Consider the following 72089-nt stretch of genomic DNA (forward strand, 5'->3'; position numbering starts at 1 on the left):
CTAAGATTCGTCAGTTAAAACATGTGAAACATCTTTGGGTTCAAAAGAAGCAACAAAAGCTGAATATGCATGAGAATTAGAATCAATAAACCCGGACCGTGTGACTCGCTCATGCAAATCCAATCATCCGATCAGGTGGATGACTCCGCTAAATGTGCAAAGGAGCAGTCACTTGATAATCAATCTCTTCTTCTCCTTCAATACGCACAGATGATGTAGTAGCTTGAGGATGTCCAATTGTAGTTGAAGTGATTGAAGGTGTAAAGGGATCTACAACTGATTGTATTATCAGAATTAAAATCTCATCCTCATCGACCTCATCATCATCCAAAAAATGCTCTCAAACTCCCGTTGAATATGTGTACATGTACCTGCATTACTTGATCTAGTTTCAGGACTAGTCTCATCAAAAGTAACCTCACAGATTTTAACAATTTTGTTAGTCTCCAAAACAAACACTCGACACTCGATAGCCATGAATATGAGTAGGATATCCAAGAAAAATACCATATGTTGATCTGGACTCAAATTTATCCAAATTTTCAGATTTCAGCACAAAGCACTTGTAGCCAAAAACTCGAAAGTGAGAAACACTATGCCTATGTCCAAATTATAGCTCATATGAAGTTTACCCAATTTAGATCTCAAGAAAACACGGTTTGAAACATAACAACCAGTAGATATAGCTTCAGCCCAAAATTTTCTATGAGTAGAAAATTCATCTAACATGGTCCTAGCCATCTCGACCAAAGTTCTATTCTTCCTTTCAACTACACCATTTTGTTAAGGAACTCTAAGTGATGAAAATTAATGTTCAATACCTTTCTCAGCACAAAAGTGATCAAAAGAAGAATTCTTAAATTCTGTTCTATTATCACTTCTAATCGCTTTCAAAGATCTTGGGAGATTAATAAACGATCTAAGAACTAAACTTTTAAAATAACCAAAAGATTCATCCTTAGATGAAGTAAACCCAAGAATATCTAGAGAAGTCATCAACAATAACAAGCACAAACCATTTACCTCAAAAAGATTGTACTCTAGAAGGACCAACAGTATCAAGGTGTTAAAGTTGACAGGATGTATTTGTCATAACCATGGTAATAGGTGGATGTGAACCTGAATGCATTTTACCATATCTACAAGAAGAGCAAACTAACTCGCTACCACCCTTAAGCTTAGGCAAACCACGAATAAGATCTAAACCACTAAGTCGAGTGAGATGATCTATACTAGCATGACCAAGTCTACAATGCCAAAAGAATAAATCTTTAGAAATATTAGCAACGGGACATCTAAGCTTGGAAGAAGGTGATGCATCAAAATCAGCCTTAAAAACCCTTCCAAAACGTGAGATTATAAAAAAATAGATCAATTGAAGCATATAATACTTTACATTCATTTTTCTTAAAGCGCACCTCAAGGTCTTCGTCAATCATTTGTGAGACAGAAAGCAAGTTAAATTTCAAGTTCTCGACTAAAGCAACATCCTTGAAATAAACATGTCATTTACCTGCACTATACCTTCTGGAACAACTGAAGTAGAAGAAGCGTCTCCAAAAATAACACTTTCTGCACGAGATGCACATACAAGGGAGGAGAACCAATTTTTATCACCGGATATGGCGAGGAAGGAGAACATTTGGCTAGTCGATTTCGGATGCTCATGCCTCAGTACTGGGGTTAGTAATAAAGCTTTTAGGAATCCAGTACTGAGTCACTCGACCAACAACACAAGTAGGCAAAACACGAGTAGTTCGAGTAGACTTAACTCGAGAAGCTCGAGTAAGTTCAACTCGAGAAGCACTAGCAGCTCGAGTACTCTGAACTTGAGAAGCTCGAGTAGGTTCAACTTGAGTTACACGAGTAGTAAAAGGTGATGAATATTTCACCTGAGGCACAAAATGAGGTGACACAACCTCACGAGGGATAAAATGTGCCTTTCGCAAATTAGATCTAGCCTTAGACTTCTCTTTCTTTTGTTGTTTAGCTAGTCTAAAGTAAAAATCTACTAAATGTCCATCTTTACCACAATAAGTGCAAGCGTACTTAACCCTATGTATTGATTTTGAAAAAGAAGCAACATTTGCATTTATTGTAGAGGATAAAAATCCAGCAGACTTAAAAATAACCTTCTTAGGTTCAGATTCAGCAAGAGTTTCAAATTTACCACAGCCAAGAGCTCTAACAATAGTGGATGCATTTGTCTTAGAACGAGCATAGGGATCAAAACCTAAACCTTGTTTACATGTACTTGACTTAGATGAATCTAAAATCATGTTCAGATTTTTCTTTCCGTTAGAAACACGTTTTAGAGTTCCTTACAAGTAATCAACCTATTTAGAAATAGCCGTACACTTATCACAAGCAACACTTATGGGTTTTTTTTACGACAGTTAGAACATTAAAAAACCTCATGAGTAATCATGTCATTAGCTATTTGAGAAACTATAGTATTAGCATCATGCAACTTCAATTCAAAAATTGAGCAATTAGAACAGAAAATTGGATCATGCAAATCAGACGTTGAACAACTTGTATTTTTAACATGTTTGCAATTCAACACAACAAGTTTCTCATTTTTCACAGTTTCTTCTCTAAGTTTCTCAAGAGTAGAAGCATGAATATCTCTAAGAGAAGTGAGCTCAGAATTAATTAAGTCACATGACTTGCAAGCATCATCATCAGGAATTAAAGTCTTAAGTCTTGCAATTTCAGAATTAAGCGATTCATTTAAAATATCATGTTTCTTGATTTTCTTGCTACGTTTCTCTAAGAGTGTACCAAGACGAACAATAACATTAGATAGATCATCATAAGTAGGTAATACCTTGTTACCATCACTGTCAAGTTCATCCTCGGTTAAGCTTTTTTTGTTGCTTGCCATGAGACACAATCAAGTCAAATCACGTAATGTCTTGCTCTTAGATATTGTGTTATCCTCGCTGCTCTCTGAATCAACGTCACTCAAGTTGACTTGTTCGAGCGCTGAAAGAACTCGATGCACAACTTTGCGGTTGAGAAAGCTCTTTTTCTTCTTGTTGTTGAACGATCGCTTCTTTTCTCCTTTTCCTCTTTTGATGCTTTATCTGTAAGCTTAGGACAATTGGAACGAATGTGGTTTAGATCACCACATTTATAGCATGTTTGAGGACCTCCACTTTCTTTCTTCCTAGCAATTGATTTATTAACGTTCTTCCTAGCAAAAACATCTAGCTCATGAGTTTTCAATTTAGAATAAATTACATCTAATGTAAGTGAACTCATGACAGTATATTCTCTAATAGATGTAACTTTCATCTCCCACATTGACATATCTAAAAATCCTAATAATTGATGTGCATTCTCAGCATCAACATATGTAATATTTACAGCACACAAATTACTAATAATTTTATTAAACCGAGTAAGGAAATCATCTAGTGACTCACCAGGATTCATCTTAAAACGCATGTAATCTTTCTTAAATAAATCTTGACGTACCACTTTAATAGTATTTGAACCTTCATGATAATCACAGAGTGCTTTCCATACCTCGTACGACGATTTGAGATGTATTAGTCGATCGAAGCTGCTCCTTCCCAAGCATTGGATATTCTGTGCCGTCACTTCATTATTCTCAGGGACCACATATGGCCTGTAGATTTTTTCCCAAATTGCAAAGCCCTGTGCTTAAATGTAGGCCTCCATATTCGCCTTCCAGAACTGAAAATCAACTCCATAAAAAATATAAGGTTTTGTGGAATACCTATTTGAAGCCACATTTCTATTTACCGATTAAGATCAATTAGAAAGGATTCTCTGATACCAATTGTAGGATCGAATATGCATAAAATATCCAATCAGAGGGGGGGGGGGTGAATGATTGCGGAAACTAAATTCAAAGATTAACTCACCCAAATTAAAAACACGATTTAAACTCGATATTCCACTCGATGCAAATTGCACAAGCTCTAGTAAAAATGATGTAGAGAAAGATCTGCTGGTCGGATTGCTCTTAATTTTGGTCAGCAAAAACTAGATTCAAATACGAAACTAACCTAAGAAGAACAAGTAAATCGGATATGTGGATCAAAAGTTATTCCTAGTCGAAGTAAACCGTGTCAACCAGTATCGAGTAGATTAAAGCTTAGTCGAGTTAACAAAAAGTTACTCGAGATCAAACCAAATCCACCCAAAAAAATTTTCAGATCAGACACTAGATACTCTAGCAAGGTTTTGGATGAATTAAACAAAGATGAAACTTCATAGAAACATGAAATTAATTGAAAACCAAAACCAATCATGCAGAATATAGAACATAGAGAAAATTCCGAATCAGCAACTCACCAACTTACGAAACTTGATTTTCATTGCATAGATGAGTTTACAAGATTCCTCTCCAAAGCATCCTACAAAGATTTTCATAAAATCTCAAAACAGCTCTCTCTCGAGTTTCTCTAACTCTCTGCTGTGTTGTGCTACACTGTTCTGTGCTCTTCTACCCAATACAACAGACCTCTCTATTTATAGGGTAGCCACATGCACAAACATGACCAAATCAAACTATAAATCCCTATCGTATTCAATCTGATCTCTATCCTCCTCTAATCACAAAAGGACAAACAACTTCCGCTAACTAATCTAATTAGCTAACAAATCTTACATAATCATGCATGCACGTCTCCCATGCATACATGCATATACGTAACCAACTCAGAGTCCATCTCTGACACTAACTCTTGTCTCAAGTCCAGGCACCACTCGACTCCCTCGTGCCTGCTCCGACTTGAAAACGAATTATCTTCACGTCCCCTCATGATTAGATCGCCTCCTACATCTGTTGCGAAGCTTTGTATCCATATGCATTGTTTTCTCAGCTCGAACGTCCCCCATGACATCCTCGATCACCACGACCTCAGTTCCTCCTGAACCTAGTCACCGAACCTTAGTTCCTCCCTAAATTTAGTTCGTCGATCCGTCATCGACCATGTTCGCCTTTGAGCAATACCTGCACATGAATCAAACAACAATCGAGTACGAGCACAAGTCCTTCCCGACTTGACTCAAGATCAGTTCACGCAATACCACGCAAACTCCAAGCAAAACCAACACGCTAACATAAGCATACCCAACTAATGATAGCGCATCAAACCAACTATGCTATCCAAGCATATCTTAGCAACTTATGAACATCAACCAAATGTCATTATGCTAAATCACTTTGCCTTTTCAATTTCATCAATCAAACCAATTTTTCATCACATGATCTCACAGTCAATCAGTACAAATTGAATCCATTTAGCCAAATTATTTATCAATTCTCAATTGTTTGTAGGCAAACAACAATCTAGTGGTCGATTAAGTACCATGGGGCAAAAGAGGATAATAACTCCTAAGAAACCACAAGCACAGAGGATGCTCACACTAGAGGGCACCCTGGCATAAGATAGGAGCCCAACCCTACACCCGTTGTCCTCCTTCAATAGAGACTTGTCGATAATGTCGTCAAGGAGTACCTAGAGTACCCTGAAAATATGAGTGAGCATCAAATGAATGTTGCGGTCAACGCAGTAATGTAAGTGATCACGAAACTTTACAGAAGTTTTAAGAGCAAGCTTGTTAATCATTACTTGGCTAAAGGGGTGGAGCCCTTCGAGAGCTACAAGCACTTGAAAGCGGAAGATTGGGAAGCTTTTATGCAGATGAAGAACTTGGAGCAGTTCAAAAAGGAGAGTGAGGAGAAGAAGCAACTTTAGGCTAGAGCAGTTCAAAAAGGAGAGTGAGGAGAAGAAGCAACTTTAGGCTAGGAACAAGCACAACCACATGACCGGTGCAACCATACGTGGGGAAAAGGGTGAAATGACAGACAGAGGATGAAAAGTTAGTCAAAGAAGACCACGAGAATCCTTGGTTGCAATTCCTGGAATGATCTTGCGTGCAAGGGATGAGCTGTCCGAAAGTGGAGAAATCATATTTAGAAATAGCGAAACACAATCAATTGTAGAAAAAGTAAAAAAAATATTCATCCGAAGCTAGCCAAGGTTCTTTCACCAGAGTCAGGGAACATGATGTTCTCTCAGTGGTGCTGGGTAACCCAGAGCACCCAGGTCGAGTGCAAGGTATATCCAGTTCCTAGGGCTGAAAATACGGCTTTCCTAAAGATCCCAAAATGTAAAAGAAGAGGAAGAGGTTGGGTGTAGTAGACATAGATACATTGACACAGGATATCACTCAGAAAGTTTATACAAATATTATGCAAACGCTTGCAACACAGTGAATAGAGATTTCCATCCCAGAGGAAGCTAGCTCCGGAATTGCAGGGAAGAGTACCTACGCCTCCAAGGAGATTGATCAACCAGTAGCCGCTGTGATTGAGCCAGATACAATTGACCTATTAGAAGGGCCCACGCCCTGTAGCCTTGTAATCAGGTATGATGGGTATCACATTGAGGTTGCAAGGGGCTATGTGCTTTCAGACGTTCATATCTTACATACGGTCCCGATACGTGTTGACTATACCATGGTTATTATGGACATGGTACATAGTAATGCCAACCATCATATGTTGGGGCTCCCCCTGATGATGAAGTCACAACTCTAGCTGAAGCTCTTCATCAAAGGATCAAGTGGAAGAGGAGCGATATCGTGGTTTCCAGTGCATCTCAGTCTGGACGAGCTTCAAGTGCACCGCCGCTGTGCCCCTCACTTCCAGAGAAGGTGGCTTCACTGCCTTCTCCTCCTCCAGACAAGTTGGCTTCACCGCCTTGTCCTCTGCATCCGGCAGCCTCACTTCCAGCTCCAATTCTGTCTCCCCCAAAGAGCCCAAAGAAGAAGGAAAAGGGAGCCAGGAAGAAAGGCTCTAAGAAACACATGTCGAAGAAGTCAAAGGCCATTGTACCGGTGAAGAAGTCCACATATATTGGAAAAGCATGGACTAGTGCTCACATAAAATTTCAATATCAGAAGCACTTGATGATGGTAGGTGACCTAATAAGGGCAGGACAAGCATGTGTTGACCTGCATAATTACTACATATAGACTTGTAGACACACCAAGGATCAATCCATAGTTGTACAGTACAAACGATGTCACTTCTTAACTGAGGATAGCTACTTCCTTTTGTGTTTCAATGACTTATATAACCTCGTCAACCTAGGTGTCATGGATGCATCGTTATTACAGATCTTTACATTGTAAGTCCATTGAAGCTGGACATTCATTAATTAATATCACTAAGTCTTGAATCTAACTACATTCTTATCTGTAGACACTTGATCAAAGAAACAAAGAAGAAGAAGGAGCCCATTAGATTTCTTGACCATGAGGCCATTTCAATCTCGGTCATTGAAACGCATGGCGACTATGCTGTGGACTATGTGGCTAGGGCAATGCAACACTATTCCAAAATGGACTACCCGTTAGGTGCCCACAACACCAGTGGCCATTGGATCTTACTGGTTATTTGTAAACTTGGTTTGGTACCTCAACTCATCAAGACCAGTACGACCAAAAGGTAAACCTGGAAAGCATGATTATAGCGCTGTAAAAGGACTCCTCGATGCATAAGTTATACCTGGCTTAGTTTATATATTTAACTTTTCTAATATTCAAATGTTCCATAACCAATCCCTCTTTATGCAGGACTTTTGACAAGTACCTTTGAGTTGATCCTAACTACAACACGAAAGACGGCTGCAGACTGACACACAAGATCGGGTTCGCGGTAAATGCTGCAAAATAGATTACCAAATGCTCTCTATTGCTATTTTTTCCTTTTGATCTAAACGTAAATTTTATTTTCCGTAGTGCTACCAACAACCACCGGACAACGCCTGCGGATTCTATGTTGCGTACTACATGCTCCTCATGATCGGAGCAAAGGATATAAAATCCCCCCATGTAAATTCAATACACGATTATTCATAACTAATTTTAGTAATTAGTTTAATTCTATGATAATATGACATTGGTTACGCATCAAATTATCCAGGATTACCAGGCTTGTTTTTTCGACGACGGTGTACTCTTGGGTATTCAACAACGGATCACCGAGTTCATGATGTCTGAAGTCATCAACCCACACAGCAAGTTGCACTATAGAAACTATATGTTGTGAGGTCTTATATAAGTGTGCTTGTCGATATTGATTTAGATGGATTGTTGTTACTTGCAGGGAGAAGACAGCTGCAAAATCCTAACTATGCTCCAAGATGCAGCCAGAAAATAGGACAAACCTGCAGGACAACCTACAAATAAGTAACGAGTAACCTTGTAACCTGGCACTTATGTATTCACATAAGTGATGGGTAACCTCTTCACCTGTCACTTATGTGAACACATAAGTGACGGGTCACAACTTATGTCTTTCTCCCTAACATATGGGAGGAACACGTTAGTGATGGGTCACAATTATGACCCATTACTTATGTGAATACATAAATGATAGGTAAACTCTTCACCTGTCACTTATGTGAACACATAAGTGACGAGTTACAAGGTTACCTATCATTTATATCTTTCTTCCCAGCACATGAGAGAAACACGTCAGTGATGAGTCACAGTTATGACTCGTCACCTATGATGTCATAAGTGACGGGTCTTAACCTGTCACTAATGATGACTCATCAGTGATACGTTCGGGGTGATGAGTACGGGTTATCATCCGTCATCGATATTCTTTTTTCACATAGTGATTTAGCTGACTTTAGTGCATGTTGGATGGTGAAGTAATAGAAAAACATATTGAGTTTTACCGATGCGCAATTCTTCCTATGGAAGCACGCACATGTTGTAAAAAAGTGTTCCATTTGGATTTAACAACTAACAAGATAGGTAAATTAGACAGTCCGTATAAAAACATAAATGAGATGTGAACTAACAAAGCCCTGCATGTGAATGGTTGCCAATAGAAACCTAAACAGAACCCATTGGGAGAAGAAAGGCTAATGTTCGAGGCCAAGAGGATTACACCTTAAAGTATACACTGACAAGAAAAATTATAGAGGAGCACACCATATGAATATTACACCTTAAAGTAACTATATGTAGGTTATTATCTCAGATAAATGGGGTACAAATTAGTTAGCCCAATTGAGATAAATGAAATAAAACAAGTAAATGTATAAGTGTTTAATACCCGTTGGAATGTTTAGGAAATTTGATGAGCTCAATTGGATCATGGGTTCAACCGAAATCATAGTCCTCTTCTAACGGCACTACTATAGAAACCCCAATCCACGACCGGCTATCACTATCGATTTGGCAAGAACTGATAGTGATAAAGTATCACCGCTGACCCACATGGTCGAACAAGCACGGATATTTGACGAAAGAAAAATCGATAGTGTAAGAACTTATCACTATTAGTTCTTAAGAAAAATTGGCAACAATAGTATAACTACAGGTTTTCTAAGAACAGGCACTGAACTAGTATTGAAGTATCTCCCAAGTCCTCCCACCCCGTTATCTCTCTATATCATCCTCATTTCTCCTCTTTCTTTCTCTCTCCTCTCTCTCTCTCTCATTCTCTCTCATCACTATCGAGAGATCCATGGAGGGATGAGCGGCATTAGCGGGATGCATGGGGGAAGCCTAGTGATGGGAGGGATCCACGGAGAGATCCCAGCGCCCTTCTTGTGCTGCGTCCTAACCATCCTTCTCCACTCATCGCTGCCACCACCTAAGCCTCCTCCTCCGCACATCTCTACCGCCATGGTCCTCCAGTTTCAGATCATATGAGTCCGATGTGCTGCATCCTCCTCCTCACCGACTTTACGCCACACAACCACATCTTTCTCTACTCCTCAACCTTTGCACACGTCCCCTAGATCCTCCTGAACTTCCTTCAGATCCACCACCGCATCAAAGTTATTACATCATCATTGTCAATCATGGCAGGGGATTGACAAGAGGTGGCCAGCATGGTGGCCATAGGCCTCCTCTTCACCTTTTAGATGCCAAGCTTGTCGAGGAGTTCAGCGCCTTCACCGTGTTCCTGAGGAGGCACAACTGCAGCTCTACAACCTTTACAAGATCACCATCAAGGCACCCATCATCACCTCTACACACCGCCTCTGTCTCATCCACGTCCGAGCATGGCCATCTCAAAATCTGCCTCTTCCTCCATCTCCTCGTCATCAATGATGAAGCCCGAGGGACACCATGCCAAGAAGGGGAGGATAAAGAGGGCAAGAAGGTTCATGGCGTGTGGGTGGCAGTGGGATGGCTGGCACCATTTTTTTGCGCTTTGGAATCTAAAACTAGCAGTGATAGTGCTAGATTATCACTGCCAAATGATGCCAATTTAGAATCAACAATGATGAGGTGTTCTGTGGTAGTACGCATTCCCGTAGAGTGTGAGAGAGATGAAAATAAAATACTTCTAGCAATCACATTGAATTGCAACTCTTCTTTGTCTACTTTCGTAGGATTGTTAGGCCTACGTAAGGGGTTCATGGCAACATTTACCACCCTCCAAACATCTAAACCTTTGGCTTTAAGATAACAATACATGATAATATTCTAACGGGGGAAGTTTGTGCCGTCAAAGTGAGGAGCTCCACTAATATCCATCCCGTCCCTGGACATCAATTTCTCACTAGATAGTGAACCCTAAAATGTCCAAATGTGAGATATAGACTCTGACGCCAATTTTAAGGACCGGTGATTCCCTAGAGACGGGGGGGGGGGGGGGGGGTTGAATTAGTGATTCTAAAAAATAATTGGTTCAAAACAACAAGATAAACCTAAATAAATTTCTATCTAAATATATTTTAGGTTTATCTAGTGTGGCTACTAAGATCACAATAAAGTTTTGCACCCTAGGTTTCAATCCTTCAAACTACACATGGAAAGTCTAGAAAAGGTAAAGACAGAAAGTAAATGGTGCAATAAATAACTGCAGAATGTAAATGAGACAGAAAGTGTAAACTCAGCACGACAGCTTTTTCCGTTGTATCGGTGAGTTGCTTCTCACCACTAATCCAAATTGGAGTCTCTCACAAGAGCTAAGCTCCTTGATCGGATAACTCCATGCCTCTAGCCATTAGAGCTCCCCATACATCGGTGGGTCTCTCCCACTAGGTGCACCCGAATGCTCACCGTTATCTTCACTAAGGTAGTGCTTCGCCACTCCGGCATGAGTCACTCATCCCGCTCACAACGCTTAAGGCCGCTCCACAAATTTGGTTAGAGAGTCTCACAAGACTCACCTACGCCAATCTATCTAGGTGTAGGCAAATACCAAGAATAACAAGTTTAGGTTACTCATTTGATTCAACTTTAGGCTAATCACTTAGCTAGATGTACACTAGACCTAAACTAGTACTAATCAAGTCCTTGATCTTGTGCTAATTGCCTTGATCATCAAATTTAACTCCAAGGTGACTCAAGCCCTCTCCAATATGTATAGCTTGTGGTGGGAGTGAGCAACCTCAAATGACTGGCCAAAGGGGTATTTATAGCCACAACCATAAAAACTAGCCGTTGGAACCTACCTAGAAATTCTAGTCGCAGTATTGTATAACGAACTCACCACATTATAAACGGCCACCACCGTATTATACAATAATTAGCATCATATTGTATGATGACCTCATCGTATTTACGTTAACCCCTTTCCCATGGTCAGAAATTCAACTATTGGTGCCTTCTTATCCTCACTGTATTGTATGGTGACCACCACCAGTGACTGGTCTCCTGAGGCACCATTTGATATGCTCTCTGTATAACTGTAAGGTGCCCCCACCGAATTTTATGGTGACCCCCTGGTATTCTCAGGAGACCCTGGAAAACTTTATTGTCTTCTGTCTCCCTTGACCATATTGTACAGTGAACCTACCATATTGTACGGTGACCCCACCATATTGTACGGTGACCATGCTATATTGTAAGGTGACCTATTTTTCTAGAGGGACTTGTCTAATTCAATCCAACTCAAATCCATGTTTTCGTGGCTTCTCTTCCTTAAGTATTGGATCTTTTCTGGTCTATTAGAGCTAGCCAAACTTAATATGTATCACCTATTAGGTAACTAACCTAAAGACACTATATCAAGCTACTAAATCTAAACCCTTCTTCATAGTAAAAAAAAAAAAAATCTATCTGCATAAGTGATACTCTCAACATCATAATCTCTTGTCTAAACAATATGCCCTTATCTTTATGAGGCTCTTCTTTGACCTCGATGTTGATCCCTGCAAAGTAATTTTGAACACTAAGTTTATCACATAGCATCCATGAGACTAAACCTTGCATACTAGTAAACTATATTAGTCCCATTGACTATGATGACATTAATTATTAAAATCATGTTGACTCAATGCTAGGGTCATTGACTTTCGGAATAGATGTGATTTTCACAAGCATACGAAATTAGGATGTTTTTCCTTCTGTAATCAAGTTTGTTAGCTAAACAAGCTAGAGATGCAAACCCTTTGTCGCCATGTTCTTACTCCTGCGAGGCTGTAGTGTACACCTCACCCTCTTCAGTGATGTCGGCACTTGTAACCTTTAATTGGGACACTACAGATCTCATCTCTGTAATGACTTTATGCTGTTAATGAAATATCTTTAAACAAAAGGAAGACATAGCACTACTTGCTGGACACCTGTTGCACATTTTTAACTTACTATCATTTTTTGAGTCATTTTCTACTTACTACTAACAAGTAAAGGAACCAGAGTTGAATCAGTAGGATCCTCGATATTAGTTAGGGGGTTTGGTGAAATTTTAGCAATTTTTTTGTGAATTTTGTTCATTCCGGCTGCCAATGATAAAAGGCTCAGATTGTTCAAAACTTCCGTTGACGAAATTTGAAATTTGTAGGGGTAATATGTGCGTAATGGCCAATGAGCAATCAGCTCAATGGTTCAGTCCCTTTCGCATGAGTAGCATGTCCAGTGTTGGATTTCAAGGTTTTTCTTTCATAATTTGCTTTCCCTGAGGCATTAGCTCAATAATTGAGTCCGCCTTTCGCCAGCAGTGACGGAGCTTGAAGAGAAACATGGAGTCATGCTAGGTGAAATATGCTCAATTTGGTATTTCTCTTAACGTGCGAGTGATAATATATACTATGTATTTTCTGAAGTATTTTGTAGGAAAAAAGGGGGTCGGACCACGGCCCCCTCGACGAACGAGAAGCTAGCTTCATGTACCCTTTCGCGCGTGTGAGTAGCATTTTTAGTTCGATTTCTTAGTTGGATCCATCTTTTTTTCACTATTTGCTTTCATTGAGAAATAGGCCCGCAGCTGCAACCGAGCAAAAACCAGAAATCGCAATGCATGAGGGTCGCACTCAACCACAGAAGCTTCGTAACAAAGTTACCAGACCCAGAGATAATGTCGAGTTCATAGGGAAGATAATCCACGTTTAATCATTTGCATAAAGTTTAAAGATATAAATTATGTTAAACATTTTTACATAATTTTGGTCGAAAACAGAACTAGCGAATTCCAGTCATTCTGATGCCCCCTGAAAAAATTTGCAAGCCGGAAACAAAAACCATGCTACTAGCTAGTACTGGTACATGAATCAACATGGACTATAATATTAAAATCTTGCTACCAATTACTCCATCTGATTAAAAATAATAGATCTATTTCCTTTAGACACGGTCTTCGAAGTTTGATTTTGACTAATTTTTCTCACAAAATATTATTATTTATAACTATGAATAAGTATATTATTTATAGTTAGATTTTGACTAAGTTTGTCTCACAAAATATATTATTTATAGCTACAAAATCACTATAATGTAAAATTACTTTGATTATGAACTTAATTGTATAATTTTTATACACTAAATATTTTTATAATTTGATTAAATGTTAGTCAAAATACACAAAGTTTATCTTTCCTAAACTAAAATATAGCTACTATTTCTGAACGGAGGGAGTATTATTTATGACTTTTTTCAGGAAATGAGTCAATCAACAGCTACATGAACCTGTTTGATACGTATAAGAAGGATGTCAATGTATGCCACTTTTTTTTTTTGCCAAGCTCGACTAAGATTAGACAATCGAACACTTCGCTTATTGGTAACTCAATGTGTCTATGCGAAGTAATGGTTACACGCCGGTGGGCGCTGCTGCTGATGCGGTCCAGATGCAGGATCACTCGTATGACTCAAGGAACACACGACATCCTTTCTTAGACAGAGGAGAAGCCTGAACATGGGAAGTGCGGAACAGTTCATTTCACCGTCAAAAGTAAGCAAATATGTTATCTGAAAAAGAAAAAAAAACGAAGCAAAGATCGCCAAAATGTACAGTGGATTTACGTGTCTGCGCGTCTGTTGATTTCCCCGTAAGCCATGGTGCGGCTGCACGCGGCCATGCGCATGTGTACGCCGGCCTGCTTCATTCGACGGCTTTTGTTTATTTAATCCTCAAGCCACCAACGGATCGTGTGATTTGTAAGGCTATATATGCACGAACCCAATTATCGTCCAATCATCAGATCACCAAATCCATCTTTACGTACAATCACACAGGCGCAAACACAACGCATACAGTTCTTGGTCTCTAACTTTCTGATCAGCTCCAGCAAGAGCTCTTGAAGTCTTGTTTCTCGGTCGATCCGCATGGCTCCAGCTCGAGTTCTTGCGGTCGTGTTGCTCGCAGTAGGCTGGGCGTTGGCCGTGGCCACGGATGACGTAGCGACCGTTTCATCGTCGGCTCCGGCGCCGACGGGATGGCTGAAGGCGAATGCGACGTTCTACGGCGGCGCTGATGCCTCCGGCACCATGGGTAACTAGCTAGCTAGCTGCTTATGTCATTCTTTGAGCGCATGCAAGCGCTAGACAGACTGTTAGAATCTTAAATATCTTTTGATGTGCCTGTGCGCGCGGACGCGTGTTGCAGGTGGCGCGTGCGGGTATGGAAACCTGTACACGCAGGGGTACGGCACGCGCACGGCGGCGCTGAGCACGGCGCTGTTCAACGACGGCGCGTCGTGCGGGCAGTGCTACAAGATCGCGTGCGACCGCAAGACGGCGGACCCAAGGTGGTGCAAGCCCGGCGTAACGGTGACCATCACGGCCACCAACTTCTGCCCTCCCAACTGGGAGCTCCCCAGCGACAACGGCGGGTGGTGCAACCCGCCGCGGCCGCACTTCGACATGGCGCAGCCGGCCTGGGAGAAGATCGGAGTCTACCGGGGAGGCATCATCCCCGTCATGTACAGAAGGTGTGCAGGTTTAACTTGTTCTTTTCTACTTTCTACTCTCTTAAGCAAGAGGTCAAGAATTGTCCCAAAAAAAAAATCACATGCTTGAATATCTTAATAGAAAATCTTACTTGCAGAGTTCCTTGCATGAAGCGGGGTGGGGTGCGGTTCACGATCAACGGGCATGACTACTTCAATCTTGTACTGGTGACCAATGTTGCAGCCGCCGGCTCGATCAAATCGATGGATGTCAAGAGTGCGGATTCGACTGATTGGATGCCAATGGCACGTAATTGGGGCGCAAACTGGCATTCTCTTGCATACTTTACTGGGCAAATGCTCTCATTTAGAGTCACCAACACAGATGGCCGTACTCTTGTATTCACAAATGTGGTGCCACGAGGATGGAAGTTTGGCCAGACATTCGCTAGCAAGTTGCAATTCTAAGTGTGAAGGATCCCGTGCGGGATTTCCTGGTCAAAATGCTTGGGAGTTGCTTGTGTTCTACACTACGTGCATTACTTGCATATAGATAACGATTCAACTGCTATGGCTTGAATCTCTCGTCTTTTTAATTGTATGTATTCATTTTATATAAATTTTTATGGTGTACATAAGGATTTGTATGCATCGTTTAAAGTTATTTTTAACCCAATTATGGTATACTTGATGTAAATGAACCATGGTTGCTTGCGTTATTGCTAATACAGTCTTGTTGGATATATTAACTCCAAGTTTAATTTCCAACAAGTCAATGAGCCAAGCTCTTCGAGTTGATCTGTGTCAAAGTTCGACCTTGGTTAGATCATATTTGTTTCAGTTTAGGATTGTAGATTCTAACTTTTACAATCTTAATTACCACAGATTATAACAATCCACTTCTTGGATTGTTGTAATCCAACAATCCAGTCTCCTTCAGCTTTTTTACGAATTATACATCGAAATTACCCGCCCATGCTATTGCCCATCGAGCCACCTCGCAGCTCTTTCGACACCGCCGCCCCCAGTCACCTCCCCGTCGCTCACACCACTGCGCCGCACCTCCCCATCGCGTTGTGCCACCTCTTCCCATCGAGCTGCCGCCGCTCCTATGCAGCCACGTCGCTGCCACCCCTGTGCGGCCCACCACCGGTCGGCGTTGCCTGCAGCGCCGCCCTCCCAACCTCGCCGCCGGATGTGGGAGACCGTCCCCGGAGTCACATTCCTCTCCGAGGCCGACGAGTGCCACGGCTCCTTCGCGCTTCGCGACGGCCGCGCCCGCCTCGTCCCGAAGCGCCAGCACGTCGACGAGAGAGGCGCGTGTGAGCTGCTCTGCTGTTCTGTGCTTGGCCGAGAGGAGCAAGGAGGAAGAAAGGAGCAGCTGCTGCTCCTTGCAGCTGAGAGAGAAAAATGAAGCGAGCAGGAGCTGAGTGGAGGAGATAAGATGGAGGGGTGCCAGGCTGTGGTTGGCCGGCGTGGGTTGCTGCACAGCTGTGGGGAGAAAAAAATGGAGGAGAAAGAGAGCAGAGAGATTGATAGCATCATGTGGGGAGAAAAATTGGAGAAGAAATCTTATATTTACTAATTGGAGGCTCCTTTTAGTGCCTTTATATTAATCCTAAAAAAATCCTAGAAATTCTCATAAAAAAGCAAAACATCTGACCGTCGAATTGGTTGATTGACTAACTGTAACCATAGATCAATAATCAAAAGAAACAAAAGATTAAAAAATAAATCATAGAGTCCAACTCCAAGACTACTTCTTGCCTTGCTTTTTCTTTTTTTTTTATAGATACCCTTTGTCCAATAAAATTAGTTAGCAAACTCCAACTTAATTACGTTAGCAATCAATACACTTTTCCAAATCAATTAAAATATGCCAATTAAATATGTGTATAATCAAACATTACAAAATTAAAACAACAGAACGCAAACATATTACGGATTCTCACATAAAAAATAATATGAGATTCGGTGATGACATTAAAAATAATAATAATTTCAAAAAATCAAGAAACAATAAAAATCAATTTGCATAACACATAAAATGAAAATTATAAATTAGATCTATTCACAAATAATAAACATGATTCCAATATTATGAACAAAAATTACATTATATTTTACATCCTAATATTTAAATATAAATAGCTGATGTATCTTAGCATACAACCATTATTAATATAAATATCTAGAATTCAGCTGTAAGCTAAATTTCTAGCCTGTGCAGTCGCACAGGTTGATGCGCTAGTAGAGTAAGAGAGTATTACAGATTTTTAACGTTTAAAATAATAATCTAATCTCTTTAAAATTCAAGTTACCAAACAGCTAATAGTCTTTTGACCCTTATCTTTTTTAACGATCCAACTTTTTATAATCTTCAATCTACAGACTGCTTTTTTTATCCCTAGTTAAAATAAACATGAACTTAGCTCGATACAAGATTACATAACCTCGATAATAAAACACAAGTGTTTCCTCAACGGTTAGACATCATGAGTTTAAGCTCGAGCTTCATTTAAGCTCGTTGATGTAAGCTCAGCTCGAGTAACCCTGAGCCTAATCGAACTGCTTGAGATCGAGAAATTGTAATAAGTTACTGGATTCGTTCTAGTTGCACTGCAAAATCACAGTTTCACCTGGAGTTTGTGAAAGCACGCCAAGGTTTCATAGTACAGTACCAAGTCAGAGTACAAACGACATGCTAATGCCACGATCAAGATAATATGGATTCAATCTGTGTTGGGACAGCTACGAATTTTGCAAGAAAGAGCACCATGTTTGTGGTGCATGAAAGATCAACTACTCTAGTATTGAGTCAATATAATTTTGATGATTAATATTAACATAGTTAATAAGACTAATAAAATTTGCTAGTATGCAAAATTTAGTCTACTCATAGATGCTATACGATGAACTTGGGTTCCAAACACCTTAAAAGGATCAAAATCAAGGTCAAAGAAGTGCATCATGAAGATATAATAACATATTATTTAGACAAGTGATCATGATGTTGAGAGCATCAATTATGTAGATAAGTTTGTTTTATTTTGGATAACTATGAAGAGAAGTCTGGGTTTAGTAGTTTAACCTAATATCTTTAGATAAATTACCTAGTAGATGATGCATACTAAGTTTGGCTAGCTCTGATAGACAAAAAAAAAAACCCTAAAACATCAATAGATAGAAGCCACGAAGACTCGTACTTAAGTTGAATTAAATTGGATAGGTCCCTTTGAAAAAATAGGTCACCTTACAAACAGTGTGATCACCGTAAATTATGGTATTTTTTCACACACTTGTGTTTCATGAGATTCAAACCCATGACCACACCCCTTACAAATCTCATGATTTTCACACTTGTGGTTCATGGGATTCAAACTCGTGACCTCTCATCTCGCGTGAATCTTTCTTACCATCCCACCTCAAAGTATTTGCTGATAGTAATGGATTATTTTTTTCTTTTTGACCTTTGTTGTGTAAAGATTTTGAAGATTATTAGGGCATCTAAATTACTTTGAATAAAAAAGTTGTCAAATACAAAGTTGTAGATCTCATCGATAGCTATAATTTTAATACAAAATTTTCCTTCATTCGATTCCCTATGAATATTTTATGAAGCTCTAAATATCTCACCACAAATATGCAAACCAATACTTGTTTTCCACGGCATCAACACAAAGCAACTTAAGCATTGCATATATTATTCTTTTATCATGTAACTACTACCTTTAGATGTGATCATATATCTAACCTATATTTTTGTATCATTTTATATTTTATCCAATTTTGAATTGAGTTGACCTACACATGAAAGTCATAGAAGAGCTTCAATGAGTACATCTCATGGGCCTGTTTGGCAGAGCTTCTAGATCAGCTTTCAGAGCGGAATCAGTGGGAGCTCTGCCAAACAGTATTTTGTAGTTTTCAGCTCCCAGAGTAATTTTGTGGGAGTGATTCCCTAAAATGAACTAGATGTTGGGAGTAAAAAACTAGCTTTCCCATTAATTTCTATTTAATATATTTGTAATATAAAATACAAAAAAATTATAAATTAGAAACTAGTTTCCAGGACAAAATGTATATAGAGGTTGTCGCTGTTACATGTTCAATCTTAGCATTAAAATGGTTATCGATAGCTAAATTTTAAAAGTTTGACTGCAAGCATACCGAAACAATGTCTTTTGTGTCTAGAAGGAGCATGTGCGAAGAGCCTCTAAAGAGATCTACATCTGCACCAGTTAGCCTGTTTGCAGAAATATTTTGCACGTGCCTTGTAGGAGTGCATGAATGTACATTCATCTAACAAGCTCTTGTTTATATCAGGTACCTTTCTGTCAGGAGTTCACAAACTGATATATGCATGCCGGTTGACACAAACATATATTGATAGTGTCTGCAGTATGATTGTAAAGCAACCTGTGACAATTTTGGAGGTCTAACCTTGTTCTCTATTGATGCACTCTATTTGTCCATCCGCTTGCGGATGATATGTCGTGCTCATGCGCAATTGCATACCTGAAAGTTGAAAGAGCTCCCGCCAGAAGATGTTGGTGAAGATCTTGTCACGGTCAGAAATAATAGTATTTGGTATTGGCAGCGGCTGCAACAAGCCAGGATATCTCGCCCTATCTGGTGTGGCCTGCTAACATGTAGTGCAAGAAGCTATAAAGGTCTGAACATTCATTTTCATACCTTCCCATGTGAAGAGTTTCTTGATTCTTCGGTAAATGACTGGGAATCCTGAGTGACCACCAATAGCGCTATTATGCAGAGCACTCATGAACTTCTGTTGCAAATCTTTGTTATTGCCCAACCAAACTCGCCCATTGCAATGAATCACACTTGAGTGAAGTTAGAACTTTCCCTCAACATTGTTTTGAACTGCCAATTCAGTGAGAAGGCATTGTGCTTGTGGGTCAAAAGCATATCCCTGAATGACATTCTCCAACCATTGAGGACTGCAAGATGAAATGGACAATAGAGAGTCAGAGGGGTGTGGCCGGCGTGACAAGGCATCAGCAGCCGTATTGTTGGATCCCTTCTTATAGACTATGCGGTACTGCAAAGCAAGGAGTTTAGTGAAAACCTTATGTTGCCAAGTTATGTGCAAACGCTGCTCTGTCAGATGAGATAAACTACGCTGAGCAATGAAGATGGTGAATTCCTCATGCTGGAGGTATGAGCGTCATTTCTCAATTGCAATCAAAATAGCCAAGTATTCCTTTTCATAAGTAGATATGCCACGAGTGCAAGGTCCTAGTGCCTTACTGACAAATGCAAGAGGATGTCCTTCCTATAAGAGGACTGCACCAACACCATGGTCACAAGCATCTGCATAATTGAGAATTGCTAACACATGTGCAGAACATAAGGCTTCTTTAAGGGTCAGAAAAGCTCCTTGATGTTCAGTTGTCCACACAAATACAGTGTGTTTCCTAAGAAGATCTGACAGAGGTCTACTGATAACACCAAAATGCCTGACAAACTTCCTATAATGCTTGACAAACTTCCTGTAATACCTAACTAAGCCTAAGAAGCTTATTAATTCTTTCAAATTATCAGGCTCTGGCCATGATCTGGTTGCCTCTATTTTCTCATCATCTGTAGCTACTCCCTTACTGCTAATCACATGGCCTAAGTAAGTAATTCGCTGCTGGCCAAAAGAGCACTTACTGAGCTTGACTTGCTACTGATCTTTTTGTAACAACTGCAATACCTGCTCTAAGTGTTGTAGATGGCCTTCCCAGGTATGGCTATAAGATCAAAATGTCATCGAAGATGACCAACACAAATTTGCGCATAAAGTGGTGCCAATGTTACATTCATGGTCCCCTGGAAAGTAGTAGGAGCACTAGACAAAATGAAGGCCATAACCTTGAATTCAAAATGACAGTGGTGAGTTTGAAAAGCAGTTTAATGTTCCTCTCCTGGTGCTAGCCTTATCTAATGATAACTAGCTTTGAAAACCAGCAAGCATGGGCCAACTCATCCAGAAGTTCATCTATTATAGGAACCGGATACTTGATCTTCATGGTTAGAGCATTCAAATGCCTATGATCAACACAAAACCACCATGTATCGTCTTTCTTCTTCACCAACACCACTGAAGAGGAAAAGGCAGTTTTGCTCGATTGGATTACTCCATTGTCAAGCATTTCTGAAAACTATTGCTCAATCTCAATTTTCGGTGCATGAGCATATCGATATGGCCGCACATTCACTGGCCTAGCCCCAAGAATTAGTGGAATAATATGATCACATGCTCTAGAAGGAGGTAGACGCTTAGGAGTAAGGAATACCTCAGAGTGCTTGGAGATCAATCCTTGAATGGCTGCTGGTAATGCTGTGACCAATTGTTGTTTAGAATTTGACAAATCATGTATACTGAATATTTTATCACCGTGCATTCAGGAATGGCATCAAGGAATCCCTGGAGAGTAATACATCTTCCTTGGTATGAAATCTACATCAACTTGAGGGCCCAATCCACCTTCATAGGACTGTGGCTCTCCAACCAATCCATTCCCACAGTTAAATCATAGCATTGCAAGGGTAATTTTTTTTAGTGTAGACTGAAACTGGTAACCCTCTAGTAACCAAGTTGCCTGAACTAATTCCTGAGCACATTCTAGTATAGGATCATTAGCAACTTGAACTCTAATTGGTCTTGCCATAGCAGCTATTCCTTGTAACTTCTCAGCCACCTTGCTACTGACAAACGAATGTGAACTGCCTGAGTCAATTAACACCAATAGCTCAATATCCTGAATCATACTTGACATCTTCAGTGTTTTCGGGGAACTTTGGCCAGTGATAGCTTCCCGGGAAATGGCCATCAATGTACTATCCACTGCTTCATACTCAGTTGGCACACCATCCGTATCCTCACACTTGAATAGATACCAAACTTCTTCAAGAGCGTGTAAGGGTACTGTGGAGGCACATCGGTGGCCCTTTTTCCATTTCTCAACGCGGCGTTGATAGAGACCTCGTTCACACCTATAAGCGCAAAGTGACACCAACTTTTCTTCTGGAATTTGTACGTGTGCAGCATCCATGCTCCGCTTGTCTTGTGCTGGCACAGAGCCATCAGGCTTGTCCAACTTTGGTGGCAGTGGTAGTGGTAAGGGACTTCGTTGCGGTGTCTTGGTGAAGTATGACGCGTCCGGCCATTTGAACTCCTTCCATTTGCTACCATCATCGATCTCCTCCTGCAACAAAGCCAGCGCACAAGCAACATCCAAATTTGAAGGCCTTTGAATGGCAACAATAGATTTAACATCATCGTGAAGTCTAGGAAACACATCGTGTAATACAATGGATCAGTCACAGCTTGATAAGCATCTAGCTGGTCCACTAACTGTGAAAATTATTCAATGTACTCGGTGACAGTACTGGATTGCTTGATGTGAAAGAGTTGGCGAATCAACGATTCATGCTGATCACGCCCAAACCTCTCCTGGATAATCCAACACAATTCCTCCCAACTAGCATTGGCTAATTGACGCTCATCGGACTACAACCAGCGCATAGCCGGCCTAGTGAAATGCATCGTCGCCACCTTGATCCACATTGATCGTTCTACCGAGTACATTTCAAAATAGTTTTCATATATAGTCTGCCACAACCTCGGATTCTCCCCCATCAAATTGAGGGAAATTCATCTTAGGTAATTTTCCCCCAAAGCCCAACCTCTCACTGCTATACGTACTACCCTGGTAACGATGAGCCAACTCGCAATGAAATTAATTTGGAGAATGCATGTATGAATCGGTGGTACCTTTGATCGGGAGATGAGTTAGGCCAGTGATCGACCCAAACCCAACCTTCCGGTGGTTCTATACGACGCAATGGCCATCAGGACCGTCGACATTGATTCTGGCAGGTGGGCGCACGGATGCTGATCCTAGGTTTGCGAGAAAGCCTGGAGCGCTCATTGCTTGCTGAAGCACCTTGCACTCCCAGTGCTTGTTGAGCTTGCCCACTTCAACCTTGGTGTCGTCGATGGTGGACTCGATGTGCGGCTTCCACGCCTTGATTGCCACATTGGTAGTCTCCAGCGCCACCACCCATTCATCCTTCTTTTGATCTTGCTCCAAAAACCTCTTCTCCCACTTGAGATCGAACTCAGTGAATCTCTTGTTCATCTCTTTGATGATCGCTTTGGTGCTTGGATCCATCGCTCCTAACTTGTATTGGAAGTGGGTGAAGTGTTCGTGGGTCTCCAGGATCGTGCTCTAAGTACCGATTGTTAGCAGTGGCGAGCAGAGGAGGGAATTCGGCAAGACTTCAGGCGCGGAACAACAGAAGCATACGGTGAATAGTGAAATCAGTGGAAAAAATAGCAGAACAGCAGAGAGAGTTGGGAGAGGAGAAGCATTGCTTGGAGAAGAAGATGATTAGTTTGTTCACAATTGTCTACCCTCTCTCTCCCTCATTGCCAGCTTATAACATAATGGCTACAGTTGGCCTCGAGCCCACACGCACGCGTTTAGTTCTCCCATTCCGACCCAAACACAAGCACACTCGGAAGCCGCACATGAGCCACCCGGGGTTCAGGCATGCTGACATATTTGTGGAAATATGATTTATAGATGGTCAAAATGCTTGCGAGTTGTTTGTGCTGTACACTATGTGCTTTACTTGTATATAGATACGGATTCAACAGCTTGGGCTTGTACCTCTCATTTTTTAATTGTATATTCATGTTCAAATTAATTTTTATGGTGTATATAAAGATGTGAATGCATCCTTTCAAGTATCTTTAACTCGATTCTACAACTAATGTAAATGAACCATTGTTGCATAAGTTATTGCTCATACAATCATGTTGGATATTCCATCAAGGAAGAACCTTAGGTGGTATGTTCATATATATGACACCGGACAAATGATCGATTGTCAATGAGCCGAGCTCGAGCAAGCACTAGGCTACGATTTGAGCTTCGAGTTAGCCTCTGTTAAAGCTCGAACTAGCTCGGTGAAAGATCATGCATGTAAGCTCGATACTGGAACATCAAATGTTTCCTCAGTGGTTAGACTTAGACATCACATATGACTATGACTATTAAGCTTGAGCTTGTTTTGAGTAAGATCGTCGATGTAAGCTCAGCTCGAGCAAATAAGCCTGAGCCTAATCGAACTGTTCAATCTCGACAAATCATAATATGTTACTAGACTTACGTGTTTTCATTGCATTGTAATATTACAAAATAATGCCCTTCCTGAAAAAAAGATATTGAATTGGCGGGTAAAATAGACTTTTGACTTATTTTGAAGCTGTGTGTAATATTGAATTGTTTATCTGCTACGATCTGGTGCTTAATCTTCTGGATGAAGTTTCTTCCGTCCTAAGCTATGCGTTACTCTTTCCAGTACTACTAAAAAGTTATGAGTTCTGAAATTTGTTCGCTTGTAAGGGTTCTGGCGAAGTTCCTTTTGATAGGAAAAAAAGATGATCAGCTCATTTTAGCAATGCTTTTCTGTTACTCTCTGGACTAATATCATCCGTTAGATCATGTACATGGCGTTCTCAAACTGCACGCTCACAGCCTCGCAGGGCGCTAATGCTTCCTGTCATGCATGAACATTTGCTGTGACAAATCTATATATGGACGCAATCGCTCTTTCTAAAGTCACATAAACTAGTGGTAATGTATGAGATGTTGAATAGAGTTAATTTATAGCATTTCATCCCATTCTTCTAACACATTAGACATTTTCGTAGAAATTGGAACCAACAAGATGTTGAAGATTACTGAGGTAGCGAAAGAGCAGTTCAATTAATTTGATGATAAGCAAGCAATAACTGTCACGAGTGCATTATCGAAGTGCCAAGATCTCACCAATTTTAGTTGAGTTATTAATTCTAAAATTTGCGAGATAATCATGCCAGTTGTTGTTTTAATTCTTTCCAGTGTTTGTTTAATTCTTTCAGAGAAACGATCTTTCCTCCGACCCTGAAAAAGTATGGAGAACGATAAGTCACTACACACTAACTTCAGCTGACCTTCATTTTGCAAAGAAGATTTAAAAAGTTTGTGTCCATCATTGGACTGAATTGAGATAACTGAACAACTCTATGTGCTACCAACCGGTATTAAACGTACCGGTTAAAAATATTACTGGGACTCCACCGCAGTGGTCTAGACCTGCATATGGTAAAACAAAAGTTGTGTTATGTATTAGCATGCTCAAAAGAATTGGGTTGGGGCATTGATCTTCATGAGGATAGGAATTCAAAGACTCATTCATTCTTGTCCAAGTTAACATATTATCGTCCAACTCAGTCCAGTTGCTGGTAACTGACTCGACTAGTAGCATAATTGAAGAAACGGGCAGCATGCTTTCTTTGACAAGGGCACGGAAACTGCAACAGGCCTTTCACACTTGCAGAGTAGTAGAGAAGCTTGGTTGTCTAGGCCATGTTTAGGAGTATGTGCAGTAGAATTGAACCAAGCTACTGCCTGGCGGCATCCACGCTGGTAAATTGCTCTAATCCTTTGTTGAAGCACTTTGATCTATTGGCGATCAATAACTCATGTGTTATTCTATGCCCATTCATCCATCCGTGATGTATGCAATATTCAGTGATAAGGACCAGACCACACATCTCATGCAGCAACAATGCACTGCGTGCACCGTGTCTATGCCATAACAATAGCTTAAGATCCCAGCAACAACGACTGAGGGTGTTTGGAGGGGGGGGGGGGGATTATTCACAAAATTTGACAGGTATAGATGGAGTTCGAACTAGACAATAAAAAATTGAATCCAAATCCTACCACCCAAACAGGCCTAACAAGAAATTCCTCCACGGCCAAACCTGACATCTCAATACAGGTCAACTCTGCTTCTAATGCGGCTGCTAAGTTAGATTACTGAAGGATCTGAGACTACCATAGAAGCGAGCACCCACACACATGCACACCCAGGTGAGTAAATGCTGCGTCTACAGGCAGACTTTGCATTCCACCCATGAGAACTGTACATTCTATCAGATCCTACTCTTGTACTTACAGAAACAAGCAAGGGCTCAAAACACAGAATTACAAATGAAATCTAGCATGCGAGAGCTATCTCAGCTTCGAGTAGATCTGATCCTGGTCAACTGGTTCGGCTCGGTTTCCAGAATAGATAAAAATTGAGGCATTGACATGCCCCCTGAGACAACAATCTCTGCAAAAAAAAATGGAATTTTTTTTACCAGTCATTCAAAGTATATGTATCAGGATGCAAGTATAAACAAGGGGGATAAAGGGGGAAGATGGGCATACCAATGCCTTCGCGAACAGATAAGTTTGGTCTAATCACATCACTTGAGTTGACCAAAAATATGTCACCAATATAGAGATGATTGGTCGGAACATAAACACAGCACATCTGTTCTTCACTGGAATAACCCTGAGAAGCAAGAAACTAATGCATCAGTAATATTTTATATATGAGCTTAATTGGCCTTAGGTACGCAATCCATCAATGCAAATTGGAAAAGCTGGGTCCAGAACAAGGTTGTCAGAATAGCAGATCCTAAATTGGATTGGAGACTCGATGGTAGGATCACCAGTCATAGGATCGACGTAGAAGATTCTACCTGATTATACCAAATATTACATTTATCAATTTGCTATGTAGTTCTAAGGATTATTTAAGTCCTTTGACACCATATCTGATTAATAAACCATATGCTCTGCTCACATGCAAAGGTTGAGGTAGCATAACCAACCATAATACCATGTTTGCATGCTGGTCATGGGTTCAAAACAGATAAAAATTATAGGCCTGGGAGATAATGGACCTCGGGTGGTAAAAAACATCGTAACCCAATCAAGATAAACCAGGTAAGGCCCAAGAGTAAGCCAATGTACAGCCCAAAAGTAGAAACCTTTCCTCAAGCCTTTTATTTACGGATGAGGGACGACATCCAGGAGTGTTGGTCTCCTCTCGCAACCCGCCGCAGATCCCCTCCACTCTCCGACACCCTCCCCTTCTTGAATCCAGCTTCGTGTTCTACTGTCGCGGCCTCTCCCCCCAAGCAATTGCAGCACAAGTCCTCTCCTCAAATCCACGGAGGTCACTTCTGTTCAGTGGGTATCCACTTATACATCCACCCTACTTGCCGACAAGCATGGTTGATTGGACTCGGCAGGAGCGAGGAGGGACCAAATCCAGCTGCCGCGTACGATCTGGAGCGCGATTCTACAAAGATCCTATGAAATGCGACTTAGGTACGACTCGAGTAGTTTTGGCGGAGGTGGGTTTGTAAAGTCGTATGACTCTACGATCTGAGTCGCGATTTTGAAAACCAAGAAACTTTCGTCTCACCTATGATATCGATGATTCTGAGATGCATTATAGAGACAATATCCATGGAGAATATCATATTTAACATACCAAACTAATACAGGTGGACATATTTAGGAATCAAATGCACAAACTGAAATTACATGTTGAACTTCGGAGACTGTTTATTTAGGACAGTGTCAATTTTCCCAATTTATAAGCTGCTGTGCACTTTAGATAAATAGATGGTACTAGCACAACTGATGACAATTACCCAAACTCCTGTTAATTCTAAGTGATTTTCATAGGAAAATCCTGCAATTACCACATCAGCACTCAACACATTAAGTGACACAGAAATGTTAAGGAAGCCCTTTTTTAAGACCACACTCCAATATAACAGCCTCACAACACTCCATTTTTCTACAGTAAATACCACAAGTGAACAGCATTTACAGAATTTCACCCCAAGAACCCCCAGAATACCATTTCCATTGTAATTAATAAGGTTAATTATTTCTGACTGACATACTTGTAAGCCCTGGACCAAGCTCATGAACATGGCTCTACATATCCATAATAGTGTGAATGGGATCTGTCAGCCTAAGCCCCGGACCAAGCTCATGGCCATGGGTCTACATCTCCATATTAGTGTGAATGGGATCTGTCAGCCCCACTGTAAACATCCGAACATGCCCTCATGGGTTCACTAAGTACTTCAGCAGTTGGTGCCACTCGACAAATCTAGGTTGAGATATCGTGACGGGAGAATTTGTCACATGCAGTGGATAATGTTAACATGGACAGTACTGCACGGTGTTGTAGCCCACAACAGGCAGCTGATAGAATTTTCTTTGCTAAGCCCTTGCCGTTTAGAGATAAGATATGTATAAGTTGGTTTATTAGATGTATGTTTTTGGTCAGATCATGTTTCATTTCTAGATTGAATTGTTAGGGACACTTCTCTATGCAACGGGAGTAGTATGTCATTAAAAACTTAAGCAAAAAGATTTGTAATGAAAAAACTTCTGCAGAACAGCAGGAATATGTATATGGATGAAATTGACTGCATCACATTTGTCAGTAGTATCAATTTTAAACATGTTAAGAACATTACCAAAAAAGTGAGAAAAACCTGAATGTGATGAAAAATATACACAAATGGAATGCATGAAAAATAAGCATGATACTATGAAATAAATGGTCATCCCCCAGTTCAAATAGTGATATCAAACAAACCTGAAGGAGAACTTCTGAAGTGATAAATCCAAATGCATATTCACCAATTCTAGGGTGCCTAATGATGACCACTTCCTTGAATGCATGCTTGTTTTGATCTGCACAAAAATTGCATAAGTGAACACCATTTGAATTGAGATTTATAGAATCACGAAAGGTAATGAATCTAACCAGGCGAAATGGCAGCACTGATTTGCTTAGAAGCATTGTAAATGTGGCGAACAAATGGCATTCGCTTTATAAACCACTCTCCAAGACCAAGAATAGACGCCCCCAACCAAGATGACATGAACACTCCAACCACAAAAATGAATGATATCGAAGTTACAAAACCAAGTCCTACAAAAAGGTGAGAAAAGCATCAACTTCATAATCTAGTGCAAATCCATACAAAAATCCTAAGAATTCCCAGATAAAGCTACCTCAACAGTAGAACGAAACATACAAGAGAGGATTCCATGAACAAGTTAAAGGAGAATGAGTTTGCATACTATACACTGCAACTCGGCCATGAACTAGGGAAAATGTGCTCAAACGTATCTGATCAATAAGACAATTAAAAGAGGGAACTACTAGTAAACAAGAGGATGAAGCTTGGGAACCAAGTTCAAGGAAAGCTGAATCCATCACTAGATTAAAAAAACAACATTCTAATGTCTCAAATGCACTAGCGTGCAATAATCGTATCAATAAGGGAGGATAATAAGGAAATATAAGCATTAATTGTTTCATGTAGCAACATTGCCAAAAAAAAAAAAAAAAAAACCTAAGTAGAGCATACTGTGTTTCAGAACTCCAATTGATGTTACATTTTACATATATATGGAGAAGTACTTAGATAACTGGGCCTCAAGGTTGCCCAACATGTCAATGATAATTGGTACACATCACTGTACTACAATATACCAATCTATAGTGAGTCTGTGTTTCAGAACTCCAATTGATGTTACATTTTACATATATATGGAGAAGTACTTAGATAACTGGGCCTCAAGATTGCCCAACATGTCAATGATAATTGGTACACATCACTGTACTACATTGTACCAATCTATAGTAAGTCTATAATGCTCGTTAAGACATAAAACTAGAAGACGTAATTACTGTCCTTAAAGAATCTACAAATCTACACTGACAAAATATTGTTGGTACTGGTACGCTACACAAGTAAACATTATTAATTCTCCAAAAAACAAAATGGAACATGCATATCACAGGATGTACAGGTCTGACTGTCATGAAAGCTAGTAAACTGGAGAAACAATCAGTGTGTGTGGCTTAAGTATCATGCATACCAAATATATTGATTCCCAGATGAGCATATATTGGAGAGAAAAACCCATCCACAAAGCAAAAGAACCACCATGTCACATAGAATGTGACTGCAATTGGGAAGAGGATTACACTACAACAAAAACAGGGGAACCCCATCAGTACGCAGTAATACAGGGACAACTTCAAAAGAATGTAACCAACAATAATCTTAAATTTCTTACTTAAGCACACAGCACTACAATAACCAGTGAATATGCCAAACAATAGTGAAGACAATATCATCCCAACATCATTTCATCTCAAATTTCATTCTCAAGAGATCATTTACCAACAGAAGTAGAGAAACCAAAGAATTTATGGTACCATGGTCGATTTCATATAGATACAGAGAACATCTTGCAAAAAAAAAAGTCAACTCTGTATACTTAGAATCCATAACACCGAGATTTAATGATGAATAAATTTCATAGTACTGCCTCTATCATTTATAATAAAATCAGTAAACTTTTGCTTACATGATATTCACAAGGCGTATGACAGGCAAAAATGTATAAGCTATATTTTAACCCCAAAAAAATAACTAAAAAAACATTTGGTTTGCTAATATTCATTCATGTAGCCAAAGCTCCATACAAATTCATTAATCAATTCAATTCATGCTACTTTTATGCTTTGTGACCACATCATTAGTAACACGAGATATAATGAAGAAACATAAAAAGAAATGCAGTGAATTGATGACTTCATGAACTTGAAAGGATACAATGCGAGAGACATTGAGAAAAGAAGGGAAGATACAATGAAACAATTATTCATGTTCCATTCCTCCAAATTGACCAAGTTTCAGAAAGTCTAGGTTAAGTTCATTCCGCATCTAGCTAATATCTGCTTGGTTCTACAATAAATTCAATCCATGGATGTTATTTATGGTCGGTATCAATGGAATATGAAATCATGTGAATATAGAAATGAAACTATGCACCATTCTAGTGGTATCAAACCTCTTCTAAAACCAAACAATTCAAAAGCACTGAAGGAAGACATAATATTCAAAATGTTCCATCTACCCCCAACAGAAGGAATCTCTGACAATATTATCTAGCAAGATTATCGGAAAATAGAAATCAGTCCAACTAGCACAGCGCACAGCATATAAGGGCAATTGGGCCACATGTGCCTGAACATTGATGTTCCAGAATTAAGAGAAGGTAAATAAACATAGCTAATGTTTGCATGGCCGGTGCCATGCATTATTGCATTGCATTTGGAAATCACTTTCAATGAACGTCAACAAGAAATAATTGGGGAACTCTTGACCCAACCATTTAAAAGTTCTACTAGGCTCTAAGCTTTTCTGCTTGACATTGAGATGCACTTGACACTTGAGAATCTACAACCTTATCTCAAATGACATGTCAATGAGGCATTGGCAGCCAAATCCCCATGTGTCAATCTTTCAGCGGCAAATAATCAATTCCCTCAATTAAAGGTTCAGGAACAGTTTGCAATATATGCAGAGTTCATGCTAAGAATTTGAATCCCAGTTCACTGATTGCAGGCAAACGCATTGGCTATAGATAGTTCACTCAAAAATGATATGTATTATTGCATTGTTGAAACAGCTTTGGTCTACAATCTGAATCAAATAGCAGACGCAGGAAAACTTCTGCAATTTTCATGTTTCTACTGAATTGTACTCCGCAAAAGAAATACCAAATCCTAAAGATCCCGTCTTTCCACATTACACAACTACAGCGGCAGCCCATCCACCCAATTCAGCATCGCAAAAGTAAAATCTTACAAATTTCGGATCCAATTCTGGCTGCACAAGTAAAATCCTACGAAATTGAGGAGAAGAGACTCGGAACCCATGGAGCAAACATACCATCCGGTCATGAACTTCTTGGACGCCCAGCTATGCACAACCTTATGGAACGCCTGTACCAAGAAACACCAAAAAGCAATCACATTTCAAATCACGCATTACTACTTCTCGGGCTTATCAAATCTGATGCGATGCGAGGGGGAGGGGACTAGGGAGGAGCGGCGACCTCGCGGCCGGTCTGCGCGGCGGCGGCGGCGGCGGAGGCGGAGGAGGGCTTGGTCTCGTCGTCGTCGGAGTCGGCGCCGGCGCGGGCGGACGGGGACGCGTGGGTGGCGACGGCGGCGGGCGGCACGAGCAGGTCCCGGTCGCGGCTGGGCATCGGGATTTGCACCGACGGCTTCGCGTCGCCCATCGCCATTCAGGGATCCCTCTCCTTTCCCGTCTCTCTCTCTCTCTCTCTAGCTGCTATTGCTGCTGCCGCCGCCGCCTGCTTCCTCCTTTGGCTTCTTGGGCGGGGGTGATTGTGCTGAGCTCGTTGTTTGCTTAGGAGGTCGATGAGACTTCGATTGAACCGAGGGGGATTAATTAGACTGATTAATCAGGGGAAGAGGCGCAGCAGCTGGCGAAACGGAGCACATGGAATCGGTTAGTATATTTTCTCGCAATTAGCCGGAGACCTGTAAATAATTTATTTTCGCCACTTCATTCGTACGGCTATCATAAAATGCCACAGTTTGAGGGTCAGTTTGGATGTTATGGTATTTGCAGACCACAGTTTTTATCGCCACGTCCGAAAGATATTATAGTTTTTTAATTTTGAGAAAAACCACAACGCGGATGTTGTAGTATTTGCAGACCACAGTTTGAGGATCCAAACGGATGTTATAGTATTTGCAGGCCACAGTTTTTATCGCCATGGAGTCTTCGGAGGTAGTATGGGGGTTACCGGATTATTATTATTATTAATTAACAAGGTGCCCGTGTAATTGCGTGGTCAGATTTCATTATATGTTGTTTCATTATACAATTTTAATTCTTATGATAAAAATTGCATGTATATTATTTTTAAGTCAAGTGCAAGTATGTTTGTTGTTGGGGAAAATAAGTTAGCCTGAGAATAATGGTTGAAGATCATCATCCAGTCCCTCTAAAGTCTTGATCTCCAAACCCTCTGTTAGAAGCTCGATCTTGATATTATCAGATTTTTTCACGGTACCCCTTCGCACCTACGAAGCTTTCCCTTGGCTCTACCGGTTCAACCTCTCAAAACCTTCCAAAACACGGCCTCCCGAAGCCTCGATCCTCCGAAGCTTCAGCCTCCCTAAGTCCTGGCCCTCCGGGGTCCCGCTTCCCAACATCTTCACCTCCATGTTTTATGCCTCCCGAGGCCCCCGCCTCGGGATGATCGGGCCACCTTCCCGAAGGCAGCGGGGTGAGTCAGCAAGCCCTGGGAAGATCTACCGAAAGGGGAGCATCGATCGTGCTTTGGCTGCCAGAAAGTGACCAACATTAAAGGCCTAGGCTGATAGGCGCCACTCTGATACCCTGACGTGATAAGGGTTATCCTGACACCCCTGACAGTACAGCGCCGGGCCGCAATTGGCGACTGGCTCGCCCGCTTCAGGGGGCAGGCATCACGATAATTACCACGGTGGATATTTATCTCCCGACATGATAGAAGGTAGTTGTCCGGGATAAGGTTCAGTAATTTAGCTGGATCCAGGATATTTGTACATTATGATAACTTGTACGTCAAGCTACGTATGGCCCTATAAATAGGAGGCCATGGTCCTTTGAAAGACAGGGGAGAAAAAACTCAAGAGAACGGCAAAAACAGAAACGCACCACAGCGAACGCTGTGGTACTCCCCTCACAGAGTGGTACATTTTTCTATCATCAATATATTCATGGTGTTCCTTCCTCTCAAACTTTGTCTCCAAGCTTGAGTCTCCTTCTTAGAAGAAACTCTCGCCGTACTTGTTGGGGCAAGACGAACTCTTGCTCCAACATTTGTTATAGCTTTTAACTGAAAGTATAATTGTGCGCTTATGTTGAAAAAAAACTGTAGGGTAAAAGAAAAATAGGTGCATTAACCTATATATGTGTGGCTCTCATAGGGTAGTAGCCATATGCATGGTGTATTGACAACAACTTTGGTACGACTTGGTAGCTTCTAGGTTGTCAACGACTCAAACTCGAGTAAATTTATCGTCTCAAGCTTAAGTTTGATAGAAACTCGAGCCAAACTCAATCCGAGCCAAAGATATAGTCGAGCCTACAACTAGGCTTGAGCTTGACTTGTTAGGATCTCGAGCCGAGCTTGAATTAAGCATAGAGCGAGTCGAGTTCAAGTAACTCATGAGCCTCGAGCTTTTTTGACGGTCCTAGTTGCTTCCAACAATCTTAGCCCTCACATTGAGTTTGCATACACATAATTGTGGCATGAAGACGTGACACGGGGACGATTGCAGAGACATGACTGCGGCGTAATACAACTGCATACGGCACAAGGGACACGCATAGGAGTTTGCTGCTAGAGGCGCCCCTCCTAACAGTGGCATGGGAGGCCAGCGATGGCGTAGATACAAGGAGACGCGGCATAGGAGTTACCCATCTTGAGAAGCCCCTCAGAACCACAGTGATGTGGACGCCAGTGACACACAAGAGGAGGCTATAGAGACTGATGGCATCACAGATGCGACGCTATGCAGGAGTTCACCTGATGCCGAGCAAGAATTCGCTGCCTGCAGGAGTTCATCAGAACTGTAGTGGCGTGGAAGTGAGAATGCAACGGAGGTTGAGACGAGGTGCGGGAAGCTGACGTAGGCATGGACGTGTGGAGGCGATGTTGGAGAATTATGACGTGCTGAAAATAATTGTGGAAGGAGGGAGTTTCTGAAGCTTTTTATATGGACTAATTGATTTTTGAAGGAGGAGATGTGCATGACTAATTGATTGGATTTTCCATCGGGAATGATCGATTGGAGTGGTATTTTAGGAGGAGATGGTGCAAGACTAATTGATTGGGTGTTTCCAAATTGATCTGGGGTGATAGTTTGGAACAAAGAGCGATAGACATCGGAGCAACCCAAACCTTTAGATTACTAAGGGTTTTACGATGAAGATCATTTGGATCACTCCTAACTTGTGCTTTTTTATATTAGTACAGGTTTTATATGAGCCTTTCAAAATACGAGGAGAATGCACTTAGTAAATACTTGTTTTTTTAATTCAACTAGAAGTATTTAACAGTTGAAATTTAAAATTAGGCTTCCGTAATCAAACGACACGTATAAAATTCATTTTCTCAGAGAAGAGAGAAATATTGCATTAGACGGTGTGATGTGCGTGTAGCATGATGCATCCGTGCATGTATGTTACGAGAAAGGTTGCATGCCACAGTGCATGAAAACGCACTGGCCGGATACGGTAGATACGTGCGAGCGAACGAGGAGTTGAGCTCGGTTTTAGAAGGAAAAAAAATGGTGTGAGTGGATTTTTTAAAACTCTAAAATACCATGGCATTTGATATACTAGAGTTTATAAAACTACGGTCCTTGTTATATCCAAACACCTCAGAGTTATTAGTACTACAGTTTTCTCTAGAAACCATGATATCTTCTTAAAAACTCCAAAAATACTACACATCCAAACAGGGCCTGAGGCTTTGAGCTCAAAGCTTATAAAATATCACCATTTTCATAGTGACTAACATTCAGAAGAGCTGATTCGTGTATACCCACCACTTATTTTCAAGCGGTACATGCATTGTGCCTTCACACTACACCCCTTTCTCTCTCTCTTTTCCCAAGTTATTAAGCGGACTCGAGGCCAGAGTGTACTGTTGTGGGACAGCGAGGCAACGCGAGCCCGGGTCAATCGAGCTATTGACACAATTTTGTTCCACCCACAACACCATAAGCCCTGAGTCTGTTGATCGGAAGTAAGGGCGACTAAATTTGAAAGATAATTCCGCAATAAAAATATGAAAGATTTATTCAAAAAAATTTCGTTCCATTTGAAGGTTGAAGTGAATGTTTCAAAATCTATGTGATCTATTCAAGAGATTCCCATTCATTTTTTGAAAGTTAAGAAATTTTGAGATCCCCTTCTAATTTGCCTTTTGAAGGTGCTATGATTTTTTTAAGCTTTCTAATTGTATTATTGAAAGTTACAAATGCAGTTTGTAAACTTACCTTTTTTTTAAGGGAGATTTGTCTATAAGAACCTGATTTGCGTGGCTTTGTCCCAAAGATACCGTCAAAATTGATTTTGGCTATCGGATACGGTGAAAGAGTGCCTTGTTCTCAAGGCACCACGTTGAATAAAATATTTATTTTTAGTTAATGAGAAGAAAGAATAGTTTAAAAATAACATGAATGCCCTTATCTCTCTCGTCAGTATCTCACCTCTCTCTCTTAGAGCTACTTGAGCCAACAGAGTGAGTACCTGTTGTGCTCGTGAATGGTCCCGGAGGCGAGGTGGCCAACGAGGTACCGGACAACGTTGTTCTGCACGAAAAGGTCCTGGCACGTGGAACTCCGGTCTGCGAGGGTCGCGATGGCCTCGACGACTGCGGCCTACACGTGCATGGGTGACTCCTTGAGCGCGACGGCGAAGGCGGAGCACATCCCGGCCTTGATGAGCTTGTCCATGCTCTCGGCGTCGCTGTTGGATTATGATCTGAATTCTTGTTGGACCATATAAGGAACGTCTTTAGTCCATGTTCCGGAACAGTCCATATTAGACTCGAGTCGTATGTGTCCACCCCTATAAATATATCTTGTAAGCTGCCAGGAGAGTTAAGAAGCTCATTATAATCCCCTGTATTGTGCACATCTCTGATATAGTGAAGATCGCTGATTGGCACCCGTGGTTTTTCCTAAAAGAGTTTTCCACGTAAAAATTGTGTATCATGTTCTATCCTGTCGTGCTTGATTTCTTACGGTCGCATCCCAGTAGACCCAGCGTGCACGCTGTGGTCTCCTGCCCGTTGTCCATGCCCTCCTTGAGCAGCTTAAGCAGCGGCGGCACACCGTCCTCCTTGATGATGAACTTGGTGAAGTGTTGGTTGTCTCGGGCCAACGAGGCGAGGTTTGCCGCCGAGTCCGCTCGCGCCACGAGGGAGCCCGTGTGCAGTCGCGCAACGTCGTCCCAGATGAAGAAGTGGATGGGCTCATTCTGCACGGTGTTGGGGAGTCCCAAGAGCGCGTCATCCTCACCGTCCCCATCCATGCCTTCTCCATCGTGGTGGTGCGGCGAGGAGATGCGGAGCAGCCAGGCGACGTCCTCGAGCGCGCGACGATGGTGCGTGGGAACTCGACGGCAAGGTTGAGCATGAAGAGGCTCTGAAGCCGCAAGTGCGTCGAAGGCCCGCGAAGCTGAGAGGGCAAGGAAGCGGGAGAGGGCCCGTCATGTTAAGACGGAAGGTCCCGATGCCCTGAGAAAGGGCAAATATCCTAGGTGCACTCAGTAGAGAGCATCTAATATAACCTGGCATGTTTTCACTCCCTAAGGCAAGTTATGATTAGGAGCGGCACGCTATTAGGTAGGTCTTTATGCGTACCGTACATGCCACTATTTTTTGTCATCGTGTCTTCGTGGTTAGGGTCCCATGTAATATTTTTCACCGTATGTCTCATGTAATGTTTGTCGCCGTTTGTAACCTCATTGCCGCGTAATATGCTGCGAGTGCTTCACATCTATAATTTGTTCACAAAATTTGATTTTTCTTCCTCCCAATAATACGTAAACTTGTCCAAAATATTGATAAATTTACAACTATCCATATTTTCCAAAATATCACTACTCCATTATGCCGTATTGGCCACTTTTTTTTTTTTTACCATTTTGATCCAAAATTTGAAACATATCAATTTCAAATATTTTTCACCGAACGAATGCGCACTATTTTTAATATTGAGCAATACAAATATAAAATAAAAAAATAAATCAATTTCACCGTACCTAGGCCTACTCGCCCCCGGGAGGGCGGTTACCTCCTACTCGCCCCTTAAGAGGGCGGTTAGCCCCACCCACCCTTTCAGGGCGGTAAGGGGTCCCCTGCCACTGTGGCCATCCTTACCGCCCTCTGAAAGGGCTGCAGCCCTTTTAAAGGGCGGTAGATGCCTATTTTTGCAAATCTTGCCGCGAAGAGTCTATTTATTTAATTTTTTAATGAAAAAAATATAAAAATAAAAAAAACTCCTCAGCACCTGCCTATTGGGCCAGCTCCTGTCCATGGGCCACCCTGGCTCCGCCACTGCATAGTGGTTCACTTCTTTGAATTCGTTCAGTGAATGAATTAGTGTCTCTCAAAATGTACTACCGTTACTTGTTCTATGGATTCACTTATTGGTGTAATAGACTTAATTACTACGTAAAATTGTTTCACTCTTCCTTCCTGCCTCCCTCTGTAAATCTTAACAATGACTACATTTTCTTAATGAAATTGTTCAGGTCTGCTTGGCCTACCGTACGTAGTTCCCAGTCCAAATTTTGTGTATCTCAAAATTTACCATCGTTACTTGTTATTGTAAGTTTATTTAATTTCAACTGAACTGTCAGAAAGATTATTGTATTCTTGAGATCTCTTGAGAATGATTTACATAAATTTTCAGAATGTGTGTGACAATTGGTGGGTATTTCACTATGAATTCACATGTCGTTTCACTGATAATTGTGTTTTGAAAGAAACCAGCAACACTTCAAATAATCTGCCATATTTTGAAAAACATATACAAAATTCAGTCACCAAAGCATTATCGTCAAATACAGCTCCAGTCCTACTTCCGGGAACCATGACAAACGATCAATATTTACATGATTTAGTACACATTTAGTCCAAGCAAGTGGGTCAATCAAACAAGATCAACTCCAAAAAATAGCGTTGACAACCAAATTTTTCGAGAACGTCACTGACGACCAAATTTCAGATGCTAAGCAAACCGAACTTCAGATGCAATAGTTACTGTAGATCTCCAAGGATTTCTGTAATCGGGTATGGCATTGACAGCTAGAACAGCTGAAATAGTAGCTGTTTTGACACTCGACTCCGAGGGCAAAAGCTCCAGTGCAAAATTGAGCATGAAGGATATGTCAGTAACTCGACCTTGAACGGCCAGGAGACAACTCTTCCTTCAGAAGAGCAAACAATGTATTCGTTTGATGATAAATCAGGGCATGCCATCGTATTCGTATGACGAACCTTCAGTGATGGTGTGAGCAATCTGTTAAGGTCTGGCCTAAGTGTAGCCGTTGCAGCCAATCTTTCACCATGACCATTGTCATAGGAGGGCACAAGATCTTCAACATGGCCTTCCAGTTCTCGCTCCCGGACGATGCTGGACTCCACTGTGACTTGGCTGCCGCCGGCAACGAATTGCCTCCGTATCCTGCGCTACCAGGCCCATCGCAGGCCTCCACAAACCGCCGCTCCTTGCGGCCATACAAATCGACGGCGCCGCCACCCAACTTCTCATGCCGATATGGCGCCACTCGGCTCCTCACGCCACTGCACAGACCCGCTCACCCACTCGCGCCCGCTGCTATGCTGCGCCGCAGCCCCGCTCCTCACTTCGCAATGCCGCCACCCAAGTTAGATGCACATCGTATTAGAGCTTACGAGGAATTTTCACCCTAAAATATATAATACCCCTACCAGATTGACGGTCATATCTCATTTCTACTCTCACACCCCTTAAGGAGTAGAAAGCATCGTAAAAATGCTCTTACCTAGTGCACCATGTCCATAAAGTTAATGTGCTATTATTCAGTCACCTGAAAACTAGCAATGTTTCGATCAATTCTCCTTTCTGTTGGATTGTGTCTTTCATGTGTGTGTGTGCATATATATATATATATGCAGGGTTACAACGTGATATATAAGGCAAGCAACCATCCCTACAATTATGTGATTGAGATTGATTCTTGCTATCTATACAAAGATACATATCAAATCATGGTTGATCACATTCCCCATCAATCTCAACTTGTGAACATCAGATTGAGATTGTGCTTCAATTTCTCCAAAACCGGCTTGGAAAGTGGCTTAGTGAAAATATCAGCTATCTGATCTCCTGAAGAAACAAATCGGACATCAAGAGTACCAAGAGCAACCTTTTCTCTAACAAAATAAAAATCAACCTTAATATACTTCGTCCATGCATGGAAAACCGGATTAGCAGTCAGGTAGGTTGCACCCAGATTATCGCACCACAAAACAGGTGCTCTTGGTTGGAAAATGTGCATCTCCTCTAGAAGAGATTGTATCCACGTCACTTCAGCGGTTTCGTTTGCAAGTGCTTTGTACTCTACCTCAGTACTGGATCTAGATATTGTGGGTTGTTTTCGAGAGCTCCAGGATATCAGATTGGGGCCAAGAAACACTGCAAAGCCGCCTGTGGATCGATGGTCATCAGAACAGCCAGCCCAATCAGCATCAGTAAACACACTTAGCAGAGTGGACGAAGAGCGAGAGAAATGAAGTCTAGTGATAAGAGTGCCCTTAATGTAGCGTAAGATACGCTTCATAGCCTCCCAATGCACGTCAATGGGTTTAGAGAGATACCGACACACCTTGTTGATAGCAAACGAGATGTCTGGTCATGTAAGAGTAAGATATTGTAGTCCTCCAACCACGCTTCTGTATTTGAATGCATCTTCATCATTCAATGGTTGATCAAGAGTCCGAGCAAGCTTGTCAGTGACTGCCATGGGTGTAGACACAGCCTTACAGTTCTCCCATATGAGCTCGATGAAGAAGATCAGTAGCATACTTACGTTGGGCCAAACACATTCCCCCTGAACTGTAAGTGGCCTCAAGACCAAAAAAAATAAGTCAACCGACCAAGATTCTTGATGGGAAACACACTAGAAAGATTACTTAGCAACTGATCAATAGCTGATTGAGAGGACCCAACAATAATAATATCATCAACATAGAAAAGCATATAAATGAAGATGCCATCATAATGAAATAAAAACAATGATGTATCTGCAGTAGAAGGTTGAAAACCAAGCTACTGAAGTCTGTCACTGAGACAAGAGTGCCATGCTCGATGACATTGTTTAAGACCATAAATAGATTTATGAAGTTTGCAAACAAATGTAGGATGATCAGGATCCTCAAAACCAGGGGTTGCTGCATATAGACATCTTCATCAAGAAATCCATGAAGAAAAGCATTGCTCACATCCACCTGATGCAAGTGCCATCCTCGAGAAACTGCCAAGGAGGGAACAAGGCGGACTATAGCAGGCTTAACCATAGGACTGAAAGTCTCACAATAATCAATACCATATTGCTGTGAGAAACCATGAGCAACAAGACAAGCTTTATACTTGTCCACGGAACCATCTGGCTTTTGTTTCAATTTGAACACCCATTTGAAGCTAACAATATTTGTACCAGGCAGGCAAGGGACTGGCTGCAGGTGTGGTTGTCTTGAAGAGCCTGAAACTCAGTTTCTATGGCTTCCCGTCATGAAGGATCAACCAATGCAACACGATGTGGCGCTAGCTCAGCAAGAAAAGCACGACAATATGGATTATACCGAACCATGCCATCTGTTTGTTGAAAGGGCTTGACAATATTATCCTTGAGCCGTGTCCGCATTGGGTGACCAGACAGAGGAGCTGGTGAAGCCGCCAAGTCAGTAACCGGTGCACCACCGGTAGAACTAGATGGAGGCAAAGCTGAGGACACCAGCTCACTGTTAGGAGTAGTATTGTCGATGAAGAGTACGGAGCTGCTAGCCCATCGTTCGCGGTAGGGGCCATACCAGCAGGCAACACAAATGGAGGCACGGTTGGAGGATCACCAGGTGCAAGTCTAGCAGGTGGCCCACTGTGCACTGCAGGGTCTAGACCAGTTGGCTGCCCATGTGATGGCACAAATAGGCCACCAAGCACAGGACCAGGTTGAGCACCAGCATCAGACAGCGGTTCCTACACCAAGCCAACGCTTGTACCAGCAGAGTTAGTGGATAAATAGAGCATACCATAATTTCGCATTTGGGCACCCTCCACTCAACCGAAGGGAAAGAAATAGGAGGAGATAACAAAGATAGATCCACACGAATATTAGGTGTAGCAAAAGGAAACACAGTCTCATCGAAAACATCTCGGGAGATATAAATAGATCCTGTGAACCAAGCAGGGCATTTGTACCCCTTGTGCATAGGGCTATAGCCAAGAAAAACACACATTTTGGATCAAAATTCTAGCTTCCGAGAGTTGTACTTTCTAAGACTTGGCCAACATGCACAGCCAAACGTGCGGAGAGATGAATAATCTGGCACAATATTGAGGAGACGGGTGATAGGAACAATATTGTTAATGACACGACTTGGCATGTGATTAATGAGATAACACGCAGTTAGAAAAGCTTCATCCCAAAAATGAAGCGGGAGAGAGGAGTGTGCCAACAGTGCAAGGCCGGTTTCAACTAGATGTCGATGCTTCCTCTCGGCAGTGCCATTTTGTTGAGAAGTATGTGGACATGATATGCGGTGAGAAATGCCAACATGCTGAAAATAGCGATGAAGACGATGATACTCGCCCCCCCCCCAGCAGTCAGATTGAACAATGCAAATTTTGGAATTAAGAAAACGTTCAACATGCTTTTGAAACATATAAAACACTTCTTCAACATTTGACTTATGACAAAGCAAATAGATCCAGCAAAAATGACTGTAGTCATCAACAAAGCTCACATAAAACTTGAACCCCCCCCCCCCCTGAGGAAGGAAGAGTAGGTCCCCAAACATCGGTATGAATAAGCTCTAGGGGAGCAAAGGTTACACGAGTAGAATTATTGTATGGAAGTTGATTACTTTTAGCACGCTAACAAGCATCACAAACTAAGGGCTCACGACTAGGCATGCAAGGCAGATTATTGGAGCCCACTACGGACTGGACGACACTTGAGGAGGGGTGACCGAGTCGTTGATGCCACTGGTGGGATGAGACCTTGACACCGACAAAAGCATGATGAGTAGACGATGAAGACGTGCGACCAAATGGAATGGGGTAGAGACCACCACGGTTTCTACCTTGTAGAATTGTTTTCCTCATGACCGTGTCCTTGACAAAGAAAGAATCCTTATGAAATTTGACGAACACATTATTATCATAAATGAGTTTATGAACTGATAAGAGATGATGACTAATATGAGGAACATAAAGAACATCTTTAAGAGCAAGAGGAACAGTAGAGTCGGGAATCATAGAGTGACCATTATGCGAAATCATCAAATCTGCACCATTAGCCACTTGGACTTGATCCTTGCTGGTGCAGCGCTCATGCATAGTCAAGCGATCGAGGTTGCTGGTGAGATGATCCGTTGTGCCTGTGTCTGCATACCAATGCACATCGTCAGTTGATGCAGAGTTGTCGGCATGATAGCCACCATGGGACTCGTCTGACTGGAAAGCATGATTAAAGCGCTGGTGACATTTGAGCACTTCATGGCCGAACTTGCCGCAAAGTTGACATTGAGGACGGTAGTGACCACCGCCACCACGTCCACGACCACGACCTTTGGCACCCCCGCCACGAGCAACACGACCAGCAATGCCATCCTGCTGGCGAGGGAAAGGAGTGAAGGAAGAGCCACCCAGGCGAGTGGCATTGTTGGCGGAGGAGCTAAAATCACCAGTCAAAGAATTGCGAAGTTGCTGCCGAGCCTCAAAACTCAAGAGAAAGGCATAAAAATCATCAAGACTCACGGTGGTGTTGAGGACAGTTAAAGACGCCATCAAAAGATCAAACTTAGGTCTAAGACCCGCCATGATGTAGCCGATCACTTCATCATCCTGCAGTGGGTGGCCGACAATGGCCATGGTGTCGGAGAGGCCCTTCATCTTGTGATAATACTCGGTGACCCTCATGTCGTTCTTCTTCAATGATGCCAACTGGCACTGGATGTTGACGAAACTCGAGCGATTTTGCGCGGAGAACATGGAGTGGAGGGCAGTCTACACTGCCTGTGCCGAGGTTAAGGAGAGCATTTGACCAAGGATCTCCTCGGTCATGGAGGAGAGAAGAGCTCCGAGAACCATCTGGTCAGTCTGAAACCAATACATGTACTCAGGATTGGGCACTTGCCGGGCCGCCTCATCCGTCCCCTCGGTCATCATCAGAGGGGGAGCTACCATGGTGCCATCCAGGTGACCAAACAGGCCTTGGCCGGACAGCACAGGCATCACCTGTGCCTACCTCAACAGGAAATTGGCGCGCGTGAGCCTGACAGTGAGGAGGCCACTGAAGGACAAAGGCGACGGAAGGGTGGGTAACGTCACACCAGTGGAGGTGGAGCTAAGCGCAGTGACAGTGAATAAGGTCACGGCACGTGGTGGACATGATGTCGTGTCGGTAGATAGGATCGGGGCTAGTTAGAAAATAATTTGCCGTAATCACCATGTATGCTGGTGTGTCTTTCATATATATATATATATATATATATATATATATATATATATATATATATATATATATATATATATATATATGGGTTACAACGCGATATACAAGGCAAACAACCATCCTACAATTATGTGATTGGGATTGATTCTTACTATCTATACAAAGATACATATCAAATCATGGTTGATCACAAGATTCACCGTGATTCATGTTCCAGTTTGATGGTGTCGTCCTTCTCTTTGACGACGCTCTAGCAAGGCTAGAGATTTGGTTCACCGAGTTAGGGTGCCATCTTCACCGGTGCCCCTCGAGTTCACTGAGCAAGAAGTAGCGGTGGCCCTGTTGACCGCAGTGCAGAGGAGGGTGCTGGTGTTAGAAGGTGAATGGGGTGGTGGGAAGTGGTGGCGGAACCAGCGGTGGTGTTGCCCAAGACGATAAAGGACGTGCCAGTAGGTCTCACGGGAGGATCCACTGCTAGAGATATCGATGAATGTGTTGTCCCTAACCGCGAGAGGAAGAGGCGAGAGGAAGAGGCAAGTGGTGTCTCCTTGCAAAATACCATAGAGAGAGAGAGAGAGTGTGTACCAAGAGAAATCAGTTTTTTCATTGCGCTCCAGCAGATATTTTCTATAGCCAAATTCGCCCAGAAGTGCACCTTTTTACTCAAATTAGTATACAATTTTTTAATCCACTTTTAGGCAGATAAGAAGCTTCATTTATGTAATAAAAACTTCAATATTTTGCAGGAATATAGACACTTGAACATAAAATTCATTTTAAACTCAAATAACTATTGTTTTCAGTAATTGTTGGAGATTTCAGCTCAGGTAATGCGTGTTGTACCTTTATTAATTCGCACTTCCCAAAATACAGTTGACCAAAATTGGAGGATCCTACAGTCAACAACGAACGTGAACTCTGGCGACGGTGGTTTGCTTCCAGAGAGGAGTCCTTTACTTCTGGGCTTAGAGGGAGCGTCTTGGGAGGCAGCCAGCCCAGCAGAGGCGACCCACATTGGGCGGGGCAGCAAGGCGGGACACCACCGGACACGGGTGGTGGAGGATAGCTAGCGAGCAGCGATGGCGGTGCAATTGTGGAGCTAGAAATTTTGGAGGCCAAACTTCGATTTTACCCAGGCTAAAACTACCAAAGTTAAGCTGGCAGTGCCTATTCTCTATGGCGGGCCCCCGTGGAGCCCGGGCAGCGGCCCAGGGTTTGTTGTGGTTAGACTACTTGTTGCATAAATAGAGACGAAAGTATGGTGCTTACCTATAATCAAATCGTTAGTGCGAAAGCAATTCTGCATGGAATGAATTAGCTTACTGCAGCATACCTGCATGCATACTTTTCTACCTTTGGAGAATAGTAGCTGCATGCAGATATCAACTCCTACTAGGCAAAGGCGAAGCCCAGGCAGCGGCCCTGGGTTGCTGTCCGAGCTCCGCCTCTAGCGACGTGGGAGGCAAGGAATCTGTCTGGCGAAATCGAGTTAGCACGGTGGGGATCTGGTGGGAGCAGGGTGAGGCAGGGGTGCAATGTAATGCTGGTGGGAGGGGAGGAAGAAGCACAGGGGCAGTTTTGTTATCAGAAGAAGAAGAGATAAAGAGAAACGTCGGATGAAGATCCAGTGGCTGAAATCACTGACCGTAATTTTTCTTAAAAACAATCACCTGAACAATATTCTCTCCCTTATTAATTTGTCAGTGAAGAAACAAACCGAATCATATCCGTCCGAAGACTACCAATCCTGTCAAAGACTTCTTTTGACAATTTCATTACAAAATATGGCCACCTAAATTAGTACGTGACACAGAGACACTTACTTAACCTCTGCAGCGAGACTAGGTCCTATAAGTTCAAGGAGCAGCTCATGAAGCTTCCGAGTAAGGTCAATTGCTTACATAGACTAATTGCCCAACTTCAATCCACTTCTTTACTCAAATTTGATAAGGTCATTGTCATCGAAAATTTTGATTAGTTCATTGCATCTGAGTTACATATATGAAACCTGAATACTATATCTGCATGGTTCAGTAGTTGTTTAAGCGTGATGGACCAAATCAAGGAACGGAGTTTTCCATTTTCCGTATGAACCTCTGATTTAGTCTTACTCGCGTGCAACCTAACAACGCGTGCAAAGAAGGACAAGTATGTATTGTTCTTGTACCTCATGGTTCTTGTTGGCTGCTAGCCTGCTATATATACATTTATACATGAGAGGGCACAAGGCAACCAAATCAGAGACAACACACAAACTCACTGAAACCGGAGATGGATTTGCGATCAGCTTCCTGTTTTGCTTTGCTACTGGCGCTAGTACTTGTCCTGCCTCTTTCAGCAAATGCTTCGAGCAAAGTAAGATATATGCTTTCTCTTGCCAGAAACTGTGTAACTTATTCGCTTCATCTCTTTACGAGGGTCACTTGTTCTGGATTCTGATACTTTTACATCAAAATTTTATATAAAAAATTTCAGCTCTACATTGTTTACATGGGGGAGAAGAAGCACGACGATCCATCGGTGGTCACCGCGTCGCACCACGACGTACTCGCATCTGTTCTTGGGAGGTACTGTGGTAGTTCAAGCTGCCATTTCTGCATCATCACCGCAAATCACAAATGATTGCTTATATTTACTTCCTTTTTCTCATGTTTCTGATGCAACAGTAAGGATGAGGCACTGAAATCCATAGTCTACAGCTACAAGCATGGGTTTTCTGGCTTCGCAGCAATACTCACTGAATCCCAAGCCAAGACAATTGCGAGTAATAATCAAACACAAGATCGTAAGAACATGTTGAATAATTACTCACATGATCAGTGCAGCTAAGAAATGTTTCGACGTAGGTTTACCTGGAGTCATCAGTGTTAAGGCGAACACTCATTACAAAACCCATACAACTCGGAGTTGGGATTTTCTTGGCATCGACTACTACCAATCGTCATCGTCAGACCTCCTCAAGAAAGCAAAGTACGGCGAAGATGTCATCGTAGGGGTAGTTGATTCAGGTTTGCAACCACACTTCTAGCTACCTGATTTGGAAATCAAATGTTTAAAATTTTAACCATAGACACCTAATGGATTGATGCATATATTACAGGCATATGGCCTGAATCAAGAAGTTTTGAAGACAGTGGATACGGCCCTTTACCGGCAAGGTGGAGAGGCATATGCCAGAACGGCACGGCGTTCAACGCCACGAGCTGCAACAGAAAGATCATCGGCGCGCGGTGGTACACCGGCGGCGTGGACCCCGATGATCTCAAGGGCGAGTACATGTCGGCCAGGGATCAGAACGGCCACGGCACGCACGTGGCCTCGACGATCGCCGGTGGCCAGGTCCGGAATGTGAGCTTCGGCGGCCTGGCCTCCGGCGTGGCACGCGGTGGGGCGCCCCGCGCTCGGTTGGCTGTCTATAAGGCGTGCTGGGGCACAGACTCGTGCGGCAGTGCCGCGGTACTTGCAGCCATCGACGACGCCATAAATGACGGCGTGGACGTGCTTTCGCTGTCGCTGAGCTCCAGTGAGGAGATTCCCGGGACGCTTCACGCTGTGGCGAGAGGGATCACCGTCTTGTTAGCTGCCGGGAACGACGGCCCCGCGGCGCAGACAGTGCGGAATGCCGTGCCGTGGGTCTTGACGGTGGCCGCCAGCACCATTGATCGGTCCTTCCCGACCGTGATGTCGCTCGGCAACAACGAGAAGCTAGTGGTACGTAGCATAATCTTTGAACTAGTGATGCCTCTTAACCAGATGCAGTGAAATTACTCAATTATTAAATTGCAATTAATAATGTTCTACTACAGTAGTTTACTTGAACTCATGTGGTTATATTTCCAGGGGCAATCACTCTACTACAATGCCACAGTGAATACCAGCGACTTCCACGCGCTTATTTCTGCGGACAGGTAATGAAATGAATTAATAGCTAGCCACAAAACAGAACAAATTTGGCAGTTGTGCGCTTTGCTGAACCTTGACTCTGTACAATGGCAACTTGACCGTTTGTGCAGCTGCGACGAAAAGTCTCTGACATCCACCAACGTCACCGGCATGGTCGTGCTGTGCTCCGCGCCGCGGGCGGCGTCCTCATGGCCGCCAGGACAAAGATTCATCGATGCCGCTACCCGCGTCTTCAAGGCAGGGGCGAAGGGCCTGATCTTCGCGCAGCACAACAGCAACCTCCTCGAGACCAACACCTTTTGCGCGGGTTCCATGCCCTGCGTGCTTGTGGACTTCGAGATTGCACACAGGATCGCGTCCTACGCGAACAGCGCGGAGTAAGCGAGATTCCCGCGCGTGTTTCTTCCGTGGCACGGCCACGCGGAGCTAATGCTTGTTCTTTGCCGCGTGCAGGACGCCGGTGGTGAGGATCTCGCAGGCCGTGAGCGTCGTCGGGAGCGGGGTTCTGTCGCCGAGGGTCGCCGCGTTCTCGTCGAGAGGCCCGAGCCCCGTGTTTCCTGCCATAATGAAGGTGACAAGCTCTTGCAATCTGCTATGCATCGTTACATTTACAATGATACGTGCGATCGCCGGCTTATGAATGTGTAAAATTAAACTTGTCTCTCTCCCCATCAATTTGAATAGCCCGACGTAGCTGCACCCGGAGTCAGCATCTTGGCAGCTAAAGGCAACTCGTATGTGCTCATGTCCGGGACGTCCATGGCGTGCCCACATGTCTCGGCCGTCGTCGCGCTGCTCAAGTCGGTTCACCCTGACTGGTCACCCGCCATGATCAAGTCCGCCATCGTCACCACAGGCAAGCATATGGTTCATTGTCAATGCTCTATGTGTGTAAAAGGAACTCTTCGTATCATCTGTAACTAACTCAAATCTTTTTTTGGTTTTGGTCGCTTGCAGCATCTGTGACTGACCGTTTCGGCATGCCGATCCAAGCAGAGGGGGTTCCGAGGAAATTAGCCGACCCGTTTGACTTTGGCGGAGGGCACATGAACCCGGACAAGGCTGCTGATCCCGGCCTGGTCTACGACGTGGACGCTAGAGAGTACACCAGGTTCTTCAACTGCACCCTTGGGCCCAAGGATCACTGCGAGACTTATGTTGGGCAGCTGTACCAGCTCAATCTCCCATCCATCGTTGTGCCGGACCTCAAGGGCTCTGTCACGGTGTGGCGGACGGTCACCAACGTTGGGCCGGTTGGTGTGACTTACAGAGGAGTGGTCGAAGCTCCGGCAGGGGTGGATGTGTCTGTGGAGCCGTCTGTGATCAGGTTCAGTGGTGGCGGTAGCAAGAAAGCAACGTTTCGGGTGACGATCACGGCGAGGCAAAGGGTGCAAGGTGGCTACACATTTGGCAGCTTGACATGGTTAGATGGCAGTACCCACTCGGTGAGAATTCCAGTCGCGGTTCGCACGGTGATCCAGGACTTTGTCGCGGATACATCTTAAATTTATGTCTGTGGTCAGTATCGGTAGTTCTACATGAACATACTTACAATAAGAAACTGTCAGGGGAACATTATATGTATAGTTCTTATCCTGAAGAGATTGTTTCATTCCTTTTTCCTATTGTTTCGTGTACATCATTTATCAGAAAATCCGGATATAGTTAATTATTTCATATTGCTCCATTTGGTATTGAAATGTATCAGGATCATTCGAAACAATAAATGTACCTAAAGCTTTTCATAATATCCATATAAATCAATTGTTTTAGGCCTGTTTGGCACTGTAGTTTCTTTCAACACATATATTTTCCCCTACTTTCGGGTATAACTGTTAGTTGAAAGTGTTTTTTACAGAGATGTGACACTAAAATATACTGTAATTAGTATACATTCTCGTAGTTAACCAGATTACACAACCACACTGAACAACAGTAAAATAACTTTTAATTGAGGCACCTTTATGAACATCAGATGATTTTTTTTTTTGGCAAACGACGAACCTTTGTTTGCTGGGAGGCATTTGACAACAGATGATTGTACACCTTCTAAGCAACTGCTGGGTTTTTTTTAATAAAGAGGTCTCTTTTGCTGATTAAGAGCTAGAGGTTCATGACCCGGTAACAAATTGTGGCCCGGTACCCTACCCTGCCGGATTTTTTCTATTTTAGTTCTTTTGAAATTAATATTTTATAAAGAGTACGAGAGTCACTAAATTTTCAAGAACTAATCCCTTTTGTCATATCAATACATATGGCGTGATCAAGATGTGAGTCATACCATGTACTTTGACGTGACAAAAGAGGTCACGTGCCAAGACGTCGGGACGGGACACTTGTATGGACATCTTGATCACGCCACATGCATTGACGTGTCCAAGTTGTGAGTCACATCATATACTTTGACGTGACAAAAAAGATTAATTTTTAAAAATTTAATATCTCACGTGTTATTTTTAAAATATTAATTTAAAAAAGCTAAAATAAAAAAAAATCTCGCCTTGCCCCTACCCGACTAGAAACTAGGGGCAAAAATGAAAACATAGACAACATACGTCACCATATTTGCTAAAAGAGACAACATATCGGCGTATTTACAAATCTAGCACTCGTATTCGGTATCTCTGATGCGTGTGTAACCTATCATGTACACACATTCGACACATATTACGACGGGGAGAGCTTCGGTGGTCAGTCGCGGCTCTGCTAGGTTGCTCAGGTGAAGGTCAACGGCGCTAGGGCTGCTCAGGTGAAGCTCAACGGCGCTAGGGCTGCTCGGCGGCATGCTCAACCGTACCAAGTTTCAAGCACACGAACTAAATTATATAATTCTTTATCATAAGTAGAATAATTCAAACTTGGCCCACTTAATTTCTCGCTGAAATAGGCAACATGTTTACCTTCTAGAATTAACACACCTCCAATTCTGATCCCGCTAGCATCACACTCTAGCTCAAAAGTCTTACCAAAATCAAGGAGTTGAAGTAAAGGAGCATCGGTAAGTTTCTCTTTGAACAACTTGAATGCTTTTTCTTGTGTAGGTCCCCATTTGAAAACCACTCCTTTATTCGTCAATTCATTCAATAGGGTAGCAATGATGCTGAAATCCCGTACAAAACGCTAATAAAAACCCGTAAGACCATAAATTTTTTTACCTTTTACCAAAATATACTATAATTTGTATACATTCTCGTAGTTGACCGGATCACACAACCACACTAAACAACAGTAAAATGACTTCTAATTGAGGCACCTTTATGAATATCAGATGAACCTTTGTTTTTCTTTTTCTTTTTTCTTTTTTGCAAACAAAGAACCTTTATTTGGTGGGAGGCATTTGACAACAGATGAATGTACACCTTCCAAGCAACTGTTGGGGTTTATCCTTTTAATAAAGAGGTCTCTTTTGCTGATTAAGAGCTAGAGGTTCATGGCCCGGTAGCAAATATTGTGGCCCTGTACCCTGCCTTGCCTGGATTTTTTCCATTTTAAAATTAATATTTTAAAAAGAGTACGTGAGTCACTAAATTTTTAAGAACTAGTCTCTTTTATCATATCAATACATATGGTGTGATCAAGATATGAGTTACGCTATGTATTTTGACGTGACAAAAGGGGCACATGGCAAGACGTCGGGATGGGACACCAGCATGGCCACCTTGATCACACCAAATGCATTGGTGTGACCAAGTTATGAGTCACACCATGTACTTCGATGTGACAAAAGGACTAATTTTTAAAAATTTAATATCCCACGTATTATTTTTAAAATATTAATTTAAAAAGGCTAAAAAAACTCGCCTTGCCCCTACCCGACTAGAAAACTAGGGACAAAATGAAAAAAATAGACAACATACGTCACTGTATTTGCTTAAAGAGATAATATGTTGGCGTATTTACGAATCTAGTACTCGTATTTGGTATATCATATTCCGAAAAAACCTTGGAACGGTGGGCCCAGGCCATATTCGACACCTGAGGTGCCGAATACGGCCCGACCTACCACACCTGTCACTTCCTATCTCTACTTTCGGCGCACGGTCACGTCGTGTCGTTTCGCCATCACTTCCTGTCTGTGATCCTCACAATATAAAATGAGAGCGCGCTCGTGAGGAGTAGCATCAGCGCATGCACGAGCCACAGCGCAAGAGGATAGCAGAAGCGCGAGCAAAGGACGAGAGGAGAGAAGCAGCAGTGCAGAGTGCGGAGAGGAGAGGAGAAGCAACGTGAGGTGAGGAATAGCAGCAGCGTAAGGAGTGAAAAATCAGCTCAAGGTGAGGAAGAGCAGGAACGTGAGATACAATAAGTACTTAAATTATATTTTTAATTAGTATTTGCAGCGATAATAGTAATTAGAGTAAGTAGAGTGTTTAATCTGTTTAATTACATTTGTTCAATTAATATTATTTGCGTAGTTTGATTATATGAATCTGATTATTTGCTTAGTTAGTGTAATAGTAATTAGTGTGAATATGTATAATAGTAATTAGCATGATGTTGTGTAATAGTAATTATTTACTTAGGTTAGTAGATTATATAATAGTAATTAGCGTGAATTTGATTAGTCAAATAAACTTGAGTTGAACAGAAATATTCGATTCAAATCACAGTACACGATAAATTGTTAAATTTATTTTTTAATTAATAGTTGTGTGTGTTGGTTTAATTAGTTTTTTAATGCAATCCATTAAAATTGTGATGCACACATAAACTCCTAGCCTTAGTTAAATAAAAGAAGCAGTTATGAAGTAAAATAGAGGAATATTTTTAGTGTCTTGTACTCACTATAGACTCCATTACTTCTCTCAGCTCACTCAGCACAAAGAAATTTATGAATATGTTAATACTGCAGTGTCAATTTATAATGAGATTGAGTGTTTGCTCAATATAATTTTCATGTTAGTTTAAATAACATTTTAATTCAATATTGAATATTAATTATTTCATATTTATTCAATAATAATGATTTAGTTAGTATTGTTAGTTACTTAAATATTTAGCATGTGTATCGTGCAAATATCTAAGTAGTAATTTTATTAGATGTACCTTTGTTTAGCAGATACGATATGACTTTCCATATTTATGTCGGAGAGCGTCCTGCGGTTTTGCACAGAAGGTTCGTAACAATTTAGAATTGTCAACACATAGAGAGTTCGGTTGAGGTATCTAATGACCTAGATGACCTAAAATCACATGTTATGAGCTGTTTACGTGTAAATCAACAATCTCATACTATTGTTCTATAGGTTATGCGGCCACGGGTTGTTCCAAACAGCTCGATCGTTGTCTATACATTGTTCGAGATGAGAAGGAACAACGCATGGGCTTTGTACTCATGCAAGATATTGGAGGAGAACTTTGATATGAGGGTGTACGTAAACATAGTGCCACGACTGGTGCATGGTGATGTAGTGACTATCGTGAAAGGATCAGACCAGCAGGTGATGCATGACGAGGATGGAGGGTATGTCGGGGAGGGCAGTTCCCATAGAGAGGGAGCCAGAGTGAACCCTTCTGATGTAGATGCAGGATGCATGGATGATAAAGACGGTGGTAGCGAGGATGAAGAAGATGCTGACAATGATGACCCAGTGCCAACAATCTAGTACTTTCGTAATGCTGGTTTGCTGGATTGTGCTGTCGTTGGGTATAACACCTTATCTAACTGGGGATACCAGAATAGGATCATCCAGGTTGGGCAACAGTTTCGTAACAGTGGAGAGGTCGTCCACTTTATTAGAAACTATGCTGTAATGATAAGAAGGGATCATAAGTGCATCCAGTCTAACCTTACGGAGTATGAGATCAGGTGTATCAAGCACTTGATTTGTCCTTACTTCGTACGAGCACATAATTTGAAATATGAGAACAATTTTATGATCAGTAGATACACCCCACATACATGTAGCGAAGAGGCTATTAGGAATATGAGCTATACCGTTGATGCAAGGTTCATAGCCCAGCTCCTCAGCACCCTTGTTGGCACGAATATTTATTTGTCACCAAAATCCATTATGGAGGAGGTGTAGACTAAGACGGGTATGTTGATTAATTACCACACCGCGTGGATGAGGGAAGCATAAGGCATTAAAGAGGTTATTTGGAAGTTTCGAGAAGTCTTACAACTATGCTCTGAAGCTACTGCAGAAGATTGTCATGACGAATCTATGGACTCAGTAGGCGATGGTGGATAAGCCGATCAAGCTAGAGAATGGGTCATACAGTACCACTGACCAATACATCATTAAATTATTCTGGTCCTTTGGACTTTGTCACGGATACATATTAAATTTATATCTGTGGTCAGTATCGGTAGTTCTACATGCACATACTTACAATAAGAAACTATCAGGGGAACATTATATATATAGTTCTTATCCTGAATAGATTGTTTCATTCCTTTTGCCTATTGTTCCGTGTACATCATTTATTAGAAAATTTGGATATAGTTAATTATTTGATATTGCTTCATTTGGTATTGAAATGTATCTGGATCATTTGAAACAATAAATGTACCTAAAGCTTTTCATAAGATCCATATAAATCAATTGTTTTAGGCCTGTTTGGTACTGCAGTTGCATTTGAATACATTTATTTTTTTCCCCTACTTAAAATGTTGGTGCAAACTCAACTCTCTGTGCAATCGTGCAAACCGCAACTCTAGACCATCAGATCCGCATCCAAAGGCGTCATGCGAGCCCACCATCCCGTCGTGGCTGTTTTGCAAACCCCCCCCCCCCCCCAGAAAGTTGAATGATTTGCGATTTGGTCCCAAGTTTGCCCGCCCGCTGCTGCAGGCAAAATCGGAGGAGCGCCATCAGGTTTAGGGATGAAAACGGACGGGAACGATCGAGAAAACTCTCTAACTGTTTTCATTTTCATATTTTCTCTACCGGACGGAAAAGAAAACGAAATAGGTGGGAACGGGAAAAAACCAAAAACAATCGGACATAATCGGAGGGTCCAAAACGAACCAATCCGATCGGGAAAATGCCGGTATCGGTCGGGATTCAAAAACACAAAATGGAAACACCGACCTACAGAACAATCAAGATATGTCAACATGTATAAGTTTAACATTATCTTCAGATAACACTGAATTATTAAGTTTAATGGACCAATCCAATCAGCAAGTTGCATTAAAGTAAAAAAAAAAGTCATATGATTTTTCGATTCACATGACATCATTTTTTATCAATATTTGACTCAAACAATACAAGATACAAATATACAACAATATAAGTCTTAAGACCGAGTAGTAGCTCGGTTGGTTCGCTCCTAGTGGCAGACTGACAGGGACGGCCAGTTGTGGGTTTGATCCCTAGGATCGACCCATGAGCCTCATCGGGGATTTTTCCTTAGTAGTTAGAGGTATGCACACACGTGCTCATTTAACAAGAATATATCTGTAACGTGTATGCTTAGAACATGCACGCGTGTACGTGTGTTAGGCGTAAGTGTGATGTAAGTGGGTTATGTACGTTATGTTTTGTATCCTTCTAAAAAAGAACCACATAAACCCTAACTCGATACTTGAGCATATAATAAACATAAGTGATAAGTTTTAATAAAGACATAAGTGAGCGTAGGGGTGAAAACGGACGGAAATGGTCGGAAAAACCTCCTACCGTTTTCACTTTCATATTTTCTCAGCTGGACAGAAACAAAAACAGAATAGACGGGAATGAGAAAAAACAAAAACTAACTGAAAAAATGAACAACAGTAAAATGACTCTTAATTGAGGCACCTTTGTGAACATCAGATGAACCTTTGTTTTTCTTTTCTTTTTTTTTTGCAAACGATGAACCTTTGTTGGTTGGGAGGCATTGAACAACAAATGATTGTACACCTTCCAAGCAACTGCTGGGGTTTTTAATAAAGAGGTCTCTTTTGCTGATTAAGAGCTAGAGGTTCATGACTCGGTAACAAATTGTGGCCATGTACCCTGCTCTGCCCATATTTTTTTAGCTTTTTTTAAACTAATATTTTAAAAGGAGCATGAGGACACTAAATTGTTAGAAACTAATCCTTTTTATCACGCTAAAGTATATAACATTACTCATACTAAAGTCCATGACATGACTCACACCTTTAGCGTGACAAAGGGGCCATGTGGCAAGGCGCTAGGACGGGACACTAGTGTGGCTATCTTAGTTACGTTATATGTATTAGTGTGATCAAGTTGTGAGTCACGCTATATATTTTGGTATGATAAAAGGAGCTAGTTTTAAAAATTTAGTGTAACATGTGTTCTTTTTAAAATATTAATTTAAAAAAGCTAAAATAAACATAAAATCTCTCCATGCCCCTACCCAATTAGAAAACTAGATACCCTCACCATTCCGCAAATCAGAGTCCTATACTGTCGGACCCCTCCTCTGGGGTCACCTCGTGTAGCTCATACCAGTCCCTGGACCAGTAGCTGGTACGCACAAACTCCAACAGAAGTAGACATCACAGTCATACATCGAATAAATACGATAATAGAGTACAACACAGAGTTCATTACAACAGAAGCCCGAAGGCATAAATTGACAAACTCTCAAAGCACAGTGGAAACACATAAAAACGACCCAAGCACTACATGCAGCTTGAGTGGAGACAAAACCGACTTCTCTAATCTTCATCTTCTCTTTCGACGAAGTCAGCCTCTGGATCATCTGGATCCACAATTAACAAGTGTGAGTACATAAGATACTCAGCAAGTCCTACCTCAAGGGGGAAAATTAGATGCTTAAAGGTAGATCAAGGATAAGGCTATAGAGTCTTTTAGGTTTTGTGGAAAGCTAACTTTGTTGATGCAAGGTTCATTTTGCAAAGACTAACTTCAATAAAAATATTTTCGAAGAGAACAAATAAGTTGAGCTTATGGGGGTTGACGGCCCTGGGGGAGATACATCTGTCCCTCCAGTTCCCACAAGACTTTGCCAGCGAACACACAGTCCAGGAGGCTTAGGGCACAAGGCCAAAACCCTTCTTTTTGAAAACACGGGCACACAGCCCACTCACACACCAAGGAGATACTCACGCCAAAAAGCTAATCATTGTGACCAAACCATAACACGTCCTTGACCGAGGACACGTCTATCCGAATAGGTTTAACACTCTGTAGAGGTTGTATACTTAACCACAAGATATGCACAGGCTCCCACCTTAGCAACTGGTGAGGCCGTCATAATAAGACGCAACGACCTCACAACAAAGCCATATCCACCAATAGGGCACTAAGATACCAAGGGCCTTAGAAGGTTCACGGGAAAGATCACTTAGCAATCCCAAGGCTTGACTTAGCCTCAATAATATCACCAACCGGACCTTGGGCTACACACTACCCAAGTCTTCTCCTGGTCCCCATTGCCACTACCGGCCTCCAGGTGGGTACCGCACTAAGTCAGAGGGGTTAGGTCAAGTCCTGTCCATACAGGCCATGTGGTTGTACGAGTGGATACTAGGTGAGATGTCACAGCGAACCGGTCCTTATACGACCGAGGCAAGAGTCTCCCAGCAAGAACACCACAAAGCTGAACCTTGCTCCAAGGTGGCTCCCACCTTTGTGGGGCACCTTACTCACCATCGTCAACACTACTCTAGAGTTTTCCCAAGAACACAAGTGTTACATGCACACGCACAAGCACACATCACTTCACATTGTAAAGCATGATTTATCATATGTAAATAATCTAGTTCTTTCTTTTGAGCAAAGCAATCCTAAGCATACTAGTAAACAAGCGTTCATCCAAACAATCATTATAGTCGATGTTGGGAACCTTCTAGGGTTTCAACGGAATAAAGGTAACAATGACAAGGCATGGGATAAACAAGCTGGGTCATAACTATTCTAGCATTTCCTTAAGAAATATAACTATTAATCTAATCATGCATACTCCTATTGTTTGAAACAATGGCTCTACGGGTTGTATTTGAAAATATAGGATCAACATGATCAACGGTTGTAGGACTTGCCTTGGTTGAAATCCTCGTCTGCTCCTTCTTCAAACTTCGGGTCCTCGGGGTCTTCCTCGAATGCTCCTTCCTCTAATAATCGCAACAATGACATAGGCACAATCAATCAAATAATTAAAATAATAGTCAAATAATTTACAAAAATTATGAAATTGATATGATTGGATAGATCTCGAATTTAGATAAATATTGGTGGAAGAATCGATGAAAACGGAGTTAGGACGGAGGAGAAACGGGCTTCGAAAGTTTTACGGGAGAAAAATTCAAAAAAAAAGAAAAGGGGAGAATATTCCAGGAATATTCGGCTGAGTCGGCTCGGGATTAGACTTGGCTCTCGGCTTGGCTCGGCTCAGCGACTCGGTTTTGTCGGTGGGCTCAACGGCTCACGGCTCGGCTCGGTTTTGCGGCTCGGCTCGACTAATATGGGGCCCACTCGTCTGCTGTGGAGGGAGGGGGTATAAAAGAGAGAGAACAGAGAGAGAAGAGGGGCGGCTCGACTGTGGAGAGCGCGACGGGGAGAGAGAGGGGCAGCTTGGGTGGGCCTTGCCAACCGGATCTGGCCGGCGGGCGGTCGAGGCCGGGGAGGTGGCTTCGGCCTAGCGGCTGGCAGCGGTGGCCGATAGCGGGGAGGACGACGGTAGCCCGGCGACGAGAAAGCGGTGTTGGCCGGCGACGGAGGAGACCCAGGTACGCTAAAGGAGGGAGAGGGAAGGGGAGAAGGGGGGCCGGGGAGCTCACCGGCGGCGGGGATTCTCGGAGTGAGGTGGCGAGGTGCTCGGAGGGGCTCGGGGAGAGAGAGAGAATGAGTAGACATGAGGTGGGTGAAGGCACTGTTCACCCTTATATAGCCCGGCGACCGGGCGGCGCGAGAGGCGAGGTGGCTCGGGGCACGAGGCAGCGTGGGGCGCGAGGCGATGGCGTGGGGCGCTTGGCGGCACGGGGCACGACAACTGCTGATGCGGCGGGGTGATGGGACAGTGCGGCGCAGCGCGGTGCGACAGCGGCGGTGGCAGTCGGGTCACGGGGAGGGGACGAGAGAAAGAGAAGAGAGAGAAAGGGGGGGAGAGAGAGAGAGGGGAAAATTTTAGGGATTTGACAAACCTACCCCACTTAGGAAAATCTCGTCCTCGAGATTTGAGGTTCTTCTTCGAAGAGGTAGGGGAACTCCTTCCGAAGATCATCTTCACGCTCCCAGGTAGCTTCAACCTCAGTGTGGTTGCTCCACTGCACTTGACAGAATCTGACCACAGATCTTCTGGTTTGTCGCTCTATTGTATCTAATATTTTTATTGGTCACTCTTGGTACCGTAGGTCCGATTGAATGTCCATCACTTCTAACGGTACTTGCTCTTCAGGAATCCTTAAGTACTTCTTCAACTGTGATACATGGAAGACATTGTGAATGTCTGCCATTTCCTCTGGAAGTGCGAGACGGTATGCCATGGCACCTATCCTGTTTAGTATCTTGTATGGTCCAATGTATCGGGGTGCTAATTTTCCTTGAATCCGAAATCTTCGTGTGCCTCTTATCAGCGATACCTTCAGATACACATGATCTCCTACTTCGAACTCAAGATTTCTCCTCCTAGTGTCGGCATAACTCTTTTGCCTGCTTTGAGCTGCTTTCAAATTCTCTCTTACTTTGGCTACATGCTCTTCAGCCTCCTTTATTAAGGATGGCCCATAGAGACAGCGTTCTCCGACTTCAGACCACATAAGAGGGGTTCTGCACTTTCTCCCATATAATGCCTCGAAGGGTGACATCTTCAGACTTGTCTGATAGCTGTTGTTATAAGAGAACTCTGCATAAGACAAACTTTTCTCCCAATCTTTTCCATACGTGAGCACACAAGCTCCCAGCATATCTTCTAGGATTTGATTCACTCGTTCTGTCAGCCCATCGGTCTGTGGGTGATAGGCTAAGCTGTAGTCAAGCTTGGTTCCTAGGGTGGTATGTAGGCTTTTCCAGAATCTTGCGGTGAATTGAGGACCGCGATCTGATACAATTCTACTTGGGACTCCATGAAGCTTGAGGATATTATCCACATACAACTATGCTAGCTTATCTCCTCCATAAGTTACTTTTACTGGTATGAAATGAGCTACCTTGGTCAGACGGTCTACTATGACCCATATAGAATCATTTCCTCTTTGAGTACGGGGTAATCCCATAACAAAGTCCATCTCAATTTCATCCCACTTCCAAACTGGGATAGGAAGTGATTGCAATAATCCTGCTGGTTTCTGATGTTCTGCCTTAACCCTCTGGCATATGTCACAGCATGCGACAAATCTAGCTATGTCCTTCTTCATTCCTGACCACCAGTATTTCTCCTTTAAGTCCAGGAACATCTTTGTCGACCTAGGGTGGATCGAATAGGCAGAATTATGGGCTTCGTCCATAATGAGTTTCCTAAACTCTTCTTTATAAGGAACACAGATCCTATCTTTGTACCATAAAGTTCCTTGGTCATCTACTCGGAATCCAGATGTCTTTTCTTCTCTGGTTTGGATCTTAATTTTTTGTAGCTCTTCATCTTCTTCTTGAGCTTTTCGGAGTTGGCCTTCTAAGGTAGGTTGGACTATCAAGGTATTGACATAACCTTCATTGACTATTTGGAGGTTTAGGTGTTGAATTTCCTTAAGTAGCTCTGGCCTCCGTTTCTGAACTTTCAGGTTGTAGCAATGAGCCTTCCTGCTAAGGGCATCTGCTACGACATTGGCCTTGCCTGGATGATACTGGATATCCAGATTATAGTCCTTAATCAACTCCAACCATCTTCTTTGCCTTATGTTTATGTCTGGCTGGGTGAAGATATACTTCAGACTCTTGTGATCCGTGCTTATTTCCAATTAAGTAGTGTCTCTAGAGCTTAAGGGCATGCACTACGGCTGCTAGTTCCAAATCATGGGTTGGGTAATTCTTCTCGTGCTCTTTTAACTGTCTAGATGCGTAGGCAACTACCTTACCATCTTGCATTAGGACACATCCTAATCCTTGCCTAGAAGCATCACAGAATACCATGAAATCCTTGTAAATATCTGGCAAAGTTAGCACTGGGGCTGTGATTAATCTATCTTTTAGCTCTTGAAAGCTCTTCTCACAAGCCTTGGTCCACTGAAAGGGTTTCTCCTTTTGGGACAGTTCAGTCATAGGTTTTGCTATCTTCGAGAAACCTTCTATGAACCTCCGATAGTATCCTGTCAATCCAAGGAAACTTCTGATATGTGTTACATTGGTCGGCGGTTTCCAATCTACGACTGCTTTAACTTTAGCAGGATCCACTGCTACTCCTTCTTTCGTTATGATGTGTCCAAGAAAAGCAACTTTCTTTAGCCAAAATTCACACTTATTAAATTTGGCATAAAGCTCATGGGCTCTTAATCTTTCTAAGACTATTCTTAGGTGCTGTTCGTGCTCTTCGGCACTCTGAGAGTATATGAGTATGTCGTCAATGAAGACTACGATAAACTTATCTAACTCTTCCATGAACACCTTGTTCATTAAGCTCATAAAGTAAGCAGGAGCATTGGTTAATCCAAAGGACATTACTGTGAACTCGTACTGTCCATACCGGGTTACAAAGGCTGTTTTAGGTATGCCACTTTCCTGAACCTTTAGCTGGTAATACCCTGACCTCAAGTCAATCTTAGAAAAGAACTTGGCTCCTTGCAGTTGATCGAAGAGGTCATCGATCCTGGGCAGTGGGTATTTATTCTTTATTGTTACTTCATTTAGGGCTCGGTAGTCTACAGACATCCTAAGGCCACCATCTTTCTTCTTCACAAACAAGACAGGCGATCCCTACGGGGATGAGCTAGGCCTTATATATCCTTTCTCTTGCAACTCTCCTAGCTGCTTCTTTAACTCTACTAGTTCATTTGCTGCCATACGGTAGGGTCTCTTGGCCATTGGGGATGTTCCAGGGATAAGATCTATAATGAATTCTATTTCCCGGTCAGGTGGCATTCCAGGTAGTTCCTCTGGGAACACATCTGGGTACTCCTTCACTATGGGCACTTTGTTCGGAGTGGTGGCTTCCAAGTTGCACAACATGTGCTTGGGTTTTGGTCCCTTAGGCTGACATTCCACTTTAATACCATGGTTGTTAACTATGGTGACTTTTCGGTAGCCACAAGCTATGTTGCCTTGACATTTGGCTAACCAATCCATCCCAAGGATGATATCTATTCCATCAGATTGCAGAACCACTAAGTCCGCTAGGAACTCTACCCCACTTATTATAATTTTAACCCGAGGGCATCCTAATAGGCACTTGATTTCCACTCCGGAAGAGCGTATCATAAGGGGGGTTTTAAGCATAACAGTTGGAATCCTATGCTTAGCAACAAATTTTGATGATATGAATGAATGCGAAGCTCCAGAATCAAATAGTACTATTGCTAGAGTTGAATTGACAATGAACTCACCGAAGATGACGTCCGGTGCTTCCTGGGCGTCACGAGCATCGATGTGGTTGACGCGACCTCTTCCAAAGGATTGTGTTGTCCTCTTCTACTGTCCTGAGGCTTGCGGTCCACCACGTCCAACTCTCAACGCTGCTGTCCTAGCACTTGCTGCGAGGTTCGTTGGGGCTCATGCCGCAGTGGGGTTCTTGTGTGGGCAGTTGGCTATCACATGCTCGGGCTCCCTACAATTGTAGCAGACTCTGTCTTTATTCCTCTCCGTCACCTGTGCAACAGTTCCACTGCTATTCTACTGACTTGCTGGGTGCTGGCTGCGGTAGGCTGAATTTGCTGGTTGGCTATATCCCTGAGACCGATACTGCATGGTTGGTTGGTGTTTTGGCTTCTGGTAGTTGCTACGTCTGGGCCTTGCAAACCTTTCCTGCTGCTTTTGCTTTTGTGCCAAAAACTTGCGCTTTCGGTCATTGTCTCCTTCAGTCTTGGCCTCCTCTACGATGATGGCTCGATTAATCATCGTATTGAAGTCCGGGTAAGTACTTGCAGACAAGTGTGTCTTCAGGGTACTATGCAGTCCCCTTCTAAAGCGGTCCTGCTTCTTCTTATCTGTGTTCACATCCTCAGGGGCATAGCGAGAGAGCTTGGTGAACTTGCGGATGTACCGATTCACGGTCATGGACCCTTGCTTCAAGTCACGGAACTCTGCTGCCTTCATCTCGATGATCCCTTCGGGAATGTGATACCTCCTAAATTCCTCCTGGAATTCCTTCCATGTGATGGCACTAGCATCTTCTACTGCTTCTTGGTTGTTTTCCCACCATTCTAAGGCTGCTCCTGTTAGTTGGTGTGATGCCAAAAGAACTCTTTCATAGTCGCTGGGGTTTACAACATCCAGCTTCCTGTTTATGCCCTATAGCCAATCATCTGCTGCTAAAGGGTCATCTTCGGTGTGGTCAAAGGTGGCTGTCCTCAGTCTCATGAACTCAATCATTTTGGACTGTGGCCCCTAACCATGCCCACGGTTGCCTTGAATGCCTTGTGCTATGGCTTCGGTCAGACGATTTGCCATCAAAGCCACAAGTTCCTCCACAGACGGTGGGGGTGGTAGTTGTCCTCTGAGTTGGTTGTTCTAGCCATAACCTTCTGGCTCTTGGTTTACTTCTTCATCATGGTCTAGCTCTTCCATGACTGCTCTTTGGGCTTGGGGAAATAGTGGGGCTTGCCTAACCCATCCGCCTCAGTTCTGATTTCCACCTCTGGTTCGTGGTCTTCCTCTGGGTTGTCACCCCACTTGAATCTCACTAGCGGCCTCGTATCCTTCATGAGCTTGACACCCTTGGCGTGGCTGGATCCGGGTTGTCCTCTTAGGTGGCATCTGCTTTGAAGGTGGGAGAAAAGGTAAGGCATAAAAATTAAATGGGAGTTTAAAAGGCATAAAAATCTGTAATGCAGCCCCAAGTATAAGTCATCGATTGATTGTAGATGACTTCCTACTTCTTCTTAAAGCAAATATCTGAAATGCTAGAGAGGTTGATGTATTCTCACCATTTATGAAGCTTCATCAGGCCAAGCTATCAATAAAGACAAATCAACCATCCTTTTCAGCAAGAACACATGACTGGAAGAGAAGAAAGAAATGATGTCTCAGTTGAACATCTTTATATAGGGCTTTTCGGGGAAGCATCTAGGACTGCCAGTATACATTGGTAAGTCCAAATCAAAAGCCTTTGAATATGTAAAAGAGAGAGTATGGAATAAAATACAGGGATGGAAGGAAAAAAATGTTATCCAAAGCTGGGAAGGGAATTCTTATTAAACCAGCTGCACAAGCCATTCTTGTTTATGCCATGCATGTTTTGATCTCACTAAATCCCTTTATGATGACATAAGCTCAATGATAAGCTGGTATTGGTGGAGTCAAATTGATAAAGAAAATAAAATCCACTAGGTTAGCTGGGAGAAATTAACAAAACCAAAAAAGAATGGTGATATGGGATTCAGGGATTTATATGCTTTCAATTTAGCCATGCTAGCGAGACAATTTTGGAGAATTCTTCAAAATCCCCTTTCATTATGTTCGCAGGTGTTTCAAGTTAAATATTTTCCGAATAAAACATTTCTAGAAGCTGAAGCAAGGAGTGAGATTTCGTCCTGTTGGAGAAGTATTTTGAAAGGAGTACAAGTCATCAAAAATGGAATGATTTGGAGAATAGGAGATGGAGAAAATGTCAATATATGGGCCAATCCATGGATACCGAGAGGCATCTCCAGATGCATCACTTCACAAAGGGGTAATCAAATTATCTCCAAGGTTGTAGAATTGATGGACCCGACAACTAGCTCCTGGGATTTGCAATTAGTGCAACAAACTTTTAATGAGGAAGATGCACAAGCCATTCTTCAAATTCCAATTCATGATAATTCAGAAGATTTCCCAGCATGGCACTTTGATAAGAAAGGAAAGTTCTTGGTAAAATCAGCATACCAGGTGGTTCTGGATTGTCAAGCAAGAGAATCAAGACAAGGACTACCATCTACATCAAGTCATAGCGATGAACAGGGGAATCCAATATGGAAGAAGCCTTGGGCTTTACCATTACCAGGCAAAATACTGCGTTTTCTCTGGCAAGTAGTAAATAATAACCTCCTATTGAGAATGAAATTAATGGGCAGAAGCATGGATGCAAACACAAGATGTCCTATATGTTATCACCTAAATGAAGATAGGGGACATTGCTTTCTCAAATATAAAAAAGTCAGAGGAGAATGGAGATTAGCAAATTTGGAGGACGTCAGAATCAAGTTAAGCAAATGCCCAAATGCATTACTGATGATGGAAGAAATCCTCAAACTGGACTATACAAATTGCCAAAAGGTATGCATTATTATGTGGATCTGGTAGTTCGAGAGAAAGAAAGCTAATCAAGGAGATTCAATCAGAAGCCTGGATGAGATTATGTTTTCTATTCAATTTCATCTTACAGAACTCCAACCGAACCGTAAACTAAAGAAACAAGGAAGGCAAGAAAAGCAGCAGGTGTGGTCTCCTCCCCCAAGCAATTATTTGAAAATTAATATTGATGGAGCGTTCCGACAAGCATTTCGATCTGGTGGATGGGGCTTTACCATCAGAAATGATCGAGGTGATATGTTGTTAGCGGGAGCTGGTAATCTACTTGCCATTTCTGATCCACTGCATGCAAAAACTTTGGCCCTACTTCACACCGTTCAAGAGGTGAGCAGGATGAGATGCTAGAAAGTGGTTTTGGAGACAGACGTTATGGCCCTCAAATAAGCAATTACAAGTGATGCCTTCGACTACTCCACTTTGGGTGACATATTTAGAGATATTAAATGTATAATGCAATACTCTTTTCAATCTTGAAAAAGAAATTTTTCCAAGGGCATGTAATATTTCACCACATTGTCTAGATGTGCATGGTGCCAATATGGAGTGGGAAAGCTATCATGTCTGACTTGACCCGTTTCCATGTTATGTGAAAGACTTGATTGATGGTGCTTTGCCCAGCTCGTTTAGTTAATGGAATACACTGTGTTCCTTTCTAAAAAAAACAAAGTCCTTCAATTGCACTCTTGGGCCCAAGGATGACTGTGAGACCTATCTTGGGCCCAACGTTGGGCCAGTCGATGTGACTTACCAAGCAATGGTCAAAGCCCCGGTAGTAGATGTGTTCCTAGAGCCATCTGTGATAAGGTTCAATGGCAGTGCTACCAAAAAAGCAACGTTTCAGGTGACAATCACATCTAGGCAAAGGGTGCAAGGTCGCTACACATTTGGCAGCTTGACATGGATGTAGGCTGGACGAAAAGCTCGAAGCTCGTGAATTAGCTCAGCTCATGTCTGGCTCGAATCGATTCAGCTCAGCTCATTCCAAAATCTAACGAGCCAAATTTTTAGTTCGTTTAGATAATGAGCTGGCTCGAGCTAGCTTGTGAGCAACTCGCAAGCCAAACGAGCTAGGAGGGCCCATATAACATTGTGTAGCCCAATAGCCTATTTGCATAACCAAATATATACCCCTGCTACTAGGAACCCTAATGCAACATCCCATTTCTATTCTCCCGCAACCACCACAACCTGTGCTTACAGGATGAGGGCTCGACCGCTCGAGGCATGGGCACGAGGGCTACGAGGCCCAAGCGTCGAGCCGCCAACTGTCGGCAACTCAGTGAGCGATGAATCGACAATGCCATCCTCCATCCAAAGCAGTCCTCAATCCCCCGTCCATGACATCCATGCCGTCGGTCACCCAGGTCCCCATCCACCTCAGCTACTCAGTGTCATCACGGTCCTCTATCCACGGCTCCAACTGTCCTTCGTAAGGGTGGCAATTTCCCCCGTTGGGTCAGGTCCCCGCGGGTTTCAGACCCGACGGGGGCGGGTTCAGGTGTAAAAAAAACCCCGCGAAGCTATCGGGTCGGGTCTTAACTTGGGTCGGGTTCGGGTTCGGGTCTGTCTTTTCACCAGTGGGTGTCACCCGAAACCCCGCCCACCCAGTGCCCGCGCCCGCCCTGCCGCGCCCCTCCCGCCCGCCCCACCCTGCTCCGCCCCACCCCGCTCGCCCGCCCCGCCGCGCCCACCCGCCCCGCCCCGACCCGCCGTCGTCACAGTACTGGGTTTTAGGTTGCACCGTCGGGTTTCGAGTCCCCATCGGGGCCGGGGGCGGGGGTGGTTTTGCGCTCGATATTGATTTCGGGTTCAGGTCGGGTTTGACGAGTCGGGTTTCGGGTTCGGGTCCGTTCCAGCAAAACCCGGTGGGGGCAGACCCGTTGCCATCCCTAGTCCTTCGACAGCCAAGACATGTCGTCCTCCATCCTAAGGTACCCTTTAACCCTTTCCGTCTCTTCTCCCGTGTAGTCCTACTAGATCTAGTGCAACTACTATACTAATTTGAGATGCACATGTCTGTAGAAAATTGTGACCTTGGCTATTAGTTTGTCGCAAGTTGCAGCAACACCAACATATGACCAAGTCCAAGTTGAAGCTGTAGTCGCTAGTCGTCTTACTGTTATAGATCAGAACATATAGTTTGATAAAATCAGTTCTATATGAATCAAATTATGAATACATGTATGAATATGAACATATAATGTATGTTTGTGTACCGAAACGATTGACTTGCAGAATGGTAAGTTTGTTATAGAGAAATGAGCACGAGGGAATTGTCATTAACTGACTCGCGAGTCAAACGAGCTAACTCGAGCTTTTAACGAGCCGAGCCAGCTTGTTATCTAAACGAGCTTAACTGAGCCGAACAAGCTGGCTCAACATCCAGCCCTAGTTAGATGGCAGTACCCACTTGATGAGAATTACAATCATGATACGCATGGTGATCTAAATTTTTTTATATGCGGTCACTGCCAATGGTCCTGCATACACAAACTTATATATAATAAGCAAATGTGTAGGGAACACCATTCAGTTCCTATCCTAAATAGTTGTTTATTCCTTTTTCCCATTGTTTGATGTACACCATTTATGAGCAAATCTAGATACAATGAATTATTTCCGACTGTTTCATTTAGTGCTGTGTATCTTGATCATTATAGCAATAAATGTACCTAAAGCTTTTCAAAAAGATCTATATAAATCAGTTATTTCAGGCATGTTTGGCATTTTGTTGCCTTTGAAAACATTTATTTTTCCCTACTATTGTGTATAACTGTTAGTAGAAAGTAGGTTACTTCTAATACTTTGTTTTTTAGATGATGTTTAAGAGGAGGAAGAGTAAAAAATTAATATTAAAAAATAAGTTTCTAATATATACATGTGTCTTATCAGTTTTTTAAGATCTCTCAAAATAATTTATTATCTCACAATCATCTAAGATTGCTTAAAAAGTTAGTTTTTTTCAAAAATATAAGCTCTTTCTTTTTATCTTTAAATTACTTACCATATCAATTTTTTACTTATAGTACCTAAGAGTGAAATCCGTGGAAACAGGAGTAGCATTGTTGTTTCACGGTGCCATTTGGTTCACCGAGAATGCACATAGAGTAATGAAGGCACGGAGCATACTGTTGTAAAGCTAAGGCGTTCAGTTCTCGATTGATCATACTCGATGGAGACTACTAGACATGCATTTGTTGCTTTACTAGTAAACTCTTCTTCTACGGTACCCTCAACTGATAGAGCTTTCATTTCTTTTCATCGTAAGGCCCAATTAGTTCTGGTTTCTATGGAGTAGCATGAGGAAGTGGCATCCATAGGGGGTAAAATTGTAACTTTGCGAACACATTAGAATTTAGAAAACAGGTGGGTGGGTAGTATAGTAATTTGCTCTGGCAAAAAAAAAACAAAGCCGCCCCGACGCCCCACCCTTGACGCCGCCTCGTGTCTCCTTCCCAGTCGGCCATCCGCCCTGCCGCAACGCCATCCTCGCCGATCTGGCGGCCGGTGGCATGGCCAACAGTCACCACCATGAACCCCGTCGAATGCCCTGCGAAGATAGCCGCCTGCCTACGGGCCACCAGCCGCACTCCTCATCCTCGCCGCGCCGACAACACTGGAAAGCTCCCACCTTTGCTCGTCCCGTCGTCCTTGTGCCGGGAAGATACTATCTTGCCGGCGCCCCCGAGTTCGTACTCTTCCGCGCGTTGCTAGATTCTTGCAGTGCTGACACAGTGCCCCGATAGTAGGCTACGACGACGCGGCCATCATTCTGTACTTATTTGAGACGTACGGCTGGAGCAAGGGTGTGATGGTCACGCGCAACCTCATCTGCATGATTGAGCTCGTTGTGTGCTTCATGCCTCGCAGCACGATGATCTGCATTTGAAAATGTAACATTGGCAGCGCTGCCGGTGTTCTACTTTATTTCAATTCCATCTCAAGCTTCCAGGTTCCAGCTACTGATTTTTTCACAACAATCCTTGGTATCAGAAGCATTTTTTTTCCTTCATATTTATATCTTGATTTGTATTTGTTGTCAATTTTTTTCAAGACCGACAGCAAGAGAGTTACCGATTTTATATTATCAAGAGAAAAGGAGAGTACAAGAAAAACTAAATATCTACCAGCAGTGCGCTACACCACTCTAACTAATGCCGTGAGCAAAACACACCACTCCGACTAGCGAGAAGTTACTTAGGGTAAAACAAAAGCGAGATGCTACTGGATGAAATCCTCCTTAGTCTTGAGTGTGACTTGGATGGCTAACAGCTCCTCATTTTGAAAGATTCTTCGGTTCCATTCCTTTCAAATGTTCTACCAAAAGTATATAACTAGCCCATCAAACTCTCTTCAAGCTTGACGGTCGATGTTCTTTTGTGCCACCTTCCACCATCTATTTATCGTGGCCACCTTAGCAAAATCTGGCAGCGAAGTGAAGTTTGACCTACTTGTGAGTGCGCTCCACACACTTCTTTTGTAAAAGTGCAGTTTTTGCATAAGTGTGTAGGGGTTCCATATTCCGACCAACAAAGTTTGCAAATTTGGTCATGAGGCCAGCCTCTCTTTGCTAGTTATCTGTCGTTAATATTTTCCGTTGCATGAGCACCCATGCAAACAACTTGCATTTGGGCTCTGTTTTAACCTTCCAAATTGGCATCATGCCAGGTCTTTTCACCGCCCCGGCAAAATGTATGATGTAGGCACTCTTTGTGATGTATTCTCCATCCTTTGTCCATCGCCATTTTATTGTGTCCGGGGTTTCTTGGCTAAGAGTGATTGTCATGAGTTCCTCCCATAATGCGATTAGCTCCTCAAGCTCCAGTTGAGTAGTGATCTGCCCTAAGTTCCTAATCCAGCGCTGGTTAGTAATGACATTGATCACTTTTTCATTTTTCCTCCTGGTTCTTTTGTAATGTGTCGGGGCTATGTATTTTGGTGCCTATCCTCGTAGCCAGCTTGATTGCCAAAACAAAGCTTTCTTTCCATCACCGAAAGACACTACCATGGAGGCATGGAAGAGATCCCTGTCTGATTGGTAACACAAGATCTTCATTCCTAGTCAAGGGCGCTGTTCTTGATTCCACTCAAACCATAGCCACCTTACTCTCGAAGCCCTCACAAATTTCTGCAAATCTAATATGCCCAAGCCTCTGAGTTGCCTTGGCCTACATATTGTAGGCCAATTGACAAGGCAATAACCACCATTAACCTTTTCCGGTTCCTTCCCTTTCCAAAGAAAGCTATGTTGAATTCGGTTGATTCGTTTAGAGAGCCATTTCTTTATAGGAAAGGCTGTCAGGTGATACGTCGGTTGTGATGAAAGAATAGTCTTGACAAGTGTTTCCCTTCCTGCTGGTGTTGTCATCTTTCCTTTCCAACTCGGCAGTCTACTCCTGAGCTTGTCAATCAAAGGTCGAACGTCCACCTTTCTTAGCTTCTGCGTATGTAGTGGTAACCCCAAGTACTTTCTGGGGAAATTGATTATCTTACCCGGGAATTCGATCAGGAGCTGATCAAGGGGAATGTTATTGCACCGAATGGGAAAATTTTCTGTTTTATGTCCGCATCATCCACATACAAAGAGCATCTCAACTTTGTTTTTCGCGGTAGGATCGGGTTGAGAATATTCCTCTAGGATGCCAGGTCAATGATTCTTTGCAACGGGTCTATCGCTAAAATGAAAAGCATTGGCAACAAAGGGTCTCCTTATCTAAGCTCACAGGCTTGTCGGATCTCCTTTCCTGGTGTACCATTGAGTAGTACCTTGGAGGTTGTCATCACCAATAAAGCCAAATTCAATCTCTCCATTTCTGTCCAAAACCCAGTACTTGCATGAGTTATCAGTTTTTCACTGCTGACATTTTCTATGCTCAAGTCAAGTACTCATTTCTATCTTGCAGTTTTACATCTCAGTATGTTCATTGGTATCAGCTTAAAATTAGCACCTTTTTTCTCTGATTCTCAAGGACACACCGTGCGGGCAGTTGAAGTTGTGGATGGGCCACCAGACTTGTTGGCATGGAATGAATCAGTGACATGATACTTGTAAAAAAAAATCCAAGATTTATCATTTTTACATTGCTGAAACGGTCGGGAATATTGATGACAAGACACAAGCCTTCACGGTTGCAAATGAAGTTTCCATAGTGGCAGGGGCGGAGCCAAGCTGTGCTGGGTGCTACAGCACCGGCCTAGCCTAGTAAACTAATAGTAAACATGTGTAATAGTAGGCAAAAAAAACTAGAATTCAGTTCAACTCCTATTGGCTCAGCACCGAGTTTTTTTATATTTTTTTATTAAAAATTTAAATAAATAGACTACTCATGATAAGATTTATAAAAATAGACATCTACTGCTTTCTGAAAGGACTGGGCGTAAGGATTATCACGGTAGCAAGGCCACTCCTTACCGCTCTCTGAAAGGGCGGGTGGGACTAACCGCCTCTCAGGGGGCGGATAGGGAGCCGGTCCCGCCCCCCTCCTCTTTATAAACCTCAAAAATGAGGTAAAATTCTCATTTTATTTTGTAAAAAAGAGAGAGGGAGACGAGAGGAGAGGAATGCAGCGCAACGAAGCCCTACTGTTTTCGATCGACGGATTTTGAAGCGCGTTTTTCGGTAATTTTTTTATACTCATATTTTTATTAGTAAGTAAAGTACCACTAGATTTAGGGTTTAGCGGTATAACAATAGTTATATTAGAT

The 72089-nt window shown here is 42.6% G+C and overlaps 3 protein-coding genes across 3 annotated transcripts; 2 read left to right on the forward strand and 1 right to left on the reverse strand.

The window, feature by feature from the left end:
- Positions 1 to 14419: 14419 nt before the first annotated feature.
- LOC133917456 (expansin-A24-like) lies at positions 14420 to 15848 on the forward strand. Its single transcript, XM_062361355.1, has 3 exons — positions 14420 to 14734; positions 14849 to 15173; positions 15290 to 15848. Exons 1-3 carry the CDS (start codon positions 14569 to 14571, stop codon positions 15597 to 15599), a joined length of 801 nt encoding a protein of 266 aa, XP_062217339.1. The 5' UTR covers positions 14420 to 14568; the 3' UTR covers positions 15600 to 15848.
- Positions 15849 to 25875: 10027 nt separating this feature from the next.
- LOC133918771 (protein LIKE COV 1-like) lies at positions 25876 to 32415 on the reverse strand. The gene is made up of 7 exons (XM_062362820.1): positions 31982 to 32415; positions 31816 to 31868; positions 29951 to 30060; positions 28827 to 28994; positions 28656 to 28753; positions 26411 to 26537; positions 25876 to 26312 (listed from the first exon to the last, which is right to left on the reverse strand). Exons 1-7 carry the CDS (start codon positions 32171 to 32173, stop codon positions 26215 to 26217), a joined length of 846 nt encoding a protein of 281 aa, XP_062218804.1. The 5' UTR covers positions 32174 to 32415; the 3' UTR covers positions 25876 to 26214.
- Positions 32416 to 46414: 13999 nt separating this feature from the next.
- Positions 46415 to 49832, forward strand: LOC133917457 (subtilisin-like protease SBT3.9). Its single transcript, XM_062361356.1, has 10 exons — positions 46415 to 46536; positions 46657 to 46748; positions 46848 to 46945; positions 47028 to 47189; positions 47282 to 47892; positions 48022 to 48089; positions 48195 to 48461; positions 48538 to 48655; positions 48769 to 48940; positions 49042 to 49832. Exons 1-10 carry the CDS (start codon positions 46453 to 46455, stop codon positions 49587 to 49589), a joined length of 2220 nt encoding a protein of 739 aa, XP_062217340.1. The 5' UTR covers positions 46415 to 46452; the 3' UTR covers positions 49590 to 49832.
- The last annotated feature ends 22257 nt before the right edge of the window (positions 49833 to 72089 follow it).

This window comes from Phragmites australis, chromosome 5 (genome assembly GCF_958298935.1).
Source record: "Phragmites australis chromosome 5, lpPhrAust1.1, whole genome shotgun sequence".
Classification (NCBI taxonomy): domain Eukaryota; kingdom Viridiplantae; phylum Streptophyta; class Magnoliopsida; order Poales; family Poaceae; genus Phragmites; species Phragmites australis.

Excerpts from the sequence above, each read along its gene's own strand:
- LOC133917456 (XM_062361355.1), top strand. The coding sequence starts at position 14,569 with ATGGCTCCAGCTCGAGTTCTTGCGGTCGTGTTGCTCGCAGTAGGCTGG. Across the intron at positions 14,735-14,848 it reads TGATGCCTCCGGCACCATGG|GTGGCGCGTGCGGGTATGGA; the intron begins GTAACTAGCTAG and ends CGCGTGTTGCAG. Across the intron at positions 15,174-15,289 it reads ATCCCCGTCATGTACAGAAG|AGTTCCTTGCATGAAGCGGG; the intron begins GTGTGCAGGTTT and ends TCTTACTTGCAG.
- LOC133918771 (XM_062362820.1), bottom strand. The coding sequence starts at position 32,173 with ATGGCGATGGGCGACGCGAAGCCGTCGGTGCAAATCCCGATGCCCAGC. Across the intron at positions 28,754-28,826 it reads CAGTGCTGCCATTTCGCCTG|ATCAAAACAAGCATGCATTC; the intron begins GTTAGATTCATT and ends ATTTTTGTGCAG. Across the intron at positions 26,313-26,410 it reads ATCTGTTCGCGAAGGCATTG|AGATTGTTGTCTCAGGGGGC; the intron begins GTATGCCCATCT and ends TTTTTTTTGCAG.
- LOC133917457 (XM_062361356.1), top strand. The coding sequence starts at position 46,453 with ATGGATTTGCGATCAGCTTCCTGTTTTGCTTTGCTACTGGCGCTAGTA. Across the intron at positions 47,190-47,281 it reads CGTAGGGGTAGTTGATTCAG|GCATATGGCCTGAATCAAGA; the intron begins GTTTGCAACCAC and ends CATATATTACAG. Across the intron at positions 47,893-48,021 it reads GCAACAACGAGAAGCTAGTG|GGGCAATCACTCTACTACAA; the intron begins GTACGTAGCATA and ends TTATATTTCCAG.